We start from the raw sequence: 64,411 nt of genomic DNA, 5'->3' as shown, positions 1-64,411 counted from the left end.
CACACACACACACACACACACACACACACACACACACACACACACACACACACACACACACACACACACACACACACACACACACACACAGCATGGAAGTGCATCATCAAAGAGAAACTGGCATTGACTGTGACTGGCAGACAGACTGGCACAGTCTCTCTCTCTCTCTCTCTCTCTCTCTCGCTCGCTCGCGCACGCGCACACGCACACGCACACGCACACGCACACGCACACACAAACACACACACATAGAGCAGTTAGCTCACAACAGCTGCTACGCCCAGTAAAGAAGAGTCACACTTTCTCTATGGGATCCAAAGCCTCTTTCTATTTCCAGCTCCTTGGGATATAAATAACCTTCCCCACAACATCAAGTACACCAGCCAGGGACCTGTGTACCAGAAGGATTCTTATAATGATCTATTTCTGATCCTTTCATTTTCGCCGTTGACGTTAAGTAAAGTCAGATCTCTCTGGGGATTTGTTGTACAGTATGTACTGTACATCCACACTGGTTATCACATAGACTGTAAAAAGAATGGACAGCGTTACGCCCATAGACTCTACAGACCGTAAATTAAGCCTATTTTTCAGCCATTTAAAATCCGCCATCTTTCTATATCGCGCCATATCCTATGGCACCGGAAATGTAATGCTATTGGTTGGGTAGCTTGTCAATCCAAGAGCGGGAGCGGGGAATGAATGCTATTGGTTGTGCAACTTGTCAATCAAATCATCCCGCCCCTCCTAGAGCATACCCTACTTTATCATCAATTTTAAAATAAATGGGACCATAATTTACCAAAACGCATATCATGGTGATTGAAAGAAGACTTATAGTAGGGTCATTTTGGCACTTCCGTGACCGTGGAGAGCAAAGGTCCGTTTCTCAATGGATTTGTCATCTAGGAGGGTTATTAAACAAATTTAGGCAGGGTGTATTTTTAAAAGGGGCGGGGAAACTTTGTGAGAGACCAAAATCCAAAATGGCTGCCGTGGAAATTAACTTTTTAATGGTTTGACCTACAATGATGCACAATACATGTTTTCAGAGCTTATTTTGGTCAAGGAATACATATTTAGTGTTTATATAATGATCTGACCTATTGTTGACCTTCATATGCAAGATGGCTGCCAATTATGAGCTCCAAAAGTTTTTTTTTCCCAAAATCGTCACAGAGCCTTCTTATTAGGCTCTAATGAAAGCTCTGCTCATGATGAGTTGAATAATATACAGTAAGTACACAGAAGTAATCTATGAGGTCAATAAAGTCAATGTTTGTGTGTAAACAACAGTTGCTGATTTGCGGTTTCCCATTAAATAGGGTAGGCTACTGAGAATATGGTGTCCAGTTCATCCCATCACATTTTCATAATTAACCAAAAATAATTTTGCACTATAGCCTAACATAAAATAGTATTCTGTATGCAAAGCTAGAAAGGTTAGCTGCTTGAGCTGAATTTAAAGGTCAACTCAGGGGTAGTAGTGGAGGGGTCGGTAGACCAAGCACTACAAGGAAAGCACTACAGATGGGGCGTGCGGTGCATCCTCCTCTGGAGAGGTTCTTATCCTAAATCAACTGTCAAAGATTCTGGAGCACAAAAAACTATCAGAAGACATGTCTGATTGAAACTCAAGAGGCTCTACAGACAGCTTACTGTGATCTTGAGAATGATGGAAACATTAAGAAAATGATCAACAGAGTTTATGAGAGGCCTGGCACAGACATGGGGGACTTTTGGGTCTCATTCTTGGAGTTGTCTGACCCACTTGTACAATGTCTTCATGCATGCCATGCAAGAGATGGCTCTGATACCTATCATCAACCTACAACATGCTGCCAGGATTGATGGCATATAACAACCATAACTATGGGAGGTGGTTGCCAGACTACTGGGCAATGCTCTCTTCACTGTCAGATGAGCAAAATGAGATCTTCAACGATCACTTTACCCATCCCGCTTCCTAGCCTCTCGGTCCTCAGGTGTGGGGGTGGCAAGCTGCCATAACAGACCCACGTCTTGTCTACAAGGCTCACGTGGTTCTTTGGTTCCTCAGAAACTGGTTCTAGGGTGAAAATCTCTTTCACAGTCTTGCGCATTGACCCATCCACATTGAAGAGTGAAAGGCACTCCTCTGTCACTCTTCTCTCAAGGGCCGATTCAAGCTGTATCATACCAGATCCCTCTGCTACGTCCACCAGGGCCGCTAGTCCTGATCTCTCCATATGGGCGACCCCACCTGCATATGAGAACTCGAAGGTGCGGGTGCGCAGATCCTTTCTCTTGCAAAATTCTTCATTTTTCCATCATTCTCAATATCACAGTAAGCTGTCTAGAGCCTCTTGAGTTTCAATCAGTCATGTCTTCTGATAGTTTTTTGTGCTCAAGAATCTTTCACAGTTGATTTAGGATAAGAACCTCTCTCCAGAGCAGGATGCACCGCACGCCCCCATCTGTAGTGCTTTCCTTGTAGTGCTTGGTCTACCGACCCCTCCACTACTACCCCTGAGTTGACCTTTAAATTCAGCTCAAGCAACTAACCTTTCTAGCTTTGCATACAGAATACTATTTTATGTTAGGCTATAGTGCAAAATTATTTTTGGTTAATTATGAAAATGTGATGGGATGAACTGGACACCATATTCTCAGTAGCCTACCCTATTTAATGGGAAACCGCAAATCAGCAACTGTTGTTTACACACAAGCATTGACTTTATTGACCTCATAGATTCCTTCTGTGTACTTACTGTATATTATTCAACTCATCATGAGCAGAGCTTTCATTAGAGCCTAATAAGAAGGCTCTGTGACGATTTTGGGAAAAAAAAAACTTTTGGAGCTCATAATTGGCAGCCATCTTGCATATGAAGGTCAACAATATGTCAGATCATTATATAAACACTAAATATGTATTCCTTGACCAAAATAAGCTCTGAAAACATGTATTGTGCATCATTGTATTTCCACGGCAGCCATTTTGGATTTTGGTCTCTCACAAAGTTTCCCCGCCCCTTTTAAATATACACCCCGCCTAAATTTGTTTAATAACCCTCCTAGATGACAAATCCATTGAGAAACGGACCTTTGCTCTCCACGGTCACGGAAGTGCCAAAAATGACCCTACTATTAATCAAGTCTAAAGTTTGTCAAAAACCCACCCACTTGAATGGAGAAAATATCTTTCCGACACCAGCAGGGGTAAAACAGCAAAACTACAGGCCATTCATATGAACTGTCACTTCCTATATAGGCTCAATTTCAAAGCCGGAAGCTGGGCCCTTGCTCTATACCAACGAGTATGAACTACAACGACTTGCACAAACCAGACAGATGACATTCTCTCTTGTTGTTGGACAACAGGCTTTAAAATAATAATATGTCATTCATTGGCTGCTTTTATCTATTGTACCATACTGTCCAATTTACATTATGTTTTACATCTGATGCCCTAGTGCGATGCTGTCTAATGCGATGCGATGCTTGTTGATGCCCAAATGACATAACCCATCACCCTCACTGTGCTGGCACCCTGCTCTATAATACTAGGAACACAGCGGTGCCAACATGCAACATACAGTATCCTACACAGAGTCATTTTTTTCTGTGAAGACATGCTGCCAGTGGTGTAAAGTAACTAAGTACATTTACTCAAGTACTGTACTTAAGTACAATTTTGAGGTATTTTTACTTTACTGGAGCATTTCCAATTTTCAGTACTTTTACTTCTACTCCACTACATCTCAGAGGCAAATATTGTAATTTACAATTATTTGAAAACTTTAGTTACTTTGTAGATTTTGATTATTATTACAAAACATACATTACTGACTAATAGCCGATCTACAAGCTCACAATGCTTTGCGATGCGACGCATTGTGAGCTTGTAGATCGGCTATTTTCAAAAGGTTTTTACATTTTATACATTTTATACTTTTACGTAAGTACTTTTTCCACCACTGCATGCTGCAGAGAGTAAGTGAACATATGAGAGGAAGAGTAATAGAGGAGAGGAGGAGAGACACTCCACATTACAATCCACTCAAGAAGACAGACTTTGTCAAAAACATTGTGTCCCTGCCCCTCCCTCCCTCCCTCCCTCCCTCCCTCCCTCCGCCGACAGACCCCGCCCCCTCACCGCCCTAATATGGGGGCATCTCTCTACCCTCCGGCCAATCAGGGCGGCCGGACGGGCTCCTTCTGGAGATGCCATGGGCCTGGGCCAGCTCTGAGGTCTCAGTGAGGGGAGCAACAGGCTGGCCAGGGAGACAAGGGGGAAAACGATAGATAGGACAAGCTGGTAAAGAGCAACAACGCGCGCGTGTGTGTGTGTGTGTGTGTGTGTGGGGACATAGTGAAGGAGAGAGTTCAAGAAAGGCGACAATAAGGGGAAAAAGGGAATAAAGAGGAGGGCTGAAGGAAGTTAACAGAAAGAAGAGGGAAGAGGCTGTGACAGTTGACACATGTGTCACCTCTGAACCTCTGGAGGAGGGACCATCGAGAGAGGGAATACGGTAGGCCTGGATGGAGGTTCTTTTAATTCCAGTGTCTCTTCTACTTAAACCCCATGCATCCGCACAGTGGGGAACGCTTTCGCAGAAAATAGCAGATCGACAAGCTCACAAGAGCTTGTCGATCGGCTGTTTTCGGCGAAAGCTTTCCCCACAATAACAGAAAACGGAAAAGACACTAGTACAGAGCCCTGAGAGACTTTTTTTTTTACCTGATGAGTTGCTTGCTGTGTTTGTAAATGTCTTGGAAGAGTCTTATGGAGCTTGAGAAGTTTATGTCTTCATGCTGGTTGGCGCGAAGGCATCTCTGTGAGTGCAGAGAAATAGGAGGCCGTGTTTGGCTTTGGAATGAGACTCATTCCTGATGTTGTGAAGTAGCAAGTACTCCAGCAAGTGTTTTCATCTATTGTTTACATTCTTTAGTTTGTGTATATACAGTATGCTTTTTATTATTAACTTATTTTTTTATCCGGGGCAATGTTTACGACACAACTGAGTTTGTTATCATTTTATAAAACATTACTTAACATTGGCCGGGGACAGGCTAATGTTGCAGCACAGCATGTAATAATATGTTGCAGCTTCTCCAGAGAGCACATTGCTGAGTTAATAACAATAGCGTGTTGTTTAAAATCCAAAGACACTTTTAGTAAGACAGCTGCCGCTTGTGTTTATTCCAACATGCCAGTTTCTGGTTACAAACACGCCAGTATTCACTGAGATGTATGGGAACTATTTGCAGCGTGGCATTTCACTATTACTCCAGCATGGTACAGTGTTGTAAGGGGACTTATGTCATGCAGCATTTTCAAATTACGTTTTTTGTCAATATTTGTTTGAATGCACTTAAAGCGGCACTATGTAATATTTTTTAATGATTAAAATGTAATTTTGTCCAATCTGTATGGTTGATACAATATAACTTATACAATTGGGGTGGTTGTATTTAGTCTTGTATTTAGGCTCTTCTAATTGAGATCGTGTCAAAGGTCATGTTTCACCTAGACACAGGATCTGACATGAATTTTGACCTGATGGTCAAGATTAAATGTATCCCCTGAGCAAGCAGGCAGTCTCTATTAGCTCAATGGTAAAAATGTCAGCACTAGCACAGGAAACCGGGTTCAAATCCGAGGTAGAAGGGGAAAGTTACACAGTGCAGCTTTAATGTGATATAAGCCTAAGTGAGGTTAGCCATAATATAGTAGAACAGTATAGTAGTAATAGAATTAGAATATTAGGAAGGAACTACGCTGACAATTTACCTGACATTACCTGAAATGTCCAGACACAGTAGAACCCCCCTCCCCCCTCTAGTATAACTCTTTGGTCCTGTTTTAGTAATGACAGGATTCTAGCTTGCATTGGCCCATCAGTGAGAGTTGTCAGTTCTGCTGATGGCTCTACGCGCAATCATTTCAAACACCCCAGTCTTAATTTTACACACAAGCGACAGCTGCACCGCGATGGTCATAGGATCTCTATGTCCTCCGCTAAGCATACCCCACACCGCCATTCCACATCCACCCCAGGACTCGCCCACCGGCCTGGTATGTTGGGGCGGTAGGTGGGTGGGTAGAACCACAGGTCTGCAAGCCAAAACATGCCCCCACCGTGTGTGATAACAAGCAAGCATACATACGGCACTAGGGGGCCCTATCTTGGGCATCCGAGTTTCCGAGTTGCCGGGGAAAAAAAAAAAAAAGGCGCAGTGTGTCTCTGAATCAACAGAAAGATAGATCATTGCTTGGCATAGATGGTGAGTGAGTGAGAGAGCTTGTGTTAGCGCAATTGTGTGTTCACGTGCATGTGTTCATGCTTTTGTATGTACAGTATACTGTCAGGTATGATCTACACCATTCCTGTGAGGTTACTAAGTGAAAAGCGATCGTGTGTGTTGTGTGCGTGCGTGCGTGAGTGTGTGTGTGTGTGTGTGTGTGTGTGTGTGTGTGTGTGTGTGTGTGTGTGTGTGTGTGTGTGTGTGTGTGTGTGTGTGTGTGTGTGTGTGTGTGTGTGTGTGTGTGTGTGTGTGCCTGTCTGTCTGTCTGTCTGTCTGTCTGTCTGTCTGTCTGTCTGTCTGTGTGTGTGTGTGTGTGTGTGTCTGTCTGTCTGTCTGTCTGTCTGTCTGTGTGTGTGTGTGTGTGTGTGTGTGTGTGTGTGTGTGTGTGTGTGTGTGTGTGTGTGTGTGTGTGTGTGTGTGTGTGTGTGTGTGTGTGTGTGTGTGTGTGTGTGTGTGTGTGTGTGTGTGCACGTGCATGCATGTATGTATGGATACAAGGGACTCTGATGGCTGTGCCGTAAGCTGCTAACATGCTGCACCCGCAGATCCAGCCTTGTAATGAGCACTGAAATAGAAACTACTTACACTATAGCTTCTTTCACTGACATTACATAGGCCTACAGAGTACAGACCACGTGTCCAAATGCCAAATGCCCCTGAGCACCATTTAAATCTGTCTGACAAGACAACACACCAATTACGAGTGAGTTTTGACATACAGTACCAGCTATCTTCAACTTCAAGTTTATTGTCACTTCACAAGTTGACAGGTGGAAAAGTGTGGGTTACAAAATACTATGAGAATAGCTAAAGAACAGAAGGAACGAGTCGGTTAACAAGACAATATCAAATGAGTGCATACTGTCTGATGTTTGCAGTACATGATAGTTGAGATCCTGCTTTATTGGCCAGCTTTCTTGAGACGTTTGCTCTCAATGGGAATACCCATTTGATTAAAATCTCAAATAAATGAACAAACAGGTGACAGAAACATTCTATAAGCATTATAACATGGCATTCTCTGAGCATCTTCCAATGTCCGTCTATGAGGTAGTAGTGTTGTTGTTGACTGATTATATATAGACACTAGTACGTCTGCATCATAAGCCACATTCACACTTAGTTGCGTGTCGGTGTCGTAGCAGATCTACAAGCTCATAGCGTGTTGCGATGCGACGCATTGTGAGCACAACTAAGTATAAGTTAAGCACTGCCAGGTCCCGGTGGGATCCAGCTGGCTGTACTTTAATAGAGGGTGAGTAACTGGACACTGTACTAATGTGGACGGTACAGACAGTCACAAGGACCAGAGGTCTGAGTTTCATGTTGTAAATAAAGACACAACAGTTGGGAGGAAAAATGCAAATCGTCGCTGTCGGGCAGGAACTTTTAGTAAATGAATGCCCTACTTGATCATACTACAGCGTCACAGATAAGCATCAAAAGTAGCAGATATACTTGCAGATCTGCTACTTTTGCTATTTTTGAAAATGACATATATGAGGTTTCCACCCGACAGAGACGATATCTATGATCAATGTTTGTTTTTCGTAAAATAAGGCGTGCCTATTTTTCTGTTTTTCATTGGCGCTCATGTATTTTCTAAATTAAGGCCAAAATTTGAACGGATTTCAAGGACCCAAAGGTCCCGGAAACGTTAAAATACAAATGAGTTCATGATGTGACAAAACAACAGCACCGCAATAACAGCTACTGTAGATAAAGTATAATGATCCTCCATGCAATTTGCCAGAGAAGGAATGAAAGAATGATGCTGACAGTTTCCTGGCGACAGACTTCTAGGGTGGTGGTGGGTGGGTTACGTTTAGACCCGGAAGTAAGGTCAAGAGTTGATTGGGCGATCAGGGAGGAAGCATGAGGACACCACACCAGGAAACAGGGTTTGACGTGCGAGTCCAAACTTCCTACTCGGAGCACACAAGGTGCTCAGAGTTATTTATGTATAAGCAAATACTGTTATCAGATAAGAAGATTCACATTAGTTTACATTTCACATTCATACTTTTGTTTGCTTATTGAAATTTGACACGGCCTATTCCTCAACTATGACACGACGACTTGTAATGCTGTTATCATTGAGAGCGATTTGTCTCTCTCGCCATGTGCCAAGTCCATCTTATCTGACAGAAATATCTCTATTTCCTGTTTACACAGAGGCATTTCCTGTCACACAGGGCTCATGCCTGCGGGTGTGGCTAGGCTTTCCACTGGGTATTCAGGGAGGTCTTACTAATCTTGTTTTATTTTTGGAATTTCTTTACACTTTATTTAAGATAATCCAGTGTAGAGAGAGAGAGAGAGGAAATCAAGGACAGAAAGAGGAGAGACATACTGTAAGACAAGACAGGAGTTTGGACCCTGGTCCTTGCGCTCACAAGACTTCATGTCATTTGGTAGTCACTTTCATTCCCAGCACCGCCACCTTACCATACCTTCAGCATTTTAGCATATTTGGCCCCAGAGCCAATGAAACCAGTAGCAGTGCCTAATTCATACTTTGTTGTACAACTTTTATACTTATATACAACAGCCATATGACTGGCCATTTTGTTCTCTACCAGTTTAGGTACACAGGGAACAAGTGTAACTAAATTGGGCCAAATCCTGGCAGACAGTGCAAGTGCTTATGCCATGCGTTATCCAAAAAGATAAACAAACTTATTTTCTTGTTTTGCCTAAATTGGAAAAAGTGTCCATTACGGTAAGCATAAACGAGCCCTGTGTACAGCTGTCAACAAGGTTATTTTCTGCTGTGCATAGGCCTGAAGGGGAAGGAATTGTTAAAAGATGCAATATGAAACACTTCTCAGATCCAAGAACCCTTTGAACTCCAACTCCCATGGTCCTCTCAGACAAAAGATTTGTGAATGAGGGCCCTCCCTGCTGGGTCTCCGTTTCATTCATCTCTTGCTTGCTGTCCTTTCTGGATTTATCCTGGACCACAAGACAATGGTCGGGAGTGTTTGACCTAACAAATGCATATGATGTTGATGATATAATTACAATCTTGGCAGCCAGTAATTACATGCAAACAACCTAAACCAGGGGTCTTCAATAGAGGGTCCGGGACCCCTAGGGGGCCTCAGAGTTACTACAGGGGGTCCGCCAAATCTTTGTGTGATAGGATTTTTTTTTTTTACATCAACCACTTGAACCCTAGCATCCCTATTCTGAGAAGAACTTCAGCCGAAAATAGCAGATCTACAAACTCACAACGCCTCGCGCTGTGAGGCATTGTGAGCTTGTAGATCTGCTATTTTTGGCAAAGAGGTTTAGGTGTAGAGGGAAAAAAGAGCAGACCTAATTTTAAGAAAAAACGTTATATAGAGGGGGTCCCTGCTTCATCTCTCTCTCAGCTAGGGGGTCCCTGGCCTGAAAGCGTTGAAGACCCCTGACCTAAACACTTGCCAAGACAGACAACAGGCATCTTTCTATCCAGTGGTTTTGCCATGTGTGCATGCGTGTGGGTATGCACGTAAGTATGCATTTCTTTTGTATGAATACGTATGCATCCATGCACAATCACATGTGATAACACCATGTTTATTGCCTAGATTCCTGACCCGAACTGACTGACCTTGATTCCCAAATTCCAGCTATATGCTCTTTAGATGCTGATGTTATTGGTTGCACTATTTGCGGGCCTGTCTTGTTGAGAAGTGGAACAGTACCTATTAGGACAGCATAATGAGCTCTGCTGTGTCGCCTCCGGTCTCATGACTGTCCTCAAATCACATCCAATTATGTACACTTGCAGCTACCAATTGTGCAACATGTAACTGTCCTTTGTGTGCGTGCACGCGCGCGCGCGTGTGTGTGTGTGTGTGTGTGTGTGTGTGTGTTTGCACTTTACCATGTGCGTTTTGTGCTTTTGTGTATGTTTGTAGTCTACACGTGTGTGCTCACACTAGTACAGTATGTAATAAGAAAATCTGATTGCAATATTCGGTAATCTGTTCTTTACTTACACTTGAACTTAATCTACAAACAAACTTAAACTTAGACTGATACTGGTCAAGCAAAAGGTCATAGAATTGGTTTGGCAACGTCCAGTCTTACCCTTACAGAGAAAACTATAACATCATTTACATGTCCATTTGTCCATTTTGTAACTTAACCCAGTCACTGGAATGAATTATAGCAACAGGGTCCATTTCAAAGGTCTGCTTCTTATGTAATGCATCTTATGTACAACATACAGTAACATATACATAACACATGTAATACAATAACATAACATGTATTGTAGATTTACCAAAACAGGGGAGCAGAATTAGGTTCACTTTGTGACGATAGCAGTAAGGTCACAATGTGTCATGTTGCGACACGGTGTGAGCTTTGTTCGCCTATTATAACATGCCCAGAATAGGAAAGGCTAGGGTTCATGTGGTTAAGATACTAATGTTGCACCCCAACAACAACAACAACAACAACAACAACAACAACAACAACAACAACAACAACAACAACAACAACAACAACAACAACAACAACAACAACAACAACAACTCTTACTCTTAGTACTACATACAGTATGTATGTTACATTTTAGATGTTTATTCTGCTACATTTGATGTACTTGCAAGGGTTTTCACACAAACACATTTACACCATGATGAAGTGGTGAAGCACAGAGTGTTAAAGCTGTGTCCATGTTAGCTCCAGTGTCTCGTTACAATCAGATCTAATAGAAACTAAAGTGAACCTAATTCTGCTCCCCTGTTTGGTAAATCTAGTTGAGCGGTTTTCTGTGCCAATGCAATTAGAGAGGGACTTTTTGGTTTGACGTTATGTTCTTAACAATGCCAAGTGATACCATGTGATTAACCAGGCATGCACCGCTGAGTCTTTTTTGTGAACTCTTTACTTTGAAAACTTTTACCTGTTTCGTTATAATGGCTAATTATAAATGCTTTAAAATAAGAGAGAACTGCAAAGATTTGACATTAAATACTGTGTTGCTTAGATATTTTAGAAAACATCTCATTGAATGCCAAATAGCAGATTTTATATTAAACATTATGTGATTTTTTATATTATTATCAGCCAAAAAAAAGAAGTAAAAAAAGGCAGACGATTTAGTAGAATTGGCCAGAACTAGCCAGGGATACCATTGTATTATCATTTACTGTTAAACAACAGCTGCAATTATGAATTGGAACTACTGATGATAGGAACATTGTTCAGCTGTTGCCACCAATAAAGCAATACTTTATAAATCTTTGTGTATGTGGCCTAGGTGGTTACTAAACTTTTCAGGCCGCAACCCCCAAATATAATCCTATTTGAACTGGGGACCCCCCAACCTGACAAGCACTTGGAATTATAGGAGTTAAGGCATGAATTTTTTTAAATGTGGCCAATTTGGTAATAAAAAGGTCTTAAAAGTCATTACATTGTAACTTAATACAATTTATAATCAATTTGCTCCATTGAATTCCATCTTGATTCTTGCATGATCATATTACAGTTTTAGCCGTTTTTCGGTATATACAGGAGGTCCTTTAGCATTTTGTTTTTTGAAACAAAGAGTCCGAAAGCTTTGTGGTAGGCATTGGACCCATACGTATGGGTGCAGAGATAGGAACCATTACTCCATCATGGACTCATGGAGTGATGTGCCAAATCGGGGATGCTGTGACTATATGGTTCACACATCATCCAGTCACCTGCTAGTGCGCTCTTTTTTTTAAAAACACTTTATTATTTTTATTTTTCCATATGCAACAGACATGTACTGTATCCGACATCTTATTTCCCCAACTCCACTACATCTCAGAGGCAATAATATGATACTTTTACTGCACTGCAATGATTTGAAAACTTTAGTTACCATGTAGATTTTGATTATCATTGTTGTTACAAAACATACATTACCCACTTTAGCCCTATATACATTTCGGCCATTTGAAAACAGCAGATCTACGAGCTCACAGTGCGTCGCATTGCATCAATATCGTTGAGTTGCATGCCCTTTTTTGCACAGTCTATATCACAGCTGTGCACCTGCTTAACATTAAGACCTGGAACTGTGTCACATTTGATTTGAGCTAAAAAGCATTATTTTACACTTTTGGCTATTCAAAAATAGCAGATATACAAGCTCATAGCGCGGCACTCGGTGCCGCGCTATGAGCTTGTATATCTGCTATTTTTGAAAAATCGTGAAAATGTGTGCAAATCTTTGAATATATTGTATGTTTTAAAGCGAACATTTTTAACTCAAATCTTTGCTTCTGGGGGGTCCCTGGAACAAAATATTTTGATGGGGGTCCGCGGCCAAATACATATCATTTTGGGGGTCCTTGACATGAAAAAGATTGAGCGCCACTGACATAGAAACATCCGTTTTTCAGAAAACTGTTGGGATTTAGGAGACAGAATCGGCTTCAGGTCTCAATGGGTTAAACCTTCGTGAGTGAATCCACAGCTTTCACCTGGATTCACCTGGTCCTCATGGAAGCATGGGGGCCCTAAAAGCTATTAAGTGCATGTGCGAGGGCCCCCCCCCCCCATTCTGAGCAGGTCAGCCACCCCGCGCAGGCATGCAGATGTGTGTCAGTCTGCTCTATAATAAGATATGTCAGGAAAGTATTCTAAACCTTCACCTCCTCCTGCTCCTCCTCTTCTCCCCTTCTCCCCCCTGACCCTCCACCACCCCTCCATTCCTTTCATTCACTCGTTCAGAAATCCTGTGCAGATATCTATAGGGCCAGCAGCTCCGTGTTTTATTTTGTCTTTATTTGTATTCTTATTTATCTTGTTTTGGTTCTTGACTCTTACGCTTACCTGCAAGGAAAGTACATTTACTTAAGCACTGTACTTAAGTAAAATGTTTAGGTATTTGCACTTTACTTGTATATTTCCAATTTCCAATACTTTTACCTCTACTCCACTACATCTCAGAGGCAAATATTGTACTTCTCACTCCACTACAATTATTTGAAAACTTTAGTTACTAGTTACTTTTCAGATATAAATGATGATATTATGAAACATACTGTACATTAACCCCTTTAGCCCTATTTTATACCTAGGCTATTTGAAAATAGCCAATCTACAAGCTCACAACGCGTCGCATCGCAACACGTTGTGAGCTTGTGGATCTGCTATTTTCAAACATTTTAGTACTTTTACTTTTGGTACTTTAAGTGCATTTTCATGCCAATACTTTTGTACTTTTACTCATGTACATTTTGAATTCTGGACTTTAACTTGCAACAGAGTATTTCTATATTGCTTTACTTGAGTAAAGAATTTGAGTACTTTTTCCACCACTGCTTACCTGTACCCCTCCCTCCTGTGTTTCGTTATCACTACTGCTGTTGCTGCTACAGTATGACACCTGCATTTCCCTCAGGAGGCCCAATAACGGTTGATCGTACCTTATTTTATCGTATCTTTACTCTCATCGGTGCAGGGAGTGCCCGTTGATATCACCTGCTTCTGTCAGTCACGCAGATTGTCTGTTTATTGCCGTCGTCAGGTGCAAGCGTTTGTAGAGCAGTTATACCAGCGGTTACGAGACACACGCTGACACTCTGTGGGAGTGACAGCAACAGGAAGGATTGAAACATCACGGCCTATGGATGCCTGTTGTATCATTACATGAGGACCCTACATTACCAGAGAGGTCGTGGCAATTAGGGCTGGTAAACGAAATATTCAATATTCGAATATTATTCGAATGTGGGAAAGATATGTATATTTGAATATATATATAATATATAATAAAAATAATAAAAATGTTTATGTTTATTTGACAGGGACAGTACAAAAAACTATGTATCAAAATATGTGTTTTATTGGATCCGAGCACTTGATACATTGTTTTTTGTGTTGTCCCTGTCAATTAAACATCATTTTTAAAAATGGGGGAAAAATATATATAATATCTTAATTTTTTTATAATAATAAAATATTTGAATATATTCGAATATCTGCCAATTTTTAAGACCATTATTCGAATATAATTTCTGAGGAACGTTACCAGCCCTAGTGGCAATGACATTGCCACTAGGGCTCCTTCAGCATGGTGGAGTACATCTCTTGTTGACCACTCTCACAGCATGACATGATTGATCTACGCTCTAGATCTCATCACGCAATGTTGTGAGAGTTGGGGACTCTTTAGGTTTAAAACTATGACCTGTATATGTTGTAGATTCTACAGTACAGTGGTTCATGAGGAGCAGTTCAACCCATTTAGACCTGAGGCCGATTCTAACAACGCCTTCTAAATCCTGACCTAAGTTTTCTGAAAAACCTCAAATATTTATTCAAAAATGACAACAAATGTATGTTGCTATACTGTACATAGCAACAAGAACCCCAAAAGGGGATCCCATCCTGAAAGGTATATTTACAAATAGGGGCTCCCGCCCAACACCTAAGCTTTTTTTTTGGACAAATCTATGGGTGTTCCTGGCACAAAATCTATCAAATGGTGGTCTGTGACCAAATACACATCAATTTGGGGGTTCTTGACATGAAAATGAGAACCACTACTACTGATATTGTTTGACACCAGAAGAATCCCGTCTGTGTTATAAACCTTTCATGACCCCATGGCTACTGAGTAACCTTCCACAACTCTTTGCTATAAACGCACCAAGTATTCCCTGTAGGTCCAAGGTGGCACCACTTGATCTATACTTTCTGTAAAGCTGAAACATTTCTCCTCACACCAGTGTCATCCTGTTGGCTACCGCTAACACTTCTGTTTTGACACTATCGTAACTGCTCACTTCTACACTGCCGTTCATTAGACTTTTCTTTTTTCTCCAACCCGGCTGCCTGTGCACCTGCTGCTTTGGAACCTGATGCACATACTGTCAGTGGTGGAAAAAGTACTCAAAAGTTTTATGTTACTTAAGTAAAAGTATCGATACTGCAATGTAGAAATACTCTGTTACAAGTAAACGTACGGAATTCAAAATGTACATGAGTAAAAGTACAAAAGTAAAAGTACTAAAATGTTTGAAAATAGCAGATCTACAAGCTGTGTGAGCTTGTAGATCGGCTCCATCCGTAGATCGGCTCCATCCGTCCTTCTGTGTGTGTGTGTGTGTGTGTGTGTGTGTGTGTGTGTGTGTGTGTGTGTGTGTGTGTGTGTGTGTGTGTGTGTGTGTGTGTGTGTGTGTGTGTGTGTGTGTGTGTGTACTGTACATAGTACTAATAATGGATTTTATTTATAATGCACTTTACATTTGGGTAAATCTCAAAGTGTCTAAAGAATTTGCATAAAAGCCATCACCCACACACTTGTAGAATATTGCAGGTCCATATTGGACAGCAGATATGTTTTGAACAGTGAAGTGTAGTGGTTGAAACTGCTATCTATAAGGCCACATTGGCATAAACTAGCTAGGCCTACTATCTTTTAAACCAAATGGACCTGTTGTCTCCCTGTCTGCTCTCTACTCCTGCTCATCTACTACAGTTTGATAGCACAGTACAAGATCAGAGGCATGGTGTGTACTAGGAGCCCGATGGGTTAAGTCTCCCTATGCGGACAGTACAGCAGGCAGCTTACGTTTAGACACACAGGTTTGTGTCTGAAAGGTCAAGGGTTTGAATCTCATGAGAGAGGTGGAGGTAAAGTCAAGGATTATAATCAGTGCTTCCCTCTCTCCAAACGTATGTAGGCGCTCTTGATCGACTCTCCTACACAGTGAAATGCTCAGTGTTCATTTATCCATTTGTATCTCTGAGCAGTGGTGGAAAAAGTACTCAATAATGCAATGTAGAAAAGTAAAAGTAAATGTTAATAAAGCATCACAATAATTTCAACCTTTTATACTTTGGCTATTCAAAAATAACAGATATACAAGCTCATAGCGTGGCACCGAGTGCCGAGCTATGAGCTTGTAGATCTGCTATTTTTGAAAAATCATTTGTGGTAATTCTGGAATATATATTTTTTAATGCGAACATTTGTAACTCAAATCTGTGCCTTTGAGATGGGGGTCCGCGGCCAAATACATATAATTTTGGGGGTCCTTGACATGAAAGAGTTTGAGAACCACTGCTGTAATGGACAACTCCCAGGTGTGTATGTACAATATAGTATGTTACTACATCTATGTGAAAAACCGTGTTGCACTGTTGGAAAATAGCCTGCAACTAAAGGTTAACCACTTGAACCCAATATATTTCAATGACAGGGGTCCACCAGGGGTCTATACTTGGTCACCTTATTTTTTCCCTCCATACCAAAATATCTTCTCTGAAAAAAAGACAATCTACGAGCTCACTGTTGTGCCGTGTTGTAAGCTATTTTTGCAGATTGTTCGCCTACTATGAGATATGGGACACTAGGACTCATGCTATGTGGCTAATAGCATGATTTCAAGTATGACCTGTGACCTTTAGTGCATGTCGTCCCTTCTCTCTCGTCACTGTCCAATATACACTGGGCTAGATACACAGTGACTGATGGGCTATACACTGTACTAGCCCCATTGATCCATTCCATGTACTACTAGTGGAACAGTGTAAAAATAATGATGGTAAAGCATAGCAAAGTATTATCACAACAAACGGTATGTGATTATGATGTGTGTGGACCTGTTATTTAATGGGTCTCAGACAGTGTTCCTGTGCGGGTTGGGCAGGGCCAGGGATACCACTACATGGCTGAATGTGTGCTATGTGTCCCTGTGGCCTGCTGGACACCAGATACCTCAAACCCACCCATACAGGCATGACAACCATGCTGACACTCTGCACTGTGTATCTTCACACAGCAATACACACACGCACACACGCACACACACATGCACGCGCACACACACACGCACACGCACACACACACACACACACACACACACACACACACACACACACACACACACACACACACACACACACACACACACACACACACACACATGCTGACAAACACGCACACTCCCTCCTCTCACAAACACACGCGCACACTAACACTGTACACATGCAGATGTACTCACACGCCGAATGCGCACGCAAGCCAAGATCACATGAACGAAGGACTGTATGGAATGGCTTTGCCGTGGGCCAAGGCACAGATAGGACAGACAGTCAGGTGATCATGCCACACCGCTGAAGCTTGATTGAATCCTGATTTATGCTTCAGTGTCGTGCGACCCGTCGCGGCGACAAAAATAACCTATTGTCAACTGGAAACATGTTGATCCGTCAAATTTTTCAGTTGAAAATGCGTTATTTTTGTCCAGCGACATGCTGAAGCATTGAAGCATACAGTACAGTGGGCTATATAGAGGACTGGTAAACCTAAAGCTTTTACAGAGCACTGCATATCCAATCAGGCTGTTCTCATAACGTAGCTTCTTAGTAACTTAGACCTGAAGCCGATTCTACAAAATAATGTCTTCTAAATCCCAACAGTATTCTGAAAAACGTATGTTTCTATATTTTGTTCCAGGGAGCGCCAGAAGCAAAGATTTGAGTCGGTGCCGCGCTATGAGCTTGTATCTGCTATTTTTGAATAGCCAAAGTGTAAAATAATGCTTTTTTTTAAGCTCAAATCAAAAAATGCGTTCCAGGTCTTAATGGGTTAACAGTAACTTAGTATCATACTGTAGTGTAGAGTATATGAGACGGAAATGTTGAACTAGGATTCTCATTCTTAATGGATAAATTGTATGAAATAATAATGAATTACAACCAATTTTCATTCAATTTCTTTGTTTTTATTTCCCCCTATCAAAAGACATCTTGTCATGGATACTATACGCACTTGTACAACACCATTGCAATGGATTACAGTTACCATATTTGAAATGAGATATAACCAGTGGTGGAAAAAGTACTACATTTTTTTACTCAAGTAAAAGTATCAATACTGCAATGTAGAAATACTCTGTTACAAGTAAAAGTCCGGAATTCAAAATGTACTTGAGTAAAAGTACAAAAATATTGGTATCAAAATGTACTTAAAGTACCAAAAATAGAAAGTACTCATTATGCAGAATGTCCCATTTCACAAAGTTTTCAAATGTATAAAATGCTACAAGCTCACAATGCGTCGACTTGAGTAAACGTACTTAGTTACTGTACACCACTGGATATAGCCGTCTTCCCGTTGCATGTTATGTATTACCCTCCCTCCCTATACTGGTGTTGTCTACAGGTGGTTGAGGGGAGAGGGTGGTTCGGGTGGCTGCTGCAGAGGCATGTCCAAGGTTATGGAAAGAATCTCAGGACTGCCATACCATAAACCTTGCTCTGCCAGTCCCGTCATTAAATCAGATCAGAAAAGACTGGCTGGCCTGAGAATAAGCTTACTTCAGAGAAGAACACGTATTAATTGAATGCTGTATGAAGCAGCCATGCTTTGACAAGCTATCCTTAGCTAAAAATAGTTGGAGTATGTCCAGAGACGGTGTTGTGTTTAAGCTCAGGCCCTTTGGAAATACATGTACCGCTTTTGGCTAAGCGCTAATAGCCACCAAAACCTTCCCTGATGTGTTTCCTCTCCAAGTTCCCTAGAGCCTTCTTTACTTCCCTGCATGAAATGAAATATCAAGAGGTACCATTGGTAACTCTTTGGACATGATAATTGCTTTTTCCTTTTGTCCCGGGTAGTAACGTATTAGCTGTTTTCGACTATAAGAGCCGAATTTCAGCCCTGCTGCCAGTGGTGTAGCCAGAAGGCTTGCGTAGGCTGGGCCTACGCAGGAGACGGGGTGGGATTGTAAAAATGTTTTAATGTGTGAGTCACAATTTAATTAGATTGAATGTGACCAAACCGCCATGAATGAATTGATGAATGAATGTCAGTTTCTTCATATTGCTGAATGAACCACACATTTTAGTGTAAAAGTCATTCAACATGGTTTTATTTGCATTGCAGACTCTGACAGAGACCAAGAGGACAGCAATGTTTTCAGCCAGTCCAGAGAACCAGCCGTGAGTACACAATGTTCTGTCTCATTTTCAGAATAACAAGCGGAATGCAGTCCAACATTTCAAATCAAAAGTAAAAGGACTCAAATGTACTCAGCAGGTGCTTGTCAGCACCCTTTGTGATGATATGCTGTCAAAGGGAAGGGAGAACTAAATGGATGTTGGAAGTAAATTGTACTTCAGAATTCCGTAGCTTACAAAACTCATAATTCAGTTAGACACTTTCGTCAGGACTAACCATATTGCAATGCTAATGTATTCAGTTTGGCGGTGTGACTCTGCTCCTGTGATACTACAGATTATCTACGCAAGCATGACACAGAATGTCTGAGATCACAAACCCCCCAGAAGCAGAGCATAAAAGACTTCACAATTCACAGAAATATAGAATCCACAGAACAAATATATATATATAAATATTAAATATTAATATTAAGATACACAGATATATCATCATACAACCCACAGAATCACACATTTAACTTATATGGCACGCCACATAAGAGGAGGCTGGGGAGGTGGAGGGAATTTTATATTACAACAAATATAAACAAATATTATGTTTTATATAGGAACAGAGCTGAGACCAATAATGAGCATGAAGAGCGAACAGTGTTCTGCTTAAATATACCGCATAAATGAACCATTTAGATATGATGTGTTAGAGTATGGGAATGAAGGGCGTTGAGTGAGGTTGAACTTTTATTCAGTGTTATTATTGAAGCGCTTTCTCTCCTCTGTGTGGACAGGTAAAAGACAGGAGGCGGACGCCCCCGTCTGACGGACCCCCTTCAGCACCCCTCAGTAACCCCCACCATAGTGGCTCCACAGACGAACAGGACAGCCCAGAGAGAGTGGTAAGCGCGCGCACGCACGCTCACTCACTCACTCACTCACTCACACACACACACACACACACACACACACACACACACACACACACACACACACACACACACACACACACACACACACACACACACTCAAGCACTCAAGCACACACTCATGCACACGCACATTTTTTAATAGCAGATCTACACAGTCACAACGCACCACGATGCGACTACTTTTGATGCTATATTAACTCATTTAGCTGTGGGCCCCCTGTCATGTTGTGACTGTGTAGATCTGTTATTTTCAAAAAATAAACAATAAATGTGAGCAATTTTGAATATTTCTGAAACACTTTAACAACTCTTGTATGGGGGTACCTGGCCCAAAATATTTTCTGAAGGGGGTTTCACTTTAAGAACCAATGGGCTAAAGTATAATAATATATCTTTCTCTCTTCAAATCTGTGGTATGTTCTTATTTGGTTACATCTGAACTGACCACGGCGACTGACCTCCTGACCCTCCCATCCCCCACCGGGCCCTAGCCCCCATAGACTGGAACACAATAACCAAGTCTGATCTGCTGAGGTCATTCTCTGCCACATAAACAGCCTTTCATTTTCCCCTGTTCAGCAGGGATGCCGGGGCTTGGCTAGGCTTTTTTTCCCCAGCCAACAGCAGGTGACTGCTGGATGCAGGGCTGACAACAAAGAACCTCTGACCATGGCACATATGAAACCATGACACAGGTGCTGGGGCACTCAGACACATTGTAAACACTTGGCCCCCATTCACAAGCCAAAACACAGTGGTTATCTTTTTTTATTTATTCAGAATCAGAATCGGAATTAGGATTCAGAATCAGCTTTATTGTCACGTTGCAGGTTTACATGTGTAAAACAGTGGGTGAAATTAGTTTTTGTGCAAGCTCCATTGTTTTTGTTTTCTTGAATCCAATGAGACACCTTTAGGAACAAGCTAGCCACCAGTAGAGACTGCTAACTTCAACGTGTCACTATTGGTTTTAGTGGGGGAGGCAAATGAGTATAAGCGTTTTGTGGGTCTGATGAAGTGAAGGACCTTTTTCCTTTAGACTATGACGAGTACCTGGTATTGAAAAGTAACATAATTCAGTTGAAGATGTAGCCTAGGAAGAAAAACCAAACCAAAATAATAATTGGGCTTCAATTGGGCTTCGGGATCAAATTTCCCGATATGATGTTGTTTTAGTTGTTGCTTTAACTAGCACTAGTTTCCCCAGTGGCAAGCTTCTCTGGTACTTTATTGGGTTGTAGTTATTTACGAACAGTAGTAGTGCTGTCCGTGCTGCCACAATGGATAAATTGACATGAATTGAATAAATCACATTGCATATTAACTACTTAAGCCCCAGCATCCGCAGAAACACTTTCGCAGAAAATAGCAGATCGACAAGCTCACAACGCGTTTCAATCGGCTATTTTCAGCGAAGATATTTAATGTACTGTAGAGCGAAAACAGAAGAGTCACTAGTATAGAGCCATGAGGGACTCCGCTAGACACCGTATATGGGGTTTATGTGGTTAAGTGATTTGGTTCTGTTGTCCAGGTGCAGAAGGAGAAGCTCCATGCGGAGCTGAAACAGGTGCTGAGCTTGAAGAGGAGCCATCTGAGAGAGTCTACCTGCCAGCTGGCCACACCCGAGATGGATTCATCCACAGAAGAACAGACTGGGGTACGAGACATAAGGGTTATAGACCCCCGACCCATGCCAGATGTGTGGGTCTGATGCTGATCTAGATTTGGAGAGTCTTGGACCACTGATGTTTTGTCAAAAAACTGCAACATTTTCTAATCAATTTGAAAAGTTTATATTTGAGAACATTTAACGTATAAGCAAGAAACATATCATCTTACAATAAATGCAAATGGCAGGTGTGGGGAATTCGACAGGTGTGTGAAATTGGCCAAATCAAGCATATAGGCTGGGGTTGCCATGGCAATCAATTGGCTCATTTGGGACACAGCCAGAGCCTTTTCTGGCGGTTCTGGACAACCACCTATCCGGCCGACTCGACACCGGGCACTGCACTCCCTCGGGTCGTCTGTGACGTGTGTGGCGAATTTGAAGTCGGGCGGTTGAACGGTTCTCGATATATACGTGGATTACAGTCATACATACATACAGTACATGCAGAGATTCATTTATTGTAAGATATCTGTGCCTCTGTGTCTAATGTGGGGCTATGTGTATGTGTACTGTGTGTGTGTGTGTGTGTGTGTGTGTGTGTGTGTGTGTGTGTGTGTGTGTGTGTGTGTGTGTGTGTGTGTGTGTGTGTGTGTGTGTGTGTGTGTGTGTGTGTGTGTGTGTGTGTGTGTGTGTGTGTGTGTGCGCGCCTGTGTGTCTAATGTGGGGCTATGTGTATGTGTACTGTGTGTGTGTGTGTGTGTGTGTGTGTGTGTGTGTGTGTGTGTGTGTGTGTGTGTGTGTGTGTGCGTGTGCGTGTGTGTGCGTGTGTGTGTGGCAGGTGGAGGAAGAGCCTGTAGAGATTGTGGTGGAGACTGAGGCGGGGGCTGGAGCCAGTGGATACAGTGTCACCGGAGGAGGAGAGAAAGGAATCTTTGTAAAGGATGTTCTCAAAGACTCTCCCGCTGCCAAGCATCTCAGCCTGCAGCAAGGTAAAGGTCACATTTATTTACAGTTGTGTTTAGCGAAACGTTTAAATGCAAACTGCTTCTGGGAATTCACACATTCTCCTCTGTGGAGCTTTTTTGAAAGAAGAAGTCCACAAAGAGCAACTTCTTGTATGCGCAACATTTTTTAACTGCTGTAGCATACAGCTACAAAATACGCACAAATGCCGTCTCCAAACATATAATTATGTCACAGAGCACTGAAGCCTCATTGCCTTGTGCATCGTCCTCCGTGGAGCGTCAGTATGTATGTTGCGATAATGAATGCTTGCTTGATTATTTATTTATTTATTTATTCATGTATTTATTCATTCATTCATTCATTCATTCATTCATTCATTCATTCATTCATTCATTCATTCATTCATTCATTCATTCACTTACTTACTTACTTACTTACTTACTTACTTACTTACTTACTTACTTACTTACTTACTTATTTATTTATGTATTGGGCAGAACCCTCTTTTATGTTGTGTAAATGAACGCACTACTTGATCATACTTAAAGGTAGGGTGATATTCTTTGGTTAAAACAAAAAGTATTTTGTTAAAAGGTTAAAGCACTATATTCTGATAGTAATCATTGCTATAGAGTGATTGTTCAGTAACAGGAGTCTCCCCGTCTCTCCAGCTCTTTAATTAACAGAAAATACATTTTCCGGTAGGTGTCAAAATCTCAGCCAATCAGGAGAAAGTACCCATTTTTAAGCTTCATTTTTATAGTGTTCCAGTTCCAATTTTGCCTGCTCATTTCTTAGTGTCATCACTTCCAATTTCACTTGTTTAATCTATATCCTGATTGAGTTCTCTATCCAGATTAGATAAAATTGGAAATGAAACTGAAACTGAAACTAAAATGCATTTTCTGTTTAATAAAGAGGTGGAGAGACAAGGAGACTCCTTTTACTGAACAAACACTCTATAGCAATGAGTACTATCAGAATATAGAGCTATTTAACACTTATTTTAACCAAAGAAAATCACTTACCCTACCTTTAAAGTGTCAAAAGTCTGCCTTGTTTCGCGCTTGTAGATCTGCTACTTTTGCTACTTTTTAATTTGAATCCTGAAAAGTAACAGTTTCTGACAGGTTTTTTGGGATGTTTCCACCCAACAGAGACGCTATATAATATTGTCCTTGCAGGTGACCAGTTGCTGAGTGCCAGAGTCTACTTTGACAATGTGAGGTATGAAGATGCTCTTAAGATCCTGCAGTGTGCAGAGCCATACAAAGTCAGCTTCCTGGTGAAAAGGACCATCCCTATTGGTGAAGTTGCAGTGAGGCCAAGAGTTCCAAGTGTCGAAGTCAAAGGACCCATGGCCAAAATGGCCAAAATGGTAGTCACACATTTATTTTCAGAACTTTGATATACAGTATATCTCTGTGGTCGGGCAGACACCAGCTATATCCAAAATATTAACTTTTCAGGGAATGAAAAAAGTTATAAAAAAACATTTAGAACAACACAATACTGCCCCATCAAAGTTGGTACGGTCGGTGACTTTATGCATTGTCAGTTACTTGTGTGTCTTATATCATCATCACTTTACCCAAATACAGCTCAAGTGGAGTTGGGACCATTAATGTGGACTGACTTCGTCATCCTAATCAATGATGGAAAAAACAACTATCTCCAAAGTTGGAGTTAGGTGGTTCGACCGAAAGTTTGAGTATCCACTGGAGTTTCACTGGGTCTTCTATTTTATTATTTTTAATTTATCGTTACCCATGGTAACTTCAAACTCCATTTTAAACATGTTAGATTCATCGGAAACACCCATCCTTGGTTCTGGTGACTGATATTCCTTCTAATACGTGGGGAGACCGTGTTTTTTCAATAGCTTTTTTCATTTATTTTTTTATTTTTTTGTTTTGGGAAAATGAAAAAAAAAATACAATACAATAAAGAAATCTAATTAAATAAATGAAAAAAGTAATCGAAAAAACACGGCCCCCTCACGTATTAGGAGGGCAGTATGAGTCACCAGAACAAAGGACGGGTGTTTTCGATGAATCTATCATGGTTAAAATGGAGTTTGAAGATACAATGGGTTTGTAAATCAAATATCTAAATATCAAGGACCTTAAAAACTGTCTGGGGGCTGACAAAATCCTGAGTAGATGACAAAATGACCCTAAAAAAATAAATATCCCTTTAAGTCAGCAGCTTTTTACTTTTCATTGGTTCAATATTTGTAAAACGCAAACACAGACGTAAAAGGTGTTCAATAGCACTGATTTATTTAAAAAAAAAAATAAGTTGAAAAATGGAGATAGCTGGTTCCTGCCTGACAACAACGTTATAGTATGTCATATTACTAGAGGCATTGAAACAACTATGGGTATTATCAAAAGCAATAGCAATATCATAACTCTTTGATCTATTACTATTTCTGTGAAATTTGAAATTGTAGTTGTCAATAACATGTCCAATGTACAAAGTACAGGTTTACTTTTCTCAAATGTCTATATGTCAAAATAAATGACAAATAAATCTATACATAAGGCTTAACAATGGCTCAGCGGGGGGACAATACTATAATTTTGGATGATAGTATGATTACTGACAGTCAATGTTCTTACTATCCCTAATCTACTTTCAGAGTGTCAAGAGCCCCAAGCCATTCAAGATCATGAAGAAGAGGGGTGGTCGTTTTGGTCTGAAGAGGCTGAAGGAGAAGAAAGGCAGAGAGGAGCTGGTGATAGAGGGAACTCCACCCATGCTGGAGCTCAGTGATGTGGATGTAGAGTTTTCACTCCCAAAGCTCAAACAGAGTAGTAGCTCCAAAGCTGAAGAAGAGGTGACTGGAGGAGCAGCGGTCTCAGTGAAGAAAAAGAGGAGGATCAGGTTAGTGTTCTTTGATTGTCTGTAATTCCTTCTTCAGATAAGTGAAGGGATGCACAGAAAGGTTTTCAGTGAGACTCAGTCGTTATTTTTGGACAGCCAAAGTCTTGAAATAATTAATAATCTCAAGTCAACATATTGGGCAACCTTTTGCATGCAGGTGCTTGAGAAATGTTACATTTTATTATAATTTCTTTGGAAAGCTGATGCAAGGTTTAGTGTTAAATCCCTCACGTAAATAACCTATTTCACCTTTGAATCGCAGCCATTGTGTTTACTGATTATATTGTAATCTAACTGTATATTTACTATCTCTCCACTTTTTCTCCCTCTGCTTGCTATACACTTTTACTCTTAATCTCCCAGGTTCCCCGGAATGAGAGCGAAGGGTTTTTCTGGAGCAGCAGCAGGGGGGAAAATGGATACAAGCAACCTAGAGGGCCAAGAGGATGTCAATCGACCTGGAGCAAAAGTCAAAGGAAAAGGACACAAGTTTGGAATCAGCTTTCCCAAATCCAAGCACACAAAATCGGACCCCTCCGTAACTAGTCGGTCTGTAGAGTTGAAACCGCCTGATGTGAAACTTCAGCCACCATCAGTGGAGTTCAGTTTGTCTGGAAATAAGGATGGTGATCTGGAGATGGAGAAAGGAGGAGCTAACTTCACAGCACCTGAAGTGGAATTTGCATGTCCTGAGGGAAAGGCAGACATCAAAATACCTACAATTGCTGTCAAAGGAGCAGTCACTGCCCCTAAGGTGAGTGGAGATGTGGATGTCGGCAAAGGAGATGGCAAGCTGAAAATGCCAAAGCTGAAACTACCTAAAATTAGACTGTCACGCCATTCTGATGAAATCGACGCCGATGCCAAGATGAAAACCGAGGGCTCTGGGAACATCGGTCTTAAAATGCCCCATATTGACGTATCGGCCCCAAAGATGGATGGAGACTTTTCCTTGCCTGGCTTGAAGGGTGGCGTGGAGGGAGACATCAAATACAATGACAGAATGAAAGGAGGGATGGAGATAGACCTCCCTAATCTTCAGGTTTCAGGCCCAAACGTTGAGGGGATAGAGGTCCCAGGAAAAGATGCATCCATTAAGATGCCATCTATGGATATCTCTTTACCACATGTAAAAGGAAAACTGGGGAACATCTCACTCCCAGAGTATGACGCTAATGCAAAGATGGGAATCAAAATGCCTGCCATTGACATATCTGCACCTGACGTGGATTTGGAACTAGATGCTGGACGGAGAGTTGCTGATGAGGTGGATGGGCCCTCCTTTAAAGGCCCCAACATCTCCATGCCAAAGTTTGACATCTCTTTACCGAAGATGGGAAAGCCTGGTTTAGAGATTGAATGTCCAGATGGTGATGGGAAAGGCAGCCTACCTTCTGTTGATATAGCATTGCCAACTATGGAAATACATGACGTGGATATGGGGCACTATGTTGGTGGAGATGGGAAGTTCAAGATGCCTGACTTTGACATATCTCTCCCATCAATTAAATCACCAGATAGAGACATAAATATTGAAGGACCTGAGGTCAAAGGAGGCTTTAAGTTGCCTAAAGTAGACTTGTCTCTTCCCACAACCAAAGCGGAAGGAGATATTGAAATTGAAGGAGGTAAAGGGGGAAACTTTAAGTTGCCATCATTTGACATCTCACTTCCAAAAATGAAGACCGGTGAGCCTGAAGTCAACATTGAAGGTCCTGGAGGCAAAGGAGGTAAATTCAAAATGCCCAAATTTGATGTTTCACTTCCAAAGATGAATCTGCCAGAAGGTGATGTCAAAATAGAAGGACCAGAGATTAAAGGAGAGGTGGAAATGCCAAGCATTGATATTTCACTTCCCAAAGGCAAAGCAGAGGGAGATATTGAGATTGAAGGCCATGGAGGTAAAGGAGGGAAATTCAATATGCCCTCAATTGACCTTTCTCTTCCTAAACTGAAAGGTAAGGCAGGAGAAATTGATATTGAAGGTCCTGAAGGAAAAGGGGGAAAATTCAAAATGCCCAAATTTGATGTTTCACTTCCAAAGATGAATCTGCCAGAAGGTGATGTCAAAGTCGAAGGTCCAGAGGTTAAAGGGAAAGTTGAAATGCCAAGCATTGATATCTCACTTCCTAAAGGAAAAGTTGAAGGTGATGTCCACCTTGAAGGTCCTGGAGGAAAAGGAGGGAAATTCAAAATGCCTGAATGTGATGTTTCATTTCCAAAGTTTAATCTTCCAGAAGGGGGTATCAATGTAGAAGGACCAGAAATGCCAAGCATTGATATTTCACTTCCCAAAGGCAAAGCAGAGGGAGATATTGACATTGAGGGCCATGGAGGAAAAGGAGGGAAATTCCATATGCCCTCAATTGACCTTTCTCTTCCTAAACTGAAAGGTAAGGGAGGAGAAATTGATATTGAAGGTCCTGAAGGAAAAGGGGGCAAATTCAAAATGCCCAAATTTGATGTTTCACTTCCAAAGATGAATCTGCCAGAAGGTGATGTCAAAGTCGAATGTCCAGAGATTAAAGGGAAAGTTGAAATGCCAAGCATTGATATCTCACTTCCTAAAGGAAAAGTTGAAGGTGATGTACACCTTGAAGGTCCTGGAGGAAAAGGAGGGAAATTCCATATGCCCTCAATTGACCTTTCTCTTCCTAAAATGAAAGGTAAAGGAGGAGAAATTGACATTGAAGGACCTGAATTGAAAGGTGGAGAGTTCAGCCTGCCATCCTTTGATATCAACCTTCCTAAAATAAAATCACCAGAGGGAGAAGTGAAGATTGAAGGCCCTGATGTAAAAGGAGGAAGGTTTCACATGCCATCTATGGACATTTCACTTCCCAAAGGAAAAGTTGAAGGTCCTGACACATCCCTGCCGAAAGGTAAAGCAGAGGGGGACATTGAAGTTGACGGACTGTCTGCTGGAGGAGCCAAATTGAAAATGCCCTCGCTGGACGTCTCACTACCTAAGATGGGGGCGTCAGGTGGGGGATTTGACATTGAGGGTCCTGCCATTAAAGGAGGGACATTTGACATTTCTCTTCCAAAAGGCAAAAACAAAGGTGAGGTTGATGTTGAAGGAAAAGGAGGCAAGTTTCAGATGCCCTCATTTGATATCTCTCTTCCTAAACTGAAATCACCTGAGGGGCATGTTGATGTGGAAGGGCCTGATATTGCAGGAGGCAAAATCAAGATGCCTAAATTTGATATTTCACTGCCTCAGGGGAAGACAGAGAGCAAATTCACCATGCCCTCAGTAGACATTTCTGCACCCAAAGTGCAGCCACCAGAGGGAGATGTAAAGGTTGAAGGCCCTGGAGTTAAAGGATATAAGATTGAACTGCCAACCATTGACTTGTCCCTTCCCAAAGGAAAAGCAGAAGGGGATGTCAATCTTGAGGGCCGTGGTGGGAAGGGAGCCAAGTTCAAGTTTCCAACTTTTGACATTTCCTTCCCAAAGAGGAAATCCAAAGAAGTCGATGTTCATGTTCAAGCCCCAGAGGTCAAAGGAGGGGCAAAGTTCAACATGCCATCACTTGATATCGCTCTTCCAACTATAAAATCCCCAGGTGCTGAAGTACAGATACAAGGTCCCGAAGCAAAAGGAGGGGAAATGCAAATGCCCTCTTTGGATGTGTCACTACCAAGCATCAAAACAAAGACAGGTGATGTCAATATTGAAAGCCCTGAATTGGAAGGCGAGTTTGGGATTCCATCAATTGACGTCTCACTTCCTAAAGGAAAGATTGAGGGAGATGTCAATATTGGGGGAGGAGACATGAAGGGGGGTAGATTTGCCATGCCCTCTTTAGATATTTCTCCACCCAAGGTAAAGTCACCTGAAGCAGACTTAAGCCTAGGGGGACGTGACATCAAAGGAAAGAAAATCCACATGCCTACAATTGATCTTTCTCTGCCTAAAGGGAAAGTAGAAGGCAAAATAGACACTGAAGGACCTTCTGGAAAAGGTGGCATTTCTGTCCCAAAAGGAAAATTGGAGGGAGACGTGGAAACCAAGGGAAAAGGAGGAAGGTTCCATTTACCCTCATTTAACATATCTCTGCCTAAAATGAAACTGAAGGGAAGTGACGTCAACATTGAAGCACCTGATGTTAAAGGAGGGGGCATCAAAATGCCAAAAATAGACATCACACCTCCTAAGGGTAAGGTAGAGGGTGACCTCAGTGTTGAAGGGGAGGGAAAGGCAGGTCAATTCAACATGCCCTCTGCAAATATAACTCTCCCTAAAGTAAAACTACCTGAAAGAGATGTAAAGATTCAGGGACCTGAAGTTAAAGGTGGGACATTTCAAATGCCAAAACTCGACATGTCATTTCCAAAAGGTAAAGCAGATGGAGATATTGATATTGAAGTACATTCAGGAAAAGGTGGGAAATTTGAAATGCCTACTATTGATTTATCGCTTCCTAAAGGCAAAAGCAAGGGTGAAGCCAGCATTGAGGGGCCTAATATAAAAGGAGGGAAATTCCACATGCCATCTATTGACATGTCTCTCCCAAAAGGAAAGGTTGAAGGTGATGTCCACCTTGAAGGTCCTGGCGGAAAAGGAGGTAAATTCAAAATGCCCAAATTTGATATTTCACTTCCAACCATTAATATGCCAGAAGGAGATGCCAAATTTGAAGGCCCAGACATGAAAGGGAACGTTGAAATGCCAAGCATTGACATTTCACTTCCCAAAGGACAAGTTGAGGGTGATGTCCACCTTGAAGGTCCTGAAGGAAAAGGAGGTAAATTCAAAATGCCCAAATTTGATGTTTCACTTCCCAAGTTTAATCTTCCAGAAGGGGGTGTCAAAGTAGAAGGACCGGAAATGCCAAGCATTGATATTTCACTTCCCAAAGGCAAAGCAGAGGGAGATATTGAAATTGAAGGACATGGAGGCAAAGGAGGGAAATTCCATATGCCCGCAATTGACCTTTCCCTTCCCAAAATGAAAGGTAAGGGCGGAGAAATTGATATTGAAGGACCTGAATTGAAAGGTGGAAAGTTCATCATGCCATCTATTGACTTTTCACTTCCCAAAGCAAAGGTTGAAGGTGATGTGAATATTGAAGGTCCTGAAGGAAAAGGAGGTAAATTCAAAATGCCCAAATTTGATGTTTCACTTCCTAAAATGAATCTGCCAGAAGGGGGTGTCAAAGTAAAAGGACCAGAAATGCCAAGCATTGATATTTCACTTCCCCAAGGAAAAGCAGAGGGAGATATTGAGATTGAAGGACATGGAGGAAAAGGAGGGAAATTCCATATGCCCTCAATTGACCTTTCTCTTCCTAAAATGAAGGGTAAAGGCGGAGAAATTGATATTGAAGGACCTGAATTGAAAGGAGGAAAGTTCAACTTGCCATCATTTGACATTTCACTTCCCCGAGGCAAAGCAGAGGGAGATATTGAGCTGGAAGGTCATGGAGGAAAAGGAGGGAAATTCCACATGCCTTCAATTGACCTTTCCCTTCCTAAAATGAAAGGTAAAGGAGGAGAAATTGACATTGAAGGACCTGAACTGAAAGGTGGAAAGTTCAACTTGCCATCATTTGACATTTCACTTCCCAAAGGAAAAGTTGAAGGTGATGTTCACCTTGAAGGTCCTGAAGGAAAAGGAAGTAAATTCAAAATGCCAAAATTTGATGTTTCACTTCCCAAGTTTAATCTTCCAGAAGGGGCTGTCAAAGTAGAAGGACCTGAAATGCCAAGCATTGACATTTCACTTCCCCAAGGCAAAGCAGAGGGAGATATTGACATTGAAGGACATGGAGGCAAAGGAGGGAAATTCCATATGCCCTCAATTGACCTTTCTCTTCCTAAAATGAAGGGTAAAGGCGGAGAAATTGATATTGAAGGACCTGAATTGAAAGGTGGAAAGTTCAACTTGCCATCATTTGACATTTCACTTCCCCGAGGCAAAGCAGAGGGAGATATTGAGCTGGAAGGTCATGGAGGCAAAGGAGGGATATTCCACATGCCCTCAATTGACCTTTCTCTTCCTAAAATGAAAGGTAAGGGAGGAGAAATTGACATTGAAGGACCTGAATTGAAAGGTGGAAAGTTCAACTTGCCATCATTTGACGTTTCACTTCCCAAAGGAAAAGTTGAAGGTGATGTGAATATTGAAGGTCCTGAAGGAAAAGGAGGAAAATTCAAAATGCCCAAATTTGATGTTTCACTTCCAAAGTTTAATCTTCCAGAAGGGGCTGTCAATGTAGAAGGACCAGAAATGCCGAATATTGATATTTCACTTCCCCAAGGCAAAGCAGAGGGAGATATTGAGATTGAAGGTCATGGAGGAAAAGGAGGGAAATTCCACATGCCTTCAATTGACCTTTCCCTTCCTAAAATGAAAGGTAAGGGAGGAGAAATTGACATTGAAGGACCTGAACTGAAAGGTGGAAAGTTCAACTTGCCATCATTTGACATTTCACTTCCCAAAGGAAAAGTTGAAGGTGATGTTCACCTTGAAGGTCCTGAAGGAAAAGGAAGTAAATTCAAAATGCCAAAATTTGATGTTTCACTGCCCAAGTTTAATCTTCCAGAAGGGGCTGTCAAAGCAGAAGGACCTGAAATGCCAAGCATTGACATTTCACTTCCCCAAGGCAAAGCAGAGGGAGATATTGACATTGAAGGACATGGAGGCAAAGGAGGGAAATTCCACATGCCCTCAATTGACCTTTCTCTTCCTAAAATGAAAGGTAAGGGAGGAGAAATTGACATTGAAGGACCTGAATTGAAAGGTGGAAAGTTCAACTTGCCATCATTTGACATTTCACTTCCAAAAGGAAAAGTTGAGGGTGATGTCCACCTTGAAGGTCCTGAAGGAAAAGGAAGTAAATTCAAAATGCCCAAATTTGATGTTTCACTTCCTAAAATGAATCTGCCAGAAGGGGGTGTCAAAGTAAAAGGACCAGAAATGCCAAACATTGATATTTCACTTCCCAAAGGCAAAGCAGAGGGAGATATTGAGATTGAAGGTCATGGAGGCAAAGGAGGGAAATTCCACATGCCCTCAATTGACCTTTCCCTTCCTAAAATGAAAGGTAAGGGCGGAGAAATTGATATTGAAGGACCTGAATTGAAAGGTGGAAAGTTCAACATGCCATCACTTGACATTAATCTTCCTAAAATACAATCACCAGAGGGAGAAATGAAGATCGAAGGCCCTGATGTAAAAGGAGGAAAGTTTCACATGCCATCCATTGACTTTTCACTCCCCAAAGGGAAGGTTGAAGGTGATGTGAATATTGAAAGTCCTGAAGGAAAAGGAGGAAAATTCAAAATGCCCAAATTTGATGTTTCACTTCCTAAAATTAATCTGCCAGAAGGGGGTGTCAAAGTAAAAGGACCAGAAATGCCAAGCATTGATATTTCACTTCCCCAAGGCAAAGCAGAGGGAGATATTGAGATTGAAGGTCATGGAGGCAAAGGAGGGAAATTCCACATGCCCTCAATTGACCTTTCTCTTCCTAAAATGAAAGGTAAGGGAGGAGAAATTGACATTGAAGGACCTGAACTGAAAGGTGGAAAGTTCAACTTGCCATCATTTGACATTTCACTTCCCAAAGGAAAAGTTGAAGGTGATGTCCACCTTGAAGGTCCTGAAGGAAAAGGAGGTAAATTCAAAATGCCCAAATTTGATGTTTCACTTCCCAAGTTTAATCTTCCAGAAGGGGCTGTCAAAGTAGAAGGACCTGAAATGCCAAACATTGATATTTCACTTCCCAAAGGCAAAGTAGAGGGAGATATTAACATTGAAGGACATGGAGGCAAAGGAGGGAAATTCCATATGCCCTCAATTGACCTTTCCTTTCCTAAAATGAAAGGTAAAGGCGGAGAAATTGATATTGAAGGACCTGCATTGAAAGGTGGAAAGTTCAACATGCCATCACTTGACATCAATCTTCCAAAAATAAAATCACCAGAGGGAGAAATGACGATCGAAGGCCCTGATGTAAAAGGAGGAAAGTTCCACATGCCCAAATTTGATGTTTCACTTCCTAAAATTAATCTGCCAGAAGGGGGTGTCAAAGTAAAAGGACCAGAAATGCCAAACATTGATATTTCACTTCCCAAAGACAAAGCAGAGGGAGATATTGAGCTTGAAGGTCATGGAGGCAAAGGAGGGAAATTCCACATGCCCTCAATTGACCTTTCTCTTCCTAAAATGAAAGGTAAGGGAGGAGAAATTGACATTGAAGGACCTGAATTGAAAGGCGGAAAGTTCAACTTGCCATCATTTGACATTTCACTTCCCAAAGGAAAAGTTGATGGTGATGTCCACCTTGAAGGTCCTGAAGGAAAAGGAAGTAAATTCAAAATGCCCAAATTTGATGTTTCACTTCCTAAAATTAATCTGCCAGAAGGGGGTGTCAAAGTAAAAGGACCAGAAATGCCAAGCATTGATATTTCACTTCCCCAAGGCAAAGCAGAGGGAGATATTGAGATTGAAGGTCATGGAGGCAAAGGAGGGAAATTCCACATGCCCTCAATTGACCTTTCCCTTCCTAAAATGAAAGGTAAGGGCGGAGGAATTGATATTGAAGGACCTGAACTGAAAGGTGGAAAGTTCAACTTGCCATCATTTGACGTTTCACTTCCCAAAGGAAAAGTTGAAGGTGATGTCCACCTTGAAGGTCCTGAAGGAAAAGGAAGTAAATTCAAAATGCCCAAATTTGATGTTTCACTTCCTAAAATGAATCTGCCAGAAGGGGGTGTCAAAGTAAAAGGACCAGAAATGCCAAGCATTGATATTTCACTTCCCCAAGGCAAAATAGAGGGAGATATTGAGATTGAAGGTCATGGAGGCAAAGGAGGGAAATTCCACATGCCCTCAATTGACCTTTCCCTTCCTAAAATGAAAGGTAAGGGCGGAGGAATTGATATTGAAGGACCTGAACTGAAAGGTGGAAAGTTCAACTTGCCATCATTTGACGTTTCACTTCCCAAAGGAAAAGTTGAAGGTGATGTCCACCTTGAAGGTCCTGAAGGAAAAGGAAGTAAATTCAAAATGCCCAAATTTGATGTTTCACTTCCCAAGTTTAATCTTCCAGAAGGGGGTGTCAAAGTAGAAGGACCTGAAATGCCAAGCATTGATATTTCACTTCCCAAAGGCAAAGCAGAGGGAGATATTGAGATTGAAGGTCAGGGAGGCAAAGGAGGGAAATTCCACATGCCCTCAATTGACCTTTCCCTTCCTAAAATGAAAGGTAAGGGAGGAGAAATTGACATTGAAGGACCTGAATTGAAAGGCGGAAAGTTCAACATGCCATCATTTGATATCAGTCTCCCTAGAATTAAATCACCAGAAGGAGAAATGAAAATTGAAGGCCCTGATGTTGACATTTCACTTCCCAAAGGAAAGGTAGAGGGGGATGTCAATGTTGAGGCAGGTGGAAGCAAAGGGGGAAAGTTCAATATGCCTATGATTGATGTATCACTTCCTAAAGTGAAAACTAAAGGTGTCGATTTAGACATTGAAGGTCCTGAAATCAGCACATCTGGTAAAAAGGGGGGCGGCCTCCATATGCCAACTCTTGATATTAATGTCCCAAAATTTGACCTTGGACTCAGCCTCCCATCTGGACAGAAAGACAAAAAACTCAAAGTGGACACCAGTGGTCCTGGAATGCCTTCCTTGCCAATGGTTAGCGCAAAAGGTAAAGGTGATATAGGAGCAGACCTAAGCCTCAAAGGCGATTTAAAACCATCCAGGGTGACAGGTAACCTAGAAGGAACAGGTGGATCAATCAAGCTTCCCACTGTCAAGCTACCAACAGTTGACATCTCTGCCCCCAAAGTCGACTTTGGTCTGACTAAACCTAAAGGGGACGACGTAGAATTGGAACTGCTGAAAGCAGAGGGAGGGAGGCCATCCTCGGGAGGAAGCTTTGACTTGCCGAATGTCTCCCTAAAAATGCCAAAGTTCTCTCTGCCCAAATTTGGTGGCAGAGCCAAGAGTGGTGATTGGGAAGGACATGGCCCCAAGGGCAATATGTCTCTCAGCCCACCGAACGTAGAAGGTGAGATCAGAGCACCGTCAGTAGAGTTTGATGGAGATGGGAAAGTTAAAGTCAAGGTTAAAAAGCCTAGAATCAAAATGCCCTCATTTGGAATTTCAAAAAAGGATACCGATATGTCTGTTTCCTGTCCCGAGGTGGATGTCAAGGTGAAGAAAGGGAAAATTGACATGCCTAAGCCAGAAATTAGTATAGAGGGTCCTGAAGAGGAATCTAAACTCAAACTGAAGTTACCCAAGTTTAAAGTTTCACCGTCAAAAGGCAAACTACCAGAGGGAGAGGTAGTTGCTGCACTAGAGGGAGACATGGGGGGTAAAGGTGGCTTTCATGCACCAGATGTCACGATCAAACTACCAAAGTTTTCCATGCCTGGGTTTGGATCTAAAGACAAGGACTTAGGCAGGCCAACTGGTGACATTGATGCTAAGGCCAAGGTCAAGATGCCCTCTGTCGAACTGTCACTGCAATCCGCTAAGACAGCAGAAACAGAAATTCTTCTTCCCAAAGCTGAGGTGGATGTCTCTGAAGCTGATATCAGAGGTTATGAGGGAAATCTCAAAATCCCCAGAATTCCTACTATTGATGTCTCTGTGCCCAAAATAGAATTGGATGTGTCCCTCCCTAAAGTTAAGCATGATGGAAAGACAGAGGGAGAAGGGAGCAAATTCAAGATCCCAAACATAAAAATGCCTGATATTGACATGTCACTTCCTAAAATAAAAACTGGTGGTAAAATTGGAGTTGATGCAGAAGGAGGAAAGTTCAAGATGCCTCACATGAACATGCCTGATGTTGATATTTCTCTTCCAAAAGGAAAGTCTGGAAAGATTGATGGACCAGAAGTGGAACTGAAAGGAGATGCAGCGAAATTCAAGATGCCACAAATTGCAATGCCATCAGTAGATTTTTCCTTTCCCAAAGGGAAATCTGGAGACATAAATATACCAGATGTTGAAATAGAGGGAGAGGAACATGGCAAGTTTAAGATGCCTCATGTAAAAATGCCCAATGTTGATATATCTCTCCCTAAAGTAAAAATGGGAAAGATTGACACACCAGATGTAGATGCTGAGGGAGGCAAATTCAAAATGCCTGGTATTAAAATGCCTAAAGTCAATATTTCGCTCCCCAAAGGAAGTCCTGGTAAGATCGAAGGCCCAGACGTTGAAATAGAGGGAGATGGAGGAGGGAAATTGAAAATGCCTCATATGAAAATGCCTGAAATTGATATTGCATTGCCAAAAGGAAAAATAGATGGTCCAGAGGTTGAAATTAAGGGGGAGGCAGGGAAGTTTCACATGCCTCATGTGAAAATACCTAATGTTGACATATCGCTTCCTAAAGGAAAGATAGAAGGACCAGATATGAAGATCAGAGGAGAAGGTGGGGGATTCAATGTGCCACAAATTAAAATGCCCAGTGTGGACATATCTCTACCTAAAGGAAAAGGTGGGAAGATTGGTGGATTTGATTTAGAAACAGAGGGAGTTGAGGGAGGGAGGTTTGAGGCACCTCGTGTCAAAATGCCAAATGTTGACATATCGCTGCCAAAAGCAAAAACTGGAAAGATTGATGCACCAGATGTGGATGTAGATATTGAGGGAGAAGGAGGAAGATTCAAAATGCCTGGCATCAAAATGCCAAAAGTCAATATAGCACTGCCCAAAGGAAAGTCTGGCAAGATTGAATGTCCAGAAGTTGAAATTGAGGGACAGGCAGGGGGCAAGTATAAGATGCCCCATATGAGAATGCCTGATATGGATATTTCTCTCCCAAAAGGAAAAACTGAAGGTGCTGATGTTGACATTGAAATGCCTCATTTAAAAATGCCACACATTGACATCTCTCTACCCAAAACAAAGCCCGGAAAAATTGAGACCCCAGACATGGATGTAGAATTCACCGGAAAGGGAGGAGAATTTAAATTGCCTAATGTGAAAATTCCAAATGTTGACATTTCACTACCTAAAGGACAGGCTGAAGTTGGAGGGCCAGATACAGAACTAAAAGCAGGAGGAAAATTCAAAATGCCACACATGACGCTGCCCTCTGTAAATATTTCACTACCAAAGGGAAAGTCTGCAAAGATCGAAGGTCCAGAAATTGGAGGACACGGAGGGAAATTTAAAACACCTCATATGAAAATGCCTGAAGTGGATATGTCTCTGACCAGAGAAAATATTGAAGGACCAGAGGTTGAAATGGAAGGAGGAAAATTAAAGATGCCACACGTTAAGATGCCTAATGTCAGTATATCATTACCTACCAGGAAATCTAGAGACATTGAAGGTCCAGAGCTAGACATAAACCTGGAGGGAGGAAAAGTCAAAGGGCCAGATATCAAACTTCCTCATGTAGATATAGCAATGCCAAAGGGCAAATCAGGCACAGCTGAAATTAAACTACCCAGTGCTGAGGGGATGGGGAACATCAAAGAGGCAAAGCTCACATCACCAGACCTTGATTTGAGTATTGCAAACCCTGAAATAGAAACAGAAGCTCATGAGAAAGCTGGTCTCCATGTTGAGGGAGATCACAAGGGTTTGAAACTTAGGATGCCAACAATAGACATTGAAGGTCCAATAGGAGACCTGGAGCTCGATTTGGGCCTTCACAAAGGAGAAGGAAAGAAGAACAGGAAGAAAATTGAATTACCTGATTTAGATCTCAATGCATCAGGAAAAGTAAAAGGAAATAAATTCAAGATTGGAATGCCAAAAATGAAAGGCAGTGGAGACACAACAGTAGAAGTTAAAAAGCCTGGAAAGGAGAAAGACAATGAAGGGGTGAGCAGTCGGTTCAAAATCAAAAAGGGCAAACTTGGCAAGGGCAAGGTTGAGCTGCCGGAAGTTGAACTTAGCAGCCCTAATGTCTGCCTCCCTGATGTGGAATTCTCAGGTCAAGGACAGACAAATGACAGACTGAAAATCAAACAAAGCTCAGGTTCTGAATCCACAGTGGCAGAAAGAGACCACAGCCTGTCAAAACCTAGCCTGGAAATCAAAGCCCCCAAAATACCTGATATAGAGTTTGACATCAGCGCATCACGTGAAGAAGATAATGATGTTACGGGAAAGGGACAGAAAATCAAAATTCCTAAATTTGGTGTCCCATTGCCCGCCATCTCCTCTCCTGAAGGTAGACTGGACGTCTACGGGCCAGACATCCGCTACGAAGGCCCCAAAATGCCCAAAGTAAAGAAAGCTGTGTTTGTGCTGGCAAATCAACCTGAAACGGATGAGTATGCAGCATCTACAAGCCTCCCAGAGGAAGTAACCGCAGAAACTGAGACAGGAGATGTCAAAATAAAGATTCCCAAAATCAAAATGAAGCCGACATTTGGAAAGTCAAGCCCCAAAGATAAAGGAATCGCTGTGAAGACAGGTGAGGTGGAAGGTGAGGAGACGTCAAAGGGAGGGAACATTAAAATGCCCAAAGTCTCTTTCTCCACAAATACAGACTCTTTTGATGTTACTCTCAAAGGTGAAGGTTTGAGTTCAAGCCTCAGCAATGAGAAGGATGCAAGTTTCCACAATGGCTCCAAGGATGACAAAGGCAAGTTCAGTGGAAAAATCAAATTTCCCAAGGTGGAGTTGTCCTCTCCTTACACCAAGATGAGTAGCGGGGAAGAGGACTCGGAAATGACTGTTCAATTGATCAGTGATTCATCACCGGGAGCTGCGGAAGGAGACGGCAAAGGGCTAAAAGTCAAATCAGGCAAGATGTCCTTTCCTGGTATCAGTAAAAAGAAGGGAGGTAAAGGCAGAGGATGGGAAGAGGAGGAGGAGATGGAGGCCAATGTGAAAGTGGTGTCATCTCATGCCAGGACAGAAATGTTAGACCGGGACAGTTCTGAGTCTCCAGACCCATGGTCCGGAGACCACACCATGGAGATCACCCCAGGAAGGGCCCATACGTGGGATGAAGCAGAGGTTGAGAGTGGAGAGCAACAGTCTTCCCCCTGGTTTAAAGTGCCCAAGTTCACCCTGAAGCCGCACTCCACAGGTATGATTAAATCTGAATCAGAAGAATGAGAATTACATTACATTGAAGAAGGATACATAATTGTATACAGAGTCTAGTTCTTTACTTGATTAAGAAAACAGTAAGCCTTTTACATAGAAACATAACTTTGTGATATGACAAGTGTAAAGATTTTTGTTTACTATCTATGTATGTGTGAGTCAGACCAATCTAAAACAATTCCCCCTCCCCGGTGAAAATAAAATTCCTCCCTTTAACATGGGTTAAATCAATATTAATGTCACCTCTTCTGTGTTTTTTTCTCTACTACATTAGATTAAGTTTCCTTTCCCTCATTGCTGTTCTTCCTCTCTCCATCATTTTCCTTCTCACCTCCTGACTGTAACTCTGCCATCTTCTTCTGCCTTCCTCCTCCCCTCCTTTCTTCTCCTCCCTCGCATTCTTTCCTTCATCTCCCCTTGCCTCTCCTTTCCCATCCTTTCCTCTGCAGGATTTCTCCAGATAACCCCGGAGGGCTCTCCCCAGGCCAGGCGGAGGGGTGAGATAGCCGGTGAAGGTGAGGTCTCTGGAAGCTTCTGCCTGCACACCTCGGGGCTGGACTTCACAGCCCAGGAGGTGTCCGAGGAGCATTACGTCTCCTCCGCCCAGGAAAGCTCTGTCACCATGGTGACCAAGACCACTAGAACCACCCGGCACTTGGTTACCACAGAAACTCGTTCAGGTGAATCTACAACGACCACTACAATGACAACTCAGCAGCTGCCAGAGTATGAGTAGCCTGATGGCGTGGAACTAAAAAGTAGCAGAAGAAGAATGCTGTAGCCTAATAATAGTTGCTCAAAAGTCTTTTTTTGAATTTGCTTTGGTGAGGATGCGATGTTGTTGTAAGCTAAGCCTACACAACATAGCAAAATGTTTAAGGAATAGTTCTCTCTTTATTTTAAATACAATCTAGTGAGCTATGAAGCTGATGAAACCCCTCTTTTCGTCAGTTATTACTATGACAGAGTAATATATTTCCTGTGTTATTTTTCATTTTAAATGTGACCACTTTTTGTTACTGTTTTTCAAAGTTTTGTTTAGTCTATTAGATTTTGTTTGGATTTACTGTTTCACTCTGAATGTAAACATACCAATGTCCAATTGATTGCATATTTATTGTTGTTTATGTTTTGCTCAAAAAGTGTCAATGTGAGTTTTTCACTTGCCTATGCACCATCATGGATTTGAACATGATTTTGTGATTGGTGATTTGCAAAATGAAAAAAAGAAGGAAAACTTAAATTTTCAACCAAAACACACCAAAGTGTTATTTCTGTAAATATATCTATATAATTGCTATTTAAAGCAGCCTCCCTTAAATGAAACATGTAATTATTTTCATATTCAACAAGAGTAGGACATAAGAAATATATTTTACGATGTTATGTCCTATTCTTGAAGGAAAGTGTGAGCTTTCAATGACTATTTCTATTTTCTGCTTTACATTTATATTTTTGCCAAGTTTTGCAAAACTATGATTTACAGTGAGTAAGCAGGTATGGGGTAGGCGCCTTGCTCAATGGCAAGTCAACAGGACACATTGGATGTTGTGGAGATCAAACCTTACACCTTTTTACACAAATTAACTAAGTACCTAAAGATGCTGCTACAATGACAGATTGGGCCACGGTTGGCTAGCCTTGGCCTCACGTCTAAAGAAAAACTAAAAGTGAGTGCTACTGGGATCCAGTAGAATCCAGAGGTTGAAAGGTGTTCTTAAAGTAATGAGGGTTTCAGAATCTTACAAAACAAGAGAACAGAGGCATTCCCCAGTCTTAAAACAAATGGAACAGAAACCCGCCTACCAGTGGCATCGTCTGTAGGCAGGTTTGGTCATTTCAAACAACACTTCAAATTGTTTATTTATTACCAATGATGGCACTGGTAGGCAGGTTTCTGAACTACAGCCCTCCTCTGTGACACTGAGTATAAGTAAAAATGGTACCATATTATAATAAGCATTAGTGAGGACCAATTATATGAAGATAGGTTGAAAAGTGGTCCTTTAGTAACATGGCAACCCTTCTATTATTCTGTATCTGATGTTCCTATTAACAGCTGATGATTTTATAATAACTCATTATTTGTATTATTCTATTTAAAACATTCAAAGTGCCTCTGTCCTCTTTATTTTCTAAGAAAAAAACGTGTTGTCAAATAGCACAAAATGCTTTAAGGGGATGGTGCAACATGCAACACCTTTGAAGCATGGCTGAAATCTTTACCTCCACAAAGACATTTGATTTATTTTCTCCTTTTCTGTTTTGGTGAGGTTGATAGATACTGTAGTATGAAAATGTGTGCTAAGCTGTAGCCTGTGGAATAAGTCCTGACAATACACTCACAGTTAAACAAGCTACCAACTTCTCATTAACCATTTTTAGCACCAAGCCTTTTTTTTGCAGGTGAGATATACAGTATATAGGTAGCGAGTGGTGAGGAGAGAATAGACATCATGTCACTATAACACACTCAGTAGCATGTGTATAGAGCAATTTTGTTACATTTCTGGGTTCACTTTAAACAGTTTTTCAGAGCCAATTGTTCTGTCATTTCTGCATTGGAGAAAATGTTGGTTAAGATATCAATAAACATTACACTATCCATACAATTATTGCACTTTGCGCTGTTTTCATGTGTTGGATCATACTGCTTTCACTGGTCTTTTATAAGCCATATTTCAGAAACTGTGAAAATAGGAATCTACAAGCTCACAATGTGTCACATCATGACGTGCTGTGAGCTTGTAGATCTGCTCTTTTTTATATATTTTAAAAATTGGTAAAAAAAAAAAGAAGAAGGATTTTTGCATTATCACTTGGTCAATTAAAATAAAACCTGAGGAATACTTCCAATCTAGACTCAAATATCACAACGGTCAACAATTGGGAACTAGCTTTGAAAGCCTATGCTTTCTAAAAATAAAAAATATATTTTTTAAATGTATACAATATTATGTAGGCCCTGCTTTGTCTCTGTCTCAGTTGAGTGGTCCTTGGCCTGAAACACTTTGAAGACCTCTGTGTTAAAGACTATTTCGTTAGTATTGTGATAAACAGCGTCCTCTGCTGGACTGCAGCAGCACAACACAAACTACTACACTCAACTTACAGGAAAATGCATGAAATGTATTTGGAGGACTGCAATAAACCAAGTAAATGCTGGGCTGGCCTGAAAGATATTCCTGCATGATTTAGTGTTTAAAAATAAAAGTAGGCCTATGCATTAATTCTCAAATATGATATATCTTCACCATTCAAAGTCATCTGAACATGTACAACTTATAAGGCTATATACAACTAACGCAGGCCTACAAGAATGGCTATTACTTTGAGCATCAGTGTGAACAACTTAAAATATAGGCTAGACAATAACGAAATGCTAAACCAAATGGCAGATCATATCGGACCAATTTAAAATCATGTCATATTGCCAGTGGTGGAAGAAAACTGACATGTTTTACTTAAGTAAAAGTATCAATACCACAATGTAGAAATACTCTGTTACAAGTAAAGGTCCGGTGTTCAAAGTTTACTTGAGTAAGAGTACAAAAGTATTATCATCAAAACATACTTAAAGAACCAAAAGTAAAAGTACTAATTTTGCAGTATGTTCCATTTCACAAGTTGGTCATGTATAAAACATCTTTTGAAAATAGCAGATCTACAAGTTCACAACGCATTGCAAAGCGATGCGTTGTGAGCTTGTAGATCTCTAATGTTAGCCTTAGGATAGAAAAAACATAGCTAAACAGAACACTATAAAATGATAGAAAATAATATGGTAGCCTACTGTTAAAAAAAAAGAACAGTACACTATAAAATGATAGAAAAATATTAGATAAATAGTAGCCTAATGAAAAGAATAATAATAAACTCTTGTATTGTACTTTTGACCTTGTTGTGTTTTGTTTGGGGGTTTAAAGAACAGTGGGTTAAATATCACTTACCAACAACAAAGCAGCGTGCTATGTTAAAGTTAAAAACCACTTGAGGACACGAATCCTAATTCAGGTGCCCACTCGTCCAGGTGCCCACATGTTCCTACTAGTGCCCAGTCATCATAGCGCCCAGTTGTCCAGGTGCCCACTCATCCAGGTGCCCGGTTATCTGCACCCCTATGTGCCCACTCGTCCAGGTGCCCACATGACCCTATAGGCTAGTGCCCAGATGGGTTTGGTACCCAGTAGTCCCTAGTGCCCAGATGGTTTTGGTGCCCACCTGTCCTGTTACCGTGTGGTGCAGGCGGATGCGGGTTCTAGGCCTATGCCATGGGAGCTGTCCAATTATAAAGGTGCTGAAATAGGCTAGGGCTAGGCTATACTGCATGTCTTTTTTAACTGCTAGTGCCGAATAGATCAATTGCACAAGCAACAATGGAATTAACGTTTTATGTTTAACCAAACTTAAAGGTAGGGTAACTGGGTAAGTAAATTTACTTTTGTTAAAATAAGTGTTAAATAGCTGTATGTTCTGATAGTACTCGTTGCTATAGTATAGAGTGTTTGTTCAGTAAAAGGAGTCTTCATGTCTCTCCAGCTCTTTACTAAACAGAAAATGCATTTTCAGTGCTCTCTCCTGATTGGCTTAAATGTTGTCACTGTGAAGTCAACTTGGAAAATCCTCACTGGATATCACAGGGTTAAAAAAAAGTCAGGCTGATTGACAGAGTGGCAGCTGTCTGAAATCATTCCCCAATCACTAATCAGCGTCACTACACTATAAAGCACCGCACCTGAAAGAAGCCTGTAAACCAAATCACAGAGGAGGAGAAGGGAGGAGAATCCTCCACAATCCTGCATTATTCCAAATAAACAAGCGTGCGTCCAGCAGCAGCAACGTCGCGCTGAAAACATCAAAGCAGCACTGGTGCAGCCATAAAAAGCTGGAGAGGCAGCCGGTGAGAGACAAACTGTTTGTTTGTCATAAAACTTGACGTTTGTAGCGCACGTTACAACGTGCGTTCTAGTTCAATGTCATTTGTTTGTTTGATGTCCTCAAGTTAAAGCAACATGATTGTTGATTTAAAAATGAATGTGATTTGTTTATTAAGATATATATAGATTGATAAAAATGGTTTAAATGCTGCTAAAATTCAGTCTTATTACGGGGACAGAGCTCTGCTCTGTAACCGTATTGTTATTGGCAGTATTCTGTCACTTCTGCCACTTTTCGCAGTTCTGGCTGAACCGTGCAGTCGCTTTTTACGAAACTCGGCCATATGGTAGATGGTCATGAAAAACGATCAAAAAATAATTCTCACAATCTTTCGTCCAAAGGTGGCGCTATAGCACTCAATTGAAAATGCCAACTTTGAACAGGTACAACTCATGCCCTGTTTGACCTACAGCCATGAAACTTGGATACACATATGCGTCTCCTCATGCTGAACAACTTTCACACTCTGACTTTTGACCTCTGACCTTTAGATCTCCCACCATTTTGAATTATATGAAAAACAGTCATTGGCTCCTAACTTCTGCATTTTTTCACTTATGGAAAATCCGTTGGAAATTTTTGTAGGCAGTGGTCCAAAGTTCAAGTGCTAAACGTTTCGTGCAGATTGCTCAAAAATCCCAGGAGGAGATAGATTTTAACTATTACAGTTTTATGAAAATTATTCATCTGTGCCTAAAACATACATGCAGACTCACATTTCTTTGAAACTAAGCAGAAATGTACAGGGTCATTCCAAATATCACTGAAACCAATCTTACTCCAATTGGCCAAAAGGGGGCGCTATAGCAATTTTTTGAAAAGGCAGACTTTAAACAGGCATAAGTCATGCCTCGTTTGGCCGAAAGTCGTGAAACTTGCTTACACATGTGCCTTGACTCATGAGGAACACACGTATCGATTTGACCATTAAGCTCCGCCCTTAGATTTTCCGCAATTTTGAGCAGTTTGAAAAATACTTGTTTTTGCCAGTTCTGGCTTAACCGTGCATACGCTTTTTACGAAACTCGGCCATATGGTAGATGCTCATGAAAAACTACCAAGAAATTATTCTCACACTCATTCGTCAAAGGGTGGCGCTATAGCACTCAATTGAAAGTGCCAACTTTGAACAGGTACAACTCATGCCCTGTTTGACCTACAACCATGAAACTTCGATACACACATGCGTCTCTTCATGCCCGACAACTTTCGTGGTCTGACTTTTGACCTCTGACCTTTAGATCGCCCACCATTTTGAATTATATGAAAAACAGTCATTGGCTCCTAACTTCTGAATTTTTTCACTTATGGAAAATCCGTTGGAATTTTTTGTAGGCAGTGGTCCAAAGTTCAAGTGTTAAACGTTTCGTGCAGATTGCTCAAAAATCCCAGGAGGAGATAGATTTTAACTATTACAGTTTTATGAAAATTATTCATCTGTGCCTAAAACATACATGCAGACTCACGTTTCTTTGAAACTTTGCAGAAATGTACAGGGTCATTCCAAATATCACTGAAACCAATCTCACTCCAATTGGCCAAAAGGGGGCGCTATAGCAATTTTTTGAAAAGGTAAACTTTAAACAGGCATAAGTCATGCCTCGTTTGGCCGAAAGTCGTGAAACTTGCTTACACATGTGCCTTGACTCATGAGGAACACACGTATCGGTTTGACCATTAAGCTCCGCCCTTAGATTTTCCGCAATTTTGAGCAGTTTGAAAAACACTTAAACCCAGGATTTTTCAGCTATTTGCGTGAAACTGTATCATCTGTGTGATCTCCTTTTTCACAGTTACACTGTCTGTTGGGCCAATGGCGTCTCCCTTAAATGAGTGCCTCACAATCTCAAGGTCGCCAGTTCAAGCCTCACTTGATGCAGACTTAATTTAAGTTGAATTGCAAACAACATGACTGTATCAATGAATACATGTGCAAATGGTAAAGATAACCTGAAATGCTTATTTGAGAGTACGTTTTTTCAACGTATGACATACTTCATTCTGAAAATAGCTGATCTACAATCTCACAACTTTTCATGGTTTGTGAGCTTGTAGATCGGCTACTTTCACTAGTTTTGGTTCTGAGGAGATGTACAATTTCTAAAATTGGTAAATGGTTTTTCGAACGAGTGATCTTAGTGTTAGTGAAACAGGGGCTTGGTTCATGAAAGAAGGCAAGAGTTTATGATCTTCAACAGACAATATCAGCCTGGACAAAGCTATAGCACTATAGGTAGTGTTGCAGCCTATTAGTCTGAAGGTTGAGAGTTCGAATCCTGTTAATGGCAGTAGGTTGAGATGTCCAATCAAACCATTATGTTTCCATCTTTCTCTCTCATCAATCTATTGTTTCCATGTCACTCTCTCTCTCTTCAATCTATTCCGTTACCATGTCTCTCTCTCTCTCTATTCACTGGCCCCGTATTATCGCTGCTTGCAGCTATATTTATATTTGCATTTTATATGAGACTGCATATGTTAAAAAACTGTTTAAAAAACCCAATTCATAAAAAGACACTAAGAAAGTAAAAACAATATTTACAAGTGTTGAAAAATGTAAAGCATTGTATTTGCATTTATTATTTCATGTGCATTGTAGGCCTATTTACAGTAATTATTTCTTATTTTTCATTTAAGGTTTTTCACCTATACCTTACAACAACTATACCTTACAACCTTACAACTACACACTACCTGCATAAGCTGTACTGCAACAACAAAAACTAAAGTAAAGAAGAACTAAAAGGAAAACCAAAGTTGTGGTCATTGTATGAGTGAAACCCAGTTAAAACCTCCTATGGACTGTACCATCCCTTTCAAGCGGGGAAAACTGCAAATATACTACCTAGCTTGACAGTCACCTACCTGAATATGTACTATATTCTGTTTACTAAAGAGCTGGAGAGACCCCTGTGAACAAACAAAGCTCTGTAGCAATGATTACTATCAGTGCTATTGAACACCCTTTATGTCTGTGTTGGTAAAAAAAACAAAAAAACAATGAAAAGTATTAAAAAGTGCTCCTGACAAAATCTGCTAACTCCATTGGATCCTCAAACTTTCTGCTAAACCAGCTAACGGGGGGGGGGGGGGGGGGGGGGGGTGGAGTTAGCTGGTTAAGCAGACTCCACCCCCTTTTGACCTCCAACCTCATTGTGAATTTGGAGGTCCATTCAGCTGTTCTTATCAATGATGAACAAAACCTCCTAACTCCACTTTTGTTTTTGTTTTGTTTTGTTTTTTCATTTCCTGAAAAATGAACATTTTGGAGTTAGCTGGTTCCTGCCGGACAGCAGAGATATAGTACTTTAACCTTTTTACAAAAAATATATCACTTACCCTACCTTAAATAAGTGCTTGGGGGAAAAAAGAAAAACTAGAAAATGTGCTCCTCGGAGCACAGGTCTCCGCCAGTACTGTTCCTGATTAATCCTGTCTTACCTATATTGTCACGTGTCACTTGACCAATGTTAGCTTGGCTGAGACGGACACACACATGGAGAGTAAAACTCTCCTGGCGGAGACAAAGAATCACACCCCATTCATATTTAGAAACAACAGTGGTCATCACAGTGATGGAAGCTCACTTCAAAAAATATAAATGATTTTTTTTTTTTTGCAACTTATTACTCTCCGCCAGGAGAGTATTGTTATCACTGCGTTTTCACTTTCTAAACATGACACACCGATTGGTCAAGCCTCACGTGACACGTGAAATACTGTGATCTGATTGGCTAGTGACGCCACCGGGCCTATATATACATGGCATCACTCTGACAGTGTCTCCGCCACTGTCAGAGTGAGGTAAGACGGGAACCATGAAATGGCTGCATGGCTGATACATAATTGGCAGATAGGACAGATAGGACATTTATATAGACAGGAGGGATATGACATAGGACACTTATACAGACAGGAGGGATAGGACACTCACACAGACAGAACGGAAGAGGACACTTACCCAGACAGGTTGGATAGGACACTTACATATACAAGAGGGATAGCGACCTATAAATACATGTGTCACTGTGATAAGCCAGATTCCAATACCGAAAATCCGGCCACTAGCTCACTCCCAGACCTTCGAACCGGAAGTAGTCAAGTAGTCGCGGTCCAATTGTTCCTATCTGTCTTATTGGACAGATAGGACAGATAGGACACTTATATAGACAGGAGGGATATGACACTTACATAGACAGGACGGATAGGACAGGAGGGATAGGACACTTACACAGAATGAACGGAAGAGGACACTTACCCAGACAGGATGGATAGGACACTTACATATACAAGAGGGATAGCGACCTTCGCGACCTTCGAACCAACACAAGTCTTCTGGCGGAGAGTTGTGCTCCGAGGAGCACTTTTTCTAGTTTTTTTTGTTATCATCAGGAGAGACAACACAATTATGCATAGACAGCATAAATGATTTTTTTGAAGTGCGTGGTGCTATTTATAGGTTTTTATTTCATCATGCATCTCGCTAGCTAATCAAAGCATTGGTGACAACATATTGTCACGTGAAGCTTGACCAATGTTAGCTTGGCTGAGATGGACACACACACGGACGGACAGAGACGAAAACATACTCTCCACCATACTAGCAGAGACAAAAAACATTTTCAGTAGCCTATGGAAATATATTTCCAGCTACATACAGGAAAGTTAAACTGGCTGTGAATAGATCGAAACATTATCAGCTTAATGTTGTTTCTTTAAGTGCACGTTGTTTCAGGTAGTCCTGATTTTTTTTCCTTTAAATTCTTATGCCAATACCATCATTAAAACACGTGTATTCTTCAAAGATGCATGTCGGTTGCATTTGCAAACATTCTAGTAGGCGTTTTAACTTTAATTTAATGAGTAGCCTAGTAGGGGAGACAAAAACCTGTACACGCGGGCGCCCTCTGGTGGCTCAGCGTAATTTGAAACGTAGCTAAATCCGTCTCTGCTTTCCACCGATGAAAAATCCTAGTAGTCGATGTATGGCTATATTATTTATACTTTATTTGGGAGGGACAGCCCATAGGCCTATTAATGAACACCACTCATACAATGCAATGTAATTGTAAATACGCCGGATTTAGCAAGAATTCTAATTTCCATCCGTAGTCCCAGAAAACAAGCAACATTACAAAAGGACAAAGGAGCACAAATAAACATTACTAAAAGGGTACAAACAGAAGAGAAGGCCTAGTTTTGACCTAAAATACCAGAGATTCAGGAAAACTAAAAAGAAAAAAAAAACCTACATTTAAGCCATTTAAAAATGTTCACATGTTTGATTGTCCATGATCCATCCTTTTAGTTGGACCTTAAAAAATGTAAAGGATGGACACTCTTTTATGTTAGTTGGTAGTCGGTAGATTGTTCCAAATTGCGCTTCCTTGAACTAAAAAGGAATTTTGCGCAAAGGCTGTGCGTCTAGACTGCTCGTCCAGGTGCCCACATGTCCCTAGTGCCCAGATGGTTTTGGTGCCCAGTTGCCCCCTCTGTGGTCAGCGCGGTCACGGCCCTCGTACTGATGCCCGGGTTCCTCCATAGGAGGCGGGCATAAAGCATGTCAAGTTTTATACACGACATGCCTGTTTAAAGAGCTTCCAGTTATTAAAGGTAATTTTTTTTTAGAAAAAACAACTATATATTTTTTAGGATTATGCAGTGATGGTGGGCTACCAATGTATGTTTCTTGTTTTTATCAGATACCTTTATGGCTCTTTTATATAGCTGTTCTAGGGACTTGAGCGTCGTCACACCTGTGTCAGACCAATTTGTGAAACAGTAATTTGTTGCATGTAATTTGTTGAAATCATATCAAATCAGAGAAAATATTAAAAAACACTGAGAAATTAAACCACTGCTTTCTTGTGCAGAATGAATAGGGCGCACAGACAGTAGGCAGGTAGGAATAACCATAGCCATGGGTCACAAGACCGTCCGTCATGGATGAACTTCAACATAGTTTTTGAACTTTCTCCCCTTTTGGCCCCTCCATCTACATAAACGTTCAAATGTCACCTATAACGTGCTTACACTATGGCCACGGGTGTTAAAATGATATACGGGTTCTCGAAAGTACCCGTATGTTCCGTATTGTTCAATTAAAAGCATTTTAATTCAATTGGTGGACATTTTTTAATAGAGTTATAATGTATCAGCGTGCAATACACCTCCCAACAGGTAGGATCACGAAGTTGAAATCCTGCGGAGAAAATGCGGGTGGAAAAGGCCACCGATCGGATTAAAATGCGTTTTATTGAACAATATGGAAGATACGGATACTGTTGAGGGCCCGTACATAATTGTAACATCCGTGGCCATGGGCTAAGCACTTTATATTAGAAATCTGAACGTTTATGTAGCTGTACGGGCTAAAAAGGAAGAAACTACAAACACTATGTTGAAGTTAATCCATGACTGTCATTATATGGTTGGTTATTACATGACTGTATCAGGGCTAGAATAACCAACCATAGAATAACAGAGAGGCGGGACTTTGGAGGAGAGAAGGTTGTAAAGTATAGGGCGCAAAGGTGCATGACGTCTTCCCATTGTGTGAGTCAGACAGTCTATGCTCGATCTACTCACGAGTACGCTGATGATGTCGTGCGACGTAAAGCTACGAGTGTGAGTGAGTGGGCTGCAAGTTAAACACCTCCCCATCATCATCCCCCGCTGCTGGCTGAGCCCAACCGCACGCAGCCTACTGCGGTAAGGATGCGGCCACTACACAGCACGATGCTGCTGATCCACGACGGGTGATGATGATGACACAAACGGCGGTGGATGGCAGAACGAGAGGGGGCCAATGAAAGGAAAACACAAAACAGGACTGTCTGCGTCTACGGTAGATTGGTATCGACGTTGAGAAGGGATCTGGCCCAACAACAATTCTAACGCTGTACAGGCCGTTGGTCCGGGAAGGATGCCTCACTGAAGATGCTCCAGACTCCAGAGCCCGATCAACATACAGTAAGCTCCGTCTGTAAACAATTCAAGGATACAATGTAATGTATCCTGTATCTCTGTATGTATCCGATACACTAACAAAGACAGATACAGAAAGATCGACCATGGTGGGAGCTTTAAACCCCTTAGGCTAATGCTGGACCAGTAACGTTAATAATGCTGGGTTCTCCAAGTAGACCCATTTTTACATTTGGCTGAAATTGTGAATTCTGGCGAATACGGGTTGATGTGTGCATGGTTGTGGTAAGCTCATTGTCAACGTGAAGTGCGATCTGTATGGCCTATTCCTGTATTTTGAGGTGAATTTATTGATTATTCTAGGTTGTTATTATTATTATTATTATTATTATTATTATTATTATTATTATTATTATTATTAAATGCTGCTCATAACGGTACAGGATAGGTGGGCAATAGGGACATCTGGGCACCTCGATGTAAAATTGGCTATTGTCTAAAATGTTAAAAATATGTATATATATATATATTATATTATAGCATTATATTATATTATAGCATTTTTAAGTAAAGTAAAGTATACATGCTTAAACATTCGACAATTAAGGTCTAATATTTCTACAAATGCTACAAATGTCTGCAAAACCTGTATATCCAGTCATTTTGGGGCATAAAGAAAAAGTTGAAGGATAAAATTAAGTCTGATAATGATGTGCCATGCATGTTCACATCATGTATACTTTACATAAGACCATTTTTCAAATATTTAATTTTTTAACATTTTAGCCAATTTTACATCTAAGTGCCCAGATGTCCCTATAGTGCCCACCTATCCTGTATCCCTAATAACATAACAATAACAAGTACAGTAGTAACAGTCAACATCGGAGAACAAGGTACTGTATGGCGAGTAGATATATTGCGAGCTGCATTTCATATTTAGCCTACAAGTGGCCCCGATATGTATTTATCATATTATGATAGTTGTATGATAATTAGTCAGTCTATAGGCTACTCGATCTACCCAGGGCTGATGGTGTCGGTTGTTAATCTCCTATATTTTAGTAATTGAAAATAACAGTCTCTTGTGTAGGTGTAGAACATTGAAAAGGTTCAAGGTTTTAATTGGTTGACCTTTGACATGCTCACACCCACACACACACACACACACACACAGGGCAGCCTACCTGCTTTTTTCAGTGAGATATGCACCTTCCTTTATTTATCTGATTGGAATTATCTGATGTCCTTTTACAAAGAAAACAAATACATGATAGTCACCATTGTTACTTCAATCAGGTTTATAGTTATTTCCTCTGTTGCTTCCTGTGACCCTGACAGTTTAATGGCAACCTCATAAACATGGTGATCTAGTGAGATCATTTTCACAAATGGAATCAACTCAAGGAGTGAATCATGGAGTAAATTATATTAGGATTTTCAATGTATTCACCACTTGGAATGTGAAACAAGCAAACAAACAACATCTATTTTCAATTATACAGTACATCCCAGAATCCTTGAATGATTTATGCTGCCAAGGACCCACCAAATCATATTTTCTATTATAAGGCTCTGATTGCCTCCTTTGTTTTCCCTCTCTTTAGGTGGTTGTCTGCGTTCACTCCAACATACCACTGTGAGAAGAGCTTAGCTTACAGAGGCTGTGATGAAGCTGCTGGGAGAGGAGTGTTGACAACGCTGTCGTCAGGAATCAGTCGGAGAGAAACCCAAACCACTCATTATCTTCTTCATCATCAACTTTGACAGCTCTGACGGTTACTGGGGCTGTCTCTCTTTGCCGGGGGCCTGTGAAAGTTAAGCAGTAATTAGGAGTCTGAGACTGACTCAATGTCAGACAAAAAAGGAATGCATTTCTCTCTTCATTTAATGATGCTTTTGTCCTCCTCGGAATGAGCTCTCACTCCTTTGTTTAATAAGGAATTATTGATAGTAGGGAAGCTCTCTCCATCACGACGGCAGAGTCATTTCTTTTCCAATTTGTATGAAAATGAGCTGTTCCATATCAATGAGAGATACTCGATAGAGGGGTGGCACCTTCTCCTGAATGAGACTTAATTTCAGTGGCATGACCTGTATTTGAAAAGGATAACAAAGCAAGGATTGACCAGAAAAACAAACAAGCACTATGCTCCAACAAAATAACAACAACAACTACCCCTGTCTGAACGTGTCTGCCTCCACCAAGGAGATGCTCCAGAAATGCCCCAAAGGCCCTTTGCTTTTCCCCAGCCGATTGGACCTTGGCTTTGGGGACCTGCCTCTAGTCAGGGGCCTCAGGGCTTGGGCCCTCTTCTCTAAGAATCGACGAAAGGCTGGTGAACTGGTGGGAGGAATACAGGCTCCTGCAGTCCCACCCGCAGCAGGTCAAGGTAATTCACCTCCCTGCCCCAGGCCCACGGATGTGTACGAGGAGTGGGGTCGGATGGGATATGGGCTTCCCTTGGGTGTAAATGTCAGACAGGCTGGTATAGGGGCTCTGGTAACAGTCGCTACCCTGAAAACCTCAGAGGGTGGTGGGAAGACGCAGACGCAATGCCTCCTCCTCCGGACTGAGAAAGGCAGCTGCCTGTATTCAACGACCAAGCCAGGGGCTTGTTCTCTGGGCATGTCAACTGTTCTGGCCCATACAGGCCCCTCGACACTGGTGGGAGGTTGGCTGAGAGGGAAGGTGGGGGGAGGAGGGAGCAGAGAACCTCCGGTGGGAAGGAGGGACAGTGGGCCGACTCCTCCAGTTTGCGTAAACCGCGTTAGAGTGCGTTCCGGCCGGAGATGGAGGAAGTCCTGCGGCACAGCAGTGGCAGGCAGCGGACAGGAGAGAACAGGCCTCAAAAGGGAGAAGCGGGCCAGGGAGGAAGAGGAGGCGGGTGCTGGAGGAGTAATTCCACAAGAAAAGCAGGAAGAGAGAGACAAAGGAGGCTTTCCTGGTGACAGCGTGAGCACTGAACAGGCTCCTTGTTCCCCGCGGGATGGCAGGGGTCCTAAGCCGGACAGCGAAGGAGCAAACAGGAGCCCCAGACATTGCGACGACACTTCGGATAAGGCCTGCGTTCCGTGCCCAAGGAGAGGAACAGGAGGAGAGCAGGGGGGCCGGGATGGAGATAAAAGATCAGCGGGAGATGCGATCCGACTTGGCAATGAAGTGGAGGAGATAGAAAAGGCAAAGGAAGAGGAAGACATGATGGAGAAGAGGGAAGGTCTTACCAGGTTAAAGTCTCATGACTCCTCTGTGCCACCCTCCAGCCTGGAATTGAGCCCCTCCGACCCAGAGTCCCAGAGCAGCTGTGAGGCGCGAGATGAGGTAACCGAGGAGACCAGGGAGACATGGGCAGCTCTGCAGACGCAAACCTCCCAATGCGAGCATTTATATTCAGAGCGAGGGGACAAGGATGCCTCCCAAATAGGAGAGAGCGATATTGCCAAAGGGGATGTGAGAATGCATATAGGAAATTGTGACAGCATTAATGACAACGCTGATATAAGCAGTGATTTTACCCCGAGACACAATGACGACGGTAATGACACAGGAAAGATTGTTAGTTTAACCTGTGCTGCGGTCAAATCTACTCCTAAAGACCTTTGTGAGATGGTGAACACTAGGACGGGAACTATTGACCTGGAGCGAGGTAATGGGGCTGAACATGAGTCAGCAAAGTCAGAATGTCCAGAGGAAGCAGGGAAGAGTAACATCTGTCTCTGCCTGGACGTGTCCCGCTCTGAGAAAGACACTTTCCCTCTCTCCACCCACTGTCCTTCCCACCGCCCTGTTCCTCACTCCCCTTTCAAAACTACAGAGCCATCCAGCCCTGTAGAGGGTAGCACCTCCACTGTAGAGCAGGGGTCCGGTAGGGTAGTACAGGAGAACAACATAACAGACAACACACAGTACAGTAACAAGACGGAGCCCATAGGGGAAAGCAACGCTGGGGTTTTGGATACAGCAGAATTGGATCCAAAACTTGTAGAAGAATTGGATAACACATCTCTTCTGCAAGCACTGAACTCTGGCAATGACATGTGTTATTTGGAAAACGTGGCCAGCCCCACGACTGATAGTTTCAATGAACCAGGCTCCGAATTGAACAAAGACACCCAGTCAATATCTGAAAAGGACAGAGGCCCCAGTACGAACTCTTTAGAGAACCCATCTGGAAACAGTAATGACAGGCAGGTGCAGGAGGAGAGTAACAGGACTCCTCCACGTCAAATAAAGGTGCGTGGACATGGAGATGCCTCTGTGTTTGAGACAGCTGTGGCGATCTCAAGAGCCACCGAAGAGCAGGACAAAAAGGCAATAGAAGAGGGAGAATGTAGTGGAACGGAGCTAAATGATGTGACAGAGAATGAAAAGGGAGATGAGGCGACAAGAGAATACAGAGGAGAGGAGAAAGGCAAGTTACAGGAGGGAGAGAATTTAGCGTGGAGGCAGGAAACTGTTGAGAGCAAAACGGAGGAGATTTGGAGGAAAGAGCGCTACGAAGGACTACAAGATGGCGCTATTAAAGGACACGATAAAAATGAGCTTAACACAGGTGAGCAGCTGAATGAGTTTACCAGTGAGTGTATTAGACAGGAGTCTGCAGATGAATGGAGAACAGAACGGTTTCCAGAGGACATTGGGAAAGCAGGAGAGTGGGACGAGGCAAAGAACAGAGAGGCTATTGCCTGTTCTCTGGTGAACTCAGTGGCCTGTAGTCCATTCTCTCGAACCTCTAACACTACTGCAAATATCTCTTGTTCTGTTGTCAATGAAGAGACCTCCGGTCCACTTTCGCGAAACCCCTTGTCCACCGCCGCTACTGCTAACTCGGCTCGCCTTGATCCCCCTACCTCACATGCACCCTCCCCGGCTAATCCTGCCCCCCCTTTGCCCCCCATGGGAGCCATGGCAACAGGCCTGCCCTGTCTGGAGGTAGGGGTGGCCACAGTGACGGGGGGAAAGTTGGACGGAGGGAGCGAAAGGGGGAATGAAGGGGACAGCGCCGCGCTAGCGAGCATAGAGGAGCAACAGGGTCAGGACGGAGACGGGGACAAGGCGTGGAGCAACACAGTGGCCACCGAGCCGGGTGAGCAAGACAGGGGGAGGCAGGAGGACACGGAAGAGGAGGAAGATGAATTTGGAGTGTTCATGCAGGCAGAGGGAGACCCGGCATGGTGCAAGGGATTTGCCATGTCTGCCCCAGTGCCTTGTGGGAAAAGGGGTAGTGTAGGTAAGTGTTGATGGTTGCTGCACTGTGTCTCTATACGACTCTCCCCTCTGCGTCTGTTTGTCTGGCCAAGCGTTCTCTTTGTGTCTGTCTGCCTCTCCCTTTCTCTTTGTTAGGTTGTCTCTGTCTGTAGCTCTCTCCATCTCTTTTGTCTCTCTCCCGACTCTACATGTCTCCTCTGCTGTCTCTCTCTCTTTGTCCGTCTCTCTGCCTTTCTCCCCCACTTTCATAAAGCATTAGTAGGGTTGTCTTGTTGTCAGATCAGTGGTTATGGCTGACTGAGCTGACACTAAAAGCATAGTGAAGTAGGGTGTTTTCAGACCTCCAGTAGTCTGCCTGCCTGTCTCAGTGCCACAAAACACATGATTAGAACCTATTAGAACACGTGGTTAGGGTCAGGGGTGACCCGCTAGCCCAATGTTTAGGGCGCATACCACATGAGCATAAAATGCCATGATCAATGAGTCCCCGGTTCGATTCCTGGCCGGCCAACCGGACCATGTTCTCAATGTCAGCCCCCCTACCCCCTCTGCATTTCCTTTCTCCACTATCGCTGTCAATAAAGGCTTACAAATACCCCCCAAAATAAAAACAACAACAAAAAATCACCAACACGTGGTTAGTAGCAAGCATAGTGAGAGAGAGAGAGAGAGAGAGAGAGAGATGTTAAAAGTTGTAGTAATAATAATAATAAACTTTATTTATATAGCACCTTTCTTTCTTTTTTTACTTTCTTTTTATTCTTTTTTTCTTAGAGCAAGTTAGGTCATGTTGGGCATCACATTTACATTAAATGAGTACATTTCTGGTATAGTTAACACTCTTATGTTAAGGGCTATTTAGTCCAGATGAAATGAGAGGGATCCTTATTTGAAGTAACTTCAGTCCTTTTGTTGAGAGATCTGTTTGTTTGTCTTTACTGTTAAAGTCCATGGTACTTTGTCGGTAGATATTCCAATGTTTCATTATATAGCACCTTTCATGACATAAATGCAGCTCAAATTGCTTTACAGAAAAAGCAGCACAAATCAACAATAAGGCAGAAATAAAAAAACATCAAAGCAGTTTAACAATGGCATAAAAAAAGTAGCCCATTATGGACTCCGTATCTTGTGATGGGTAACCATAAAACATTTTTAAAAATCCATCTGTATAGATATGATATTATTAGAATATTACATTTCCCCACACAATACTCCCAAGAAGAAATTGTGTGTAGCTGTGTGAGTGCATCTGTTTGTAGCCGGTGTTAGTCAGTTCTTGTTGTTCTTGCAGCATACCCCCTCTGGTAATCAGCTAAGCCTCGTTTCCACTATATATGGCTGTAGCTAGGACGGCGCTACAAGGCCTGAGCTAGCTATTTCTTACTTTATGTCACTGCTTTAATCCCTGTACACATAACACAACAGTTATCTATTATTCTTACACCTGGTTGCTGCATTATGATTCAGGTTTTTATGTTTAACACTAAGAGGAACTTACAATAAGTGACCATTACTCAGGACACTTAAATGGCAGTTGATGGATTGTTTCACGGATCGAACCTGTGATATTTTGGTAAAGCTCTGCGTAACCATGTAGTGCTGGGCCCTGATGTGGTTAGCCCCACCCAGCCCACTGTAAGAAAATTAAAAAAAAAAAAAAGAAAAGAAAGAAAAAGAAACAGTCCAAAGTCTCATCTGACCTGGATTCCTAGATTAATAACAAAGCATTCTCCTTCTCTCTCACTCTTGCACTTTATTTTTTTCATCTCCTTCTCATTCTCTCTCTCTCTCTCTCTCTCTCTAGAGTAGATATTAATCATTCATTGAGCTGGGCTGAGGGGGGATGAAACGAGGGAGGTACCCAGCACAGAGACCTTGGGACTGTAATCTCCCATTAGCCTCAGGTTGTGGGGCAGCAGTTTAAAGGGATATTCACACAAACAAACACAGGGGCTATGCTTAATCTCTCAGTAGAACAGGCAGTTTTATGTCTGGTAAATGGATGACCAAACCTCCAAGCAACAAACAAGATCATGTTTGCTTTAATCGCTTAAAACCAACAATACTACATCCTTAACTACTACCCTACTACTACTACTACTACTACTACTACTACTACTATTACTACTACTTCCCTACTTCAGGTGTTGTAACTCATCAGAATTGTCCAGACTAGAAACACACACAGAGGAGACACAGAGGGGGAGGAGGTAGCCTACATACCAGCATTTAGAGATCCCATAGAAACATTTCAGCAGTGGTGGAATAAGTACACACATCTTTTACTTAAGTAAAAGCATCAACATTGTAGTGTAGAAATACTCTGTTCCAAGTAAAAGTCCGGTAATCAAAATTTACTTGAGTAAAAGTACAAAAGTATTGGCATCAAAATATACTTAAAGTACCAAAAGTAAAAGTACACAAGTTCAAAATGTATACAAATCTTTTGAAAATAGCAGATCTACAAGCTCACAATGCGTTGCATCGCGGTGCATTGTGAGCTTGTAGATCTGCTATTTTCAAATGGCCGAATTTGAAAATAGCTCTATGGTTAATGCATGTTTTGTGATAATAATCTAAATTTATAAAGTAACTAGTAACTAAAGCTGTCAAATAATTGTAGTGGAGTAAAAGTATAATATTTGCCTCGGACATGTGGTGGAGTAGAAGTACAAGTACTGAAAATTGGAAATACTCCAATAAAGTAAAAATCCATCAAAAGTGTACTTAAGTACAGTACTTGAGTAAATGTACTTAGATACTTTACACCACTGCAATTCAGAGCTTCATGCTGTAGGAAAAAAAAACTTCTGCACACTTTACTTTACTTTCTTACAACTACTGTAAAACATCTGACAAATATTTGAATTTGTGAATGTATTTATTTAACAGCAAGTGTGATGTCACAAGAGTCACACACTATCTATGAATGTGTGTGGATCTCTGCTTTGAATGAATCTGTGAAATATTGATCTAAAAATAATAATCATTCTTCATGCTGGTCTACATAATATAATGACATTTATGCTTATACGTAAAAAATATTCCTGAAGAATTCTTTCAGTGGTTGAACCCTTTGAGATCATTTCCCTTTAAAATACTTATTTTAAGTATTCAGCTGGTGCTCTTATACAGGAACATTTTTATTTTACTTGTGACACAGTAGAATAAGATTATGTTCCTAAATCGTCAATATTACAATCAAGTTAATACGTATTCAAAAGTACAAATTATGAAGAACATTTTTCTTTTAATACCAATGCATTGCTATATTGAAGAGCTTGTAGATTGCCTATTTTTTACTATTATTTGAAATACGTCTTAAGAGGTTAATTCATAATATACAGTATATTGTAAGTTTGGTTCCCAAGAGTCCCTCGAGTGCAAACAGTACTCGAGTAAAGTAGAGTATGGCATCACACTAAAGCCAGCTAACCCCTGTCAGAGTGTTTTTTCACTGTCTTGTAGCTGTCCATCCAGGTTAATAAGCAAGGGATAATGTATGAGGAGGTGGTCATTATTGATATTTAAAGCCCGACAGGGTAGGTGCATAATCACCCTGAAGGGCTTTAAAATGTCAATAATGACCACCTCCTCATACATTATCCCGCTTATTACACGGCTACGTCATAAATAAATTGACCCAAAAGTAACAACAAAACAAAGTATTTCCTTGCTTACGGCAATGAAAGTATTCCATAAGTATTGGGCTGGGCGGACAAGTTCGCCTCGGAAAACAAATGGCAGTAGTCCATAAGGTAACGGGAAGACTCGCCCCAAAACACACTCGCCCCCATTCTATATACCGCCGATTTGCCTGTAATACCGCCGGATTTGCCCGGGGGCGACTGTGTTTTGGGGCGAACGTTTTGGTATTCCCCCGTTGTTGGTCCACGATAAACAAGTGTAGTGGATTAAATAGAATCACTTGTCGGTTTTTGCATCGTCTATTTCTCACTTCAAATGTTTTCAAAAACATTCTTGAGAGCAACGTTTAGTTGTAAATGACATTGTTTGTTTGTTTGTTAACATGGCCGTCATGTTGGATAAAGCATAAAACCAAGCAGGGCAGGTTGACATGAACAGGTGTTCTGAGTCTCTGATTAGACAGCAGTCCGTTATAGAGCTCATCGGTCATTATAGAAATAATGACCGATGATTGACCAATGATTGACCAATCAGAATCGAGCATTCAACCAAGCAGCGTAATGAAATGAGGTAAACCACTTAAGCCCTATATAGTCATATGACGTGTTATGAGTTGAACCCTAGATTGGCTATTCTCACCAGGTTGAAACGTCAGGTTGAAAGTGGACAAAAACCTCCAGTAAACATGACAATTATTCATAGCATCGTAAAATATCTGCTACAACAGTATTTGATGTAATATCATATTGCAGTAAAAGCAAACTGTGTGTGTGTGTGTGTGTGTGTGTGTGTGTGTGTGTGTGTGTGTGTGTGTGTGTGTGTGTGTGCGTGTTGATGTGCCAGCACTTGGGAACCATGTCATTACAGATGAAACTACTCATTGGATGTCAGGCTGGGGTGACGGTTCATCACACCAATCAGAAGACACCTGGACAGCCTTTCCTCAGGACTCATTGGGTGGGGGCCAGGACACAACGGGACAGTGGTGGCCAGTCAGTGCTGTGGAAGAGAGAGACACGCCGTCGACCAATCAGAATCTGGTACACTCTTGTTTTCGTGCTCTTGCATGTTTTGGTTCACGGATGGCTTAATACGTTTTATGGTCTTTTGAGATATTGCAATAATATGGAAGTATGGCGGCACAGGGGTAAAGATTCTGCCCTTCGCCACCACGGAGACTAGGGATTTGAACCGTTCATGGTGCATCCGGCTTGGCCGTGTATTCCAACAAACACAACACATTGTTATTGAGTGTGAATGTCGGGTTCAACATTGATGAACCTTGGCGGCAAGCATTAACAGAAGCCCCATGCGTTGACCTAACTGGCCAGCCATTCCAACACTCCCAACGCAAGTAAAATAAACTGCCTCTTTTTAAGGTTGGGTTTGGATGTTAATGTTTCTGTTTTCAAGTCCCGAATAGTGTAGCTGGTGCAGTAGTGCAGTTAGTACTCATGTCATGCTGTCTTACTTTAATTTCTAAACCAAACATGGAAAACTAGATGCAGGTCATTTCAATGTGTGTCCCCAATCATCCCTTACTAAAAGTACATTTTCCTAATTTGTCATCCAAGTTGATGCTTATATAATATTGTAGGCAGCGTGAAATACAATTCAGTAAAAGATGTACATGAACATTAGTCTTGCCTGCACTGGGAGAATAGAAGTCAGTAGGCAGTGTGCTACTGGGAGAATAGCCATGTATACGTTAATTTAAGAATTTAAATCAAGTATCCATTACCCCCCCACCGCCCCTTTTTTACGGGGACAGAGCTCTGCTCTGTACACGTATTGTTATTGGCAGTATTCTGTCACTTCTTCTTCTTCTTCTTCTTCTTCTTCTGCCACTTTTCGCAGTTCTGGCTGAACCACGCTGTCGCTTTTTACGAAACTCGGCCATATGGTAGATGGTCATGAAAAACGATCAAAAAATAATTCTCACAATCTTTCGTCCAAAGGTGGCGCTATAGCACTCAATTGAAAATGCCAACTTTGACCAGGTACAACTCATGCCCTGTTTGACCTACAGCCATGAAACGTGGATACACATATTCGTCTCCTCATGCTGAACAACTTTCACCCTCTGACTTTTGACCTCTGACCTTTAGATCTCCCACCATTTTGAATTATATGAAAAACAGTCATTGGCTCCTAACTTCTGCATTTTTTCACTTATGGAAAATCCGTTGGAAATTTTTGTAGGCAGTGGTCCAAGGTTCAAGTGCTAAACGTTTCGTGCAGATTGCTCAAAAATCCCAGGAGGAGATAGATTTTAACTATTACAGTTTAAAGAAAATTATTCATCTGTGCCTAAAACATACATGCAGACTCACATTTCTTTGAAACTTTGCAGAAATGTACAGGGTCATTCCAAATATCACTGAAACCAATCTTACTCCAATTGGCCAAAAGGGGGCGCTATAGCAATTTTTTGAAAAGGCAGACTTTAAACAGGCATAAGTCATGCCTCGTTTGGCCGAAAGTCGTGAAACTTGCTTACACATGTGCCTTGACTCATGAGGAACACACGTATCGATTTGACCATTAAGCTCCGCCCTTAGATTTTCCGCAATTTTGAGCAGTTTGAAAAATACTTGTTTTTGCCAGTTCTGGCTTAACCGTGCATACGCTTTTTACGAAACTCGGCCATATGGTAGATGCTCATGAAAAACTACCAAGAAATAATTCTCACACTCATTCGTCAAAGGGTGGCGCTATAGCACTCAATTGAAAGTGCCAACTTTGAACAGGTACAACTCATGCCCTGTTTGACCTACAACCATGAAACTTCGATACACACATGCGTCTCTTCATGCCCGACAACTTTCGTGGTCTGACTTTTGACCTCTGACCTTTAGATCTCCCACCATTTTGAATTATATGAAAAACAGTCATTGGCTCCTAACTTCTGCATTTTTTCACTTATGGAAAATCCGTTGGAAATTTTTGTAGGCAGAGGTCCAAAGTTCAAGTGGTAAACGTTTCGTGCAGATTGCTCAAAAATCCCAGGAGGAGATAGATTTTAACTATTACAGTTTTATGAAAATTATTCATCTGTGCCTAAAACATACATGCAGACTCACATTTCTTTGAAACTTTGCAGAAATGTACAGGGTCATTCCAAATATCACTGAAACCAATCTTACTCCAATTGGCCAAAAGGGGGCGCTATAGCAATTTTTTGAAAATGCAGACTTTAAACAGGCATAAGTCATGCCTCGTTTGGCCGAAAGTCGTGAAACTTGCTTACACATGTGCCTTGACTCATGAGGAACACACGTATCGATTTGACCATTAAGCTCCGCCCTTAGATTGTCCGCAATTTTGAGCAGTTTGAAAAACACTTAAACCCAGGATTTTTCAGCTATTTGCGTGAAACTGTATCATCTGTGTGATCTCCTTTTTCACAGTTACTTGTCTGTTGGGCCAATGGCGTCTCCCTTAAATGAATGCCTCACAATCTCAAGGTCGCCAGTTCAAGCCTCACTTGATGTAGACTTAATTTAAGTTGAATTGCAAACAACATGACTGTATCAATGAATACATGTGCAAATGGTAAAGATAACCTGAAATGCTTATTTGAGAGTACGTTTTTTACGTATGACATTCTTCATTCTGAAAATAGCTGATCTACAATCTCACAACTTTTCATGGTTTGTGAGCTTGTAGATCGGCTACTTTCATTAGTTTTGGTTCTGAGGAGATGTACAATTTCTTCATTGGTAAATGGCTTGTGAACGAGTGATCTTAGTGTTAGTGAAACAGGGGCTTGGTTCATGAAAGAAGGCAAGAGTTTATGATCTTCAACAGACAATATCAGCCTGGACAAAGCTATAGCACTATAGGTAGTGTTGCAGCCTATTAGTCTGAAGGTTGAGAGTTCGAATCCTGTTAATGGCAGTAGGTTGAGATGTCCAATCAAACCATTATGTTTCCATCTCTCTCTCTCATCAATCTATTGTTTCCATGTCACTCTCTCTCTCTTCAATCTATTCCGTTTCCATGTCTCTCTCTCTCTCTCTCTATTCACTGGCCCCGTATTATCGCTGCTTGCA

General features: G+C 41.6%; 2 protein-coding genes across 5 annotated transcripts in view; both read left to right on the top strand.

The window, feature by feature from the left end:
* The first annotated feature begins 4,251 nt into the window (after positions 1 to 4,251).
* Positions 4,252 to 42,243, top strand: prx (periaxin). Of its 4 annotated transcripts, XM_084064214.1 has the most exons (11): positions 4,252 to 4,514; positions 19,169 to 19,224; positions 19,971 to 20,078; positions 21,643 to 21,768; positions 22,562 to 22,712; positions 23,874 to 24,067; positions 25,334 to 25,578; positions 25,942 to 31,647; positions 32,005 to 32,057; positions 32,403 to 39,611; positions 40,081 to 42,243. In XM_084064214.1, exons 4-11 carry the CDS (start codon positions 21,739 to 21,741, stop codon positions 40,365 to 40,367), a joined length of 13,875 nt encoding a protein of 4,624 aa, XP_083920340.1. In that variant the 5' UTR covers positions 4,252 to 4,514; positions 19,169 to 19,224; positions 19,971 to 20,078; positions 21,643 to 21,738; the 3' UTR covers positions 40,368 to 42,243. The 4 variants fall into 4 exon arrangements, with proteins under 4 accessions (XP_083920340.1, XP_083920337.1, XP_083920339.1 ...); XM_084064211.1 differs by having other exon boundaries at positions 25,942 to 39,611; XM_084064213.1 differs by having other exon boundaries at positions 25,942 to 39,611; positions 39,906 to 40,212.
* Positions 42,244 to 53,645: 11,402 nt separating this feature from the next.
* The window catches only part of LOC311050511 (uncharacterized protein), a gene marked incomplete at its 5' end in the record, with an annotated part of 16,854 nt that continues 6,088 nt past the window's right edge, over positions 53,646 to 64,411 (top strand). Inside the window, 2 exons of the mRNA XM_084064596.1 lie at positions 53,646 to 56,727; positions 61,200 to 61,396. Coding sequence (XP_083920722.1) covers positions 53,646 to 56,727; positions 61,200 to 61,396 — 3,279 coding nt within the window. The remainder of the gene's footprint in view (positions 56,728 to 61,199; positions 61,397 to 64,411) is intronic.

Source organism: Gymnoscopelus microlampas (genome assembly GCF_963454915.1).
Source record: "Gymnoscopelus microlampas genome assembly, chromosome: 8".
In the NCBI taxonomy this organism is placed as follows: domain Eukaryota; kingdom Metazoa; phylum Chordata; class Actinopteri; order Myctophiformes; family Myctophidae; genus Gymnoscopelus; species Gymnoscopelus microlampas.
This window is presented reverse-complemented; position numbering and strand designations above follow the sequence as displayed.

Excerpts from the sequence above, each read along its gene's own strand:
- prx (XM_084064211.1), top strand. The coding sequence starts at position 21,739 with ATGGATTCATCCACAGAAGAACAGACTGGG. Across the intron at positions 22,713-23,873 it reads GCATCTCAGCCTGCAGCAAG|GTGACCAGTTGCTGAGTGCC; the intron begins GTAAAGGTCACA and ends TTGTCCTTGCAG. Across the intron at positions 39,612-40,080 it reads CCTGAAGCCGCACTCCACAG|GATTTCTCCAGATAACCCCG; the intron begins GTATGATTAAAT and ends TTTCCTCTGCAG.